Source organism: Leiobunum rupestre, chromosome 3 (genome assembly GCF_980474605.1).
Source record: "Leiobunum rupestre chromosome 3, qqLeiRupe1.1.hap1, whole genome shotgun sequence".
Lineage (NCBI taxonomy): Eukaryota > Metazoa > Arthropoda > Arachnida > Opiliones > Sclerosomatidae > Leiobunum > Leiobunum rupestre.
This window is the reverse complement of record NC_143386.1, coordinates 14,763,191-14,833,791: the sequence shown is the minus strand read 5'-3', so window position 1 is coordinate 14,833,791 and position 70,601 is coordinate 14,763,191. Positions and strand designations below refer to the sequence as shown.

Here is a 70,601-nt window from a genome sequence, read left to right as displayed (position 1 = left end):
TCGGCTGCTTATGTTGTCATTTTTTGTTTACGATATACATAAAAGACATCTTATGGTTTTACTATTATTAAATATAATTAGTTTAGATTAATTTTGTTACATGAGTGTACATGGTGGTTCAAAGTGTTGCGTTGAAGGTTGTAGAAGCTTTCCTTTTGGTAAACTTAAATCTTAATTTAAAATCACTTTCAAAGCAGACCTACATTGAAAGATGCATTAAGCCTTAACCGAAAAACATTTTTTAAGTTAGATTTGAATATATTCATACCTTTTTTTTCTAGTTGTAAAGTTCATCTTCAGGAACTACGTTTTTCTTATTCCAAAACCGTTTAAATCATTAAAACTTAATAATTAAATAAATTACAAATATAAAATAAATTAGTTTAAGATGTGGAACACTGAACCGCCGCTACTTGTAAAAGTGTACAAGTAGGATAATATAGGTTCTGCGCAGACTCCCGTAATAGCCAATCCGGTTCTCCTTTCCTACCCACAATTCCCTCGGAAGTTCGTTAAAAATATTTTAAATGATAAGCGGTTTTCTTTACGCGTCTATTGAGACACTCGTAAGAGGGGATCCTACTTGGCGAAGTTCGAAAGGGGGAACGCAAGAGGGGATCCTACGGGGCGAAGTTCGAAAGGGGGAACTGAATATTTAAATAGTGATTAAAATCAGCCAACTCCGCTTTAGGGTCATTGTTTTAGCATGTCTACGTGTTATTTATTCCCGAACAAGCAAGTGGCTATCCAGAATTCATTATGTCCCATTTTTTGGCAAAAATTAAGCAGAATTTACATAATTAGATAAAATAATAATAAGGCACCACCTTAGGCCCAAGTCATCTAGCGACTTTTAATACCTTTAAACAGGTGGCCGCGAGGGGTCGGACATTTACCAAAATCCCGTACACTTTGTCTAAAATAGCAAAATATTTTAACTCTCTCTAGGTGTGGCCGGGTACAATGCGTAGGAGGGGGGTAGCAAGCCCTTCATGCCACGTGAGCCAACAGCCTACACTTATTATTACCATTAACCTCAATAAGTTTTTAAGGAAAGGGGTAACCCCTTCAGCTACTAGCTTTAGAACCTCGAAATTCATTTTAACGCCTTGTCAAATCTAGGAAGGTGAAGACTACGCATCCTGGAATAGAAAATTGTATCCCCCCAATACGGGCTCCCCGATCCCTCTAAGGCCACTCGAACATTTGGACACACGATTTTTAGCGCCACCCCATGACAGCCAGAGCAATTTCATCTGCTAGTTGTTTTAACTTTGGAATTTTGAATTTCTCAGGCAGTAACGGATTTTTATAGTGGAAACCATTTCAAGTTTAAATAGTTTAAGTAGAATGCCTTTTTAAATAATGGTGAAATACTGCTGTTTTGATAATTGTCGTAGTGATTATAAGAATATAACTTTTTACCCAGTTCCTAAACCTGGTAGGAATAAGAATTATTTTCCGTTAAAAACAAATAAACATTCCCACGTGTTACAGACTCCCAGCCCGATTAAAAGAACCGAAGCAGAAATATTTTAAATTTAAGTCGACTATCATCCTAATAGGTCAAATCAAGAGTGTCTATTCCTCCGCTATATTTTCTGTGGCTCAGCTAAAGAATATAAAGCCCCAGGAACTTTTGCGCCTCTCATTTTTAAAGAGAGACCGGGTTGCGCTCTGATTTGCTTTGCCGGAAGTTTCTAGCTTGGCCAAAACACGCGGCCAATAATATCAATCCTTCCATTCCTGGGGCTTTATATTCTTTGGCTCAGCCATGTCGACGCGTGGATTCTTTCAATAAAAAGGAACGGGCTCTTTCTATATAAAAAACAATTTAAGAAAAAATGCATTCAGAGCCGCTCTAAAGAACAATTCGACGCGTTCATTTGCAGGCGTCAAACAACGCCACCCTGAGTCCGCGATGAGTTCACCAACCGCTTCTTCGTACGAGTTAAAAATTAGAGCTTGGAGGAGCAACCACGAAACGATGAGCCGATACAAATTCGTGTCCAACGGATTGTGCCGCAGTTTGGACCAGGACAATGCGAATCTTGTTGATACCAAGGTCAAGGAAGGATTGTACCAACCGATTTGTACGTCACCGAAACGGGACGACCTGCCTTTCGTAGGCGTCATGTCGTCCTTGAAGGACAACGCTTTCTTCGGAAGGAAATTGCCCACTGTTTTTGAAGGGAAAGTTCCCGATTCTATCGGAGAAAGGAAACGTGCTAGAAATGTTGGTAAGTATTTTTGGATTATATTTGATAGGGTCGATAGGTGCGGCACCCGCCACGGCACCGTACACCAGGGGTAGAGCTCGGCGAAACAGATAAATTAACCGCTAAAAAATTCGATTAACCATAAAAATTTCGATTATCTGTTTATTCGTGGATAATATTATACAGAATAAAAAGCAATTTAACATGTAAAAATAATAGATTTTTTCGCATAATTTGTGGATAAATGTGTGTTTTGGATAAAAGTAAATAAAGTGATTAATTCTTATCCAAACGCCGAGCTCTAACCAGGGGTTCCCAATTGGGTGGTCTTCACTTAATGCTTTTCTCGTCTTTCAAAATATAAGTGAAATCTTTATTAATAAATAACTAGTATGAACCGGGTGATCTAAACCTTAAATACCGACTTGATTTAAATCGTGATTTAAATCAAGTGATTTTTTAAAAAAATTCATTCCTTTCCATGTATTTTTGAAAATGTACGAAATTAGTTTCTCTAGAGATTTCAATTAAGATCAACTGCAATTATATTTTATTATTAATTAATAAGTCAAGAAAAACCGGTATAAAATCTTTAAAAATAAATTATATAAATTAAAATCATAAAAAATCCTATTTAAGTCAGAACAAAAATCGATTTTTTAAATAAACAAAATCAACAACCCCTGCATGCTTTAAAATATACTACAAACCTTTCAGAAAAAATAACTAGGATTTCGACCCTCAAATCTCGAAAAGGTACTAAGATATTTCATAAAAAATAACTACAACGGACAATTTGAAATTTAGGCACTCGCTGCGAGCCTGCCATAGACGTGTTGGGAAAGTAGCTGGCGCCAATTAGCCCTAGCTTCCGTTAAACCTGGTAGCAGAGCTTGCAATTCCTGGATCCACCATAGAAATGAGACGACGTACTCCTTTTCATATTTTTAGACCTCACAAACCATATTGTTGTCTTGTCTTCGGGCAGGAGAGGGGGAAATAAATTCGTCACCGGCATATGCTTCAATCGCGTCGGAGTGAGGTGGATTGCTAGCAACATCGTCATTCTACCAACGTATACACTCTTACCTTGCTTTTACGAGCGTATCCACCCCCCTTTACAATCTCCCATGTGGCGGCCACCACGGCCATACTACCTATGCCTCCACTACTGAAATTTATTTCTCCTAACGAGTCCCCTCCTAATGTAGTTAACCTATGGATTCCCCCACGAATATTCCACGTAAAAGAATCTCTAAATACATGCATTTGACAACAAATTTTCACCAATATTTTCCGAAAACCAGAAACTAAATTTGCTGCTATTTGATGTTTTTTAAAATATGGTTTTCTTCTTCAAGAACCTTTCATAACAGCATCTATTTTTTCCAAATGAAATTGTCGACAGAAAAGTCAGGGAAAATATCAGGCAGATTCCCATTATTTAGTAAAAATCAGGGAAATTTATGAGGGTTCAGAAAGTTTGCTATAAAGAGTACACATTTACATCAATAAATTATTCTTAATATTTCCCTTTATTACTTATGTATAATCAAGAATGTATTTATTTATACTCTGGGAGAATGGATATGTCGAGACTATCTACGGACAGGCTGAGGAGGGGGGGGGGAATAAAAAAGGAGGCGGTCTTATTTTTTGCGTAACTCGCGCCAGCTTTTTACGTCAATCGCGTCATGAAACGTTATTTTTAAGGAACCAATGAGTTTGCAGTATTATTTGAATTGTTTTAAGCGGAGGAGAATAGCGGGGGCCCCAACGGGTGGAATTGGAGAAACGCTAAAAATAATCTAAACATATTCATAAATAAATAAATACATTCTTGGTATAATAATAATAATATGGAACCAATTTCAAATGTCAACCCGAAATTGTTGACCCTTTACTTCTTCGTGAAAAGGCTGTACCGTATAATATTGTTTATAAATTTAATATTTTAATGATATCTACTCAGAGTGACGTCATGACTAAAAGGAAACTACTCCTTAGCGAGGTGTATGTCCCAAGTGACGAAGCCCGTTATAAAGTTGATGTATCGAAATAGGTGATAGTATGTGAAGATTGTCATATTTATGGAACTATGATGTAGTCTTATGGTGTCACCGGTTTTATGTGGTATATTATTCCTTAAGCAGAGTGTAATAAAAATATGTAAATATTATTCAACCCGAGATAAGACGAAATTGATTTGGCCTTAAACCTTTAATTTTTATTAAAAGGAAAGTTTTGCACGAGAAGAATAAAACGGGTTGTACTTATGATCAATGTTAAACCCATTCGGTTATACTTATCAACTTAACATTAAAAGTACTAAACAATGTTATTATTTTTTCATGGAAGTAAATTTTTTGCAGATGGTGAATCGAATCTGAAAAAACGCCAAATGGTTTCGATTGCACCTATATGTTCTGTAGTAGCCAGTATCGAGACCGAAGACGCTGGTTTGGCCAGTATCGAGACCGAAGACGCTGGTTTGGCCAGTATCGAGACCGAAGACGCTGGTTTGGCCAGTATCGAGACCGAAGACGCTGGTTTGGCCAGTATCGAGACCGAAGACGCTGGTTTGGCCAGTATCGAGACCGAAGACGCTGGTTTGGCCAGTATCGAGACCGAAGACGCTGGTTTGGCCAGTATCGAGACCGAAGACGCTGGTTTGGCCAGTATCGAGACCGAAGACGCTGGTTTGGCCAGTATCGAGACCGAAGACGCTGGTTTGGCCAGTATCGAGACCGAAGACGCTGGTTTGGCCAGTATCGAGACCGAAGACGCTGGTTTGGCCAGTATCGAGACCGAAGACGCTGGTTTAGCCAGTATCGAGACCGAAGACGCTGGTTTAGCCAGTATCGAGACCGAAGACGCTGGTTTAGCCAGTATCGAGACCGAAGACGCTGGTTTAGCCAGTATCGAGACCGAAGACGCTGGTTTAGCCAGTATCGAGACCGAAGACGCTGGTTTAGCCAGTATCGAGACCGAAGAAGCTGCTTTAACCAGTATCGAGACCGAAGAAGCTGCTTTAACCAGTATCGAGACCGAAGACGCTGCTTTAGCCAGTATCGAGACCGAAGACGCTGCTTTAGCCAGTATCGAGACCGAAGAAGCTGCTTTAGCCAGTATCGAGACCGAAGAAGCTGCTTTAGCCAGTATCGAGACCGAAGAAGCTGCTTTAGCCAGGATCGAGACCGAAGAAGCTGCTTTAGCCAGTATCGAGACCGAAGAAGCTGGTTTAGCCAGTATCGAGACCGAAGAAGCTGGTTTAGCCAGTATCGAGACCGAAGAAGCTGCTTTAGCCAGTATCGAGACCGAAGAAGCTGCTTTAGCCAGTATCGAGACCGAAGAAGCTGCTTTAGCCAGTATCGAGACCGAAGAAGCTGCTTTAGCCAGTATCGAGACCGAAGAAGCTGCTTTAGCCAGTATCGGGACCGAAGAAGCTGCTTTAGCCAGTATCGGGACCGAAGAAGCTGCTTTAGCCAGTATCGGGACCGAAGAAGCTGCTTTAGCCAGTATCGGGACCGAAGAAGCTGCTTTAGCCAGTATCGGGACCGAAGAAGCTGCTTTAGCCAGTATCGAGACCGAAGAAGCTACTATGGCAGGTACCGAGACCGAAGAAGCTGCTTTAACCAGTATCGAGACCGAAGAAGCTGCTTTAACCAGTATCGAGACCGAAGAAGCTGCTTTAACCAGTATCGAGACCGAAGAAGCTGCTTTAACCAGTATCGAGACCGAAGAAGCTGCTTTAACCAGTATCGAGACCGAAGAAGCTGCTTTAACCAGTATCGAGACCGAAGAAGCTGCTTTAACCAGTATCGAGACCGAAGAAGCTGCTTTAACCAGTATCGAGACCGAAGAAGCTGCTTTAACCAGTATCGAACTCAAAGAAGCTACTATTGCAGGTACCGCAACCGAAAAAGCGGCTATTGTACTTACTTTAACCTTAAAAGCAACAGCTGAAGGTAACGCAACCTACATAGCAGCCCTTGAAGGTACCGAAACCGTAAAAGCCTCTAAAACTACCGAAACAGGAATAGTTACCAGTGAAACCGTACATGCAACGTCTGAAATTTCTGACGTCCTAAAACCAATGTCGCCGCAGTCGAAAAATGTTCCTTTGAAATCCACATCTGGTTGCGTCAGCAGGAATAAAAATGAAGTCCAGGAAGATGATGAGGTCATTGTCGACGGTACTCCGGATATCGTTCTTGTAAAGATATGCAAAAAATGCAGTTCTTTGAAAAGCCCCCTTAAAACATCGCGACCTTCGAATAACGTCGAGAAATCGGACAGGAGTAATAAAAAGCAACGTAGAATTTCAACTCGAGCTCGACGTAGACGCAAATCGGTCCCTTCTAGGGTACCTTCAAATCCAACCAACCCTCAGGTCGTCACTTCACGTCAACCTCCGTTACTGCCTTTTCCACCGACCTGTAATACCGCTATTAATTTTAACGCGGGTAGCTATCAAGATAATGCATTTGGTACCATGAACCGTTGGCTCCAACAATCTCACTACCAACACAATTTTGGATGGCAAAGATCTCAGTTTGCAACCGTACCTTATCATCAGACTGGCAACCCATATTTTTACCAATCCGACAGTTATACACCCTATTGGCAGAAACTGCCTTACGACGAAAACTTCTGGACCAACTCGGGTGACAGGTACAAGAGACCGTGTTCGTGGTTATATCCAAATCACGAGCAATCGAGACACCACGCGACCATTCATAATTCCCAATATACGAGCTTCGCATTTAACGGCGATATCTGTAAGCCTAACGATAGATATTCAACTCGGGGCATAAAGAACAAAATAAATGCCAGGAAAAACATCTTAAACGGTCGCAAGAGACAAAGAGCGTCAAAAGGTCGAGTCGGCTGTACAGTGTCCAATACTGCCCACGCACTTGTGGTCAAAAAGGATCCAATTGCATTAACTCGGGAAGATAATCATATTCCTAATATAACGGTTCTCTCCAGCATCGTAACATCGAACTCCTGTAGTCCTGTCATTGGAGTTAAACAGTATAAAGATGCAGCTAGTGATGTTGAAACAAATTTTGTACCAAATCCGGACTTCCAAAGCCATTTGAACGAGAAGTCACACCCCCAAGACCAAAACGACATCACCACGTTAGATTCCAAAGTAAAGATCGAAATTAAACAAGAATTGGATAGATTTGGCGGGAAATCCGAGACTTCTGCGTTACCACTAATTGACAGTCCGAAGAATATCCGCAGGGAAGGTTCAGTCCGCATTTCAGGTAATGAACCCTACCAAGACTCCAGCGACAAGCCGGCAGCTACCTATGACAACTCAAGCGAGATGTTAAACAGATGTCTAACTGAGGGCAACCTTCGTCAAACAATGATGATCAAACAAGTACCTTTTTCATCCGCTCCGTTATGTAACTTCAAGATAAAAAGTGCGAATTCGAATCTACCTAATAGAATTAAGCGCAAAAAACTTCGACGAGAAGCGAAACAAGCGAGAAAGAAAAACGCTTTTATGTCCAAGGTTGATTCAAGGTCAAAAGCTTTAAATGTTGATATGGAAATTTCAAAGAATTGTACAGCATCTTCGTATCAATTTTCAAAATCGAACAGCGAGGAAACACTGTCATCGAAGAGATTTGAGATGGAACTTCAATCTCAACTTTATTCGACCCCAGATCCTTCATCTTGGAAGTCCAGTATCTTTGCTAATTCTAAATCAAATTCAGCTAACTTGGAAAACGTTTCTTCTGAGTTGTCTTTTCCCGCGAGAGAAGTGGAACCAGAACCTGATTTCTGGCGTAATGTGTATCAACCATCAGATTCATCAAGATCCATGGCCACCGCATCAGCAAGTTTTAATTCAACAACTTTGCTTGCAAATAAAACTAAATGGGGAGATGGTATTTTTATAAACCAACCATTCGAGGGAATCGAGGCAAAACGCTTTAAACAAGAGATAATCAACGATTGGAGTTACGCTGGCTCCGGGCCAGACACGTTCCCGATGGATAACCGAAGCGAGGCATCTTTCCCTTTCTCGGGTGCTTTAGTGGAATTGGGAGAATTGGGATTCGCTGAAAAATTCATCGAAAACTGTATCTATTCGCAAAGCTTCGAGAGTTTCCCAACAACTACTACTGCTGCAACAAACAACCTACGACATCTTCAAGGGGCGCGCAGAAAGGTTACGATGGTAACAAATGTAGGTCACGAGAAGCGAGGTGGCGCACGTAGAAAGCGCAAGAGAAAGAGCCATCACAAGTCAAACGGCGTCGTTGAACAAGATGATCCGAAAAGTGAGTCGATTCCAGGCAGTCCTAATAAATCTTATATTAAAAACCTGTCCTATATTACACTGTAAATCTGTGAAATGTCCTAAAGTCATATAATATTAATAACCTAATTAACGACCGAAAATTATCGCTTAAAATGAGTATGAACTTAAATATTTTTGTTGAATCAACGAATTTTACATGTTTGCCTCCAGGTTTAGCAGAAGCTAGCGGTGATTGGTGCTAAAGTTTAAGGGAATATAACCTGCGAAGCATTCTTTATGGAAGACCCCTTCAATTTTTCATTTTCCCTGTACAGTGGCTCCAAACATTTTTAAAGCCAAAGGCCAGAGTCACAAACGTTGGTGTTCCACACCAAATGCCTGAGGTTATATTCCCTCAGGAATCCATACCTCTACTTGGAATGATTATCCTGCCGTATCGCGTATGGTAAGATTACTCTGACGGCTAAGGCCCTGCCTACGTCAGCCACATCGAAACGAAAATCTGCCGCGATAAGCATTCCAAGTAGAGGTATGGATTCCTGAATATACTAGTAAAAATGTGTAGCCATAGAAAACCAGAATTTCTAGATTATTATTTAATAAATAATATTAGTTTTCATTGCAGATCAGTAACTTCTTTGGATTATACGAAATAGTGGAACTTCAGTGTTATTCATATCTTTAACATATTTTGAGTATTGTTTCCTTTGTTATTGTTTTGTACAATTTTTTGTAGCTTATGTAATTTAAATACTTCATGTTAATTTTGTACTTTCGGAAAGTAGTTTACGCCAATAGCACCCATTAAAGTTTACATTTTCTTCAAGCAACGGTTCAATTAACATTTTATACCGAGAACCGGTTAATGTTCACGTGGGTTTTTGTGTAACAAATATCTATTGGCGTTATTGTTGTTTCGTATTGCAAAAACCGGTATTATGATATTGTTTCGTATAGAAAATACCGGTTAGTGTTCTCATTTTGTTTCGTATAACAAATATCGGTTATTGTTATTATATGGTTTCTTATAGCAAATACCGGTTAATGTTTTCACCTTTGGTATAGCAAATATCGGTTTGCTTTCATGATTGTTTTGTGGTTATTTTTTGCATATATGGTCACCTCTCTGTACCCGATTGCTTTTGTTAAATATGTAAATGCTTCGTGTAAGTACTTTCTAATACTTAATAAAAATAATTTCATTAGAATAATATTTGGTTTTGTTCTTCCAACACATTCTAGGTAATTTGTTCTTCTATATCACCTTTGGTATAATGTGATCGAAATAATGTTGTTCCGCGGTTGTCTACTTTTTGATTAAGTTGATTTAGCTTAACCCATACGAAACATCTCCGGAAAATGAAATTACCGATTTCAGAAAAAACGAATGCTGCAGGCTACAAAGTTGTCGGCGAATTTGAATTTCATAGTTACAAATGTTATCGTAAATAACGCTTAACAATTCGAACGGATTGCTGCTATCTTTGGTAACAGGTGTTTTCTATTTGTTATCGTGTTGATGAGTCTTTAAAGGGAGTAAATCAACGAATTGTACATTTATGCCGCGATGAGAGTTGTTGATTAACTTTTAAGAGAGAAAAAACTGATCATCCTAGACACTTAATAGAAGATCATTTGGTTCAAGATGATTCTGATATTAGGTTCTCGTTAAAAATGATTAACTGCCTTGTTAAAAATGGTTCGAGTAGTAGAATTAGAAAGGCAAACCGAAAATTGTCATTTTATTCGATACCGAAGGTAATTCTAAAAGGGATCACCACAAAGACCTAATATGATAAACTATGTCAAATTTATTTTCGCAGATATTCCTGTCGTCATTGGCTATTTTATTTAAATAACCCGGGTTTAAAATCTAATCTGGGTTTTGTTTAGGGCCCATAACATTATTAATTTCAAAATTTGAAATTTGAAATCTAATTTTCGTACGTTTTGTCGCTTTGAGGAGATTACCAACAAAATGGCTGCCTATTTAGCAGCTACGCGCGAAATGGTTTGCATTTTTGACCACACTCCCAGTTTCCTTCCTAGTGGCGTAGCTAGCATGGGGTGTGTCAGAATTTATAACCCGGTGTACCTAGTAACAGAGACCATACCACCGGAGGCCTATCATCATAGTGCCCTACGCCAGCGTCCCTCTAGCCCGGACAGGTGACAAATCCAGCATGGGTAGCAGAACCCTACTACTGATGGTCTCACCTTTGACGCAAGCCACTCAACCCAGCAGAAGGTGCAGCAATGGGTGGACCAATCCCCACTTCGCACACAGCAGTGGGATTTAGAATGGATGCTATAGCAACTCCAGCCGACACCCTACCTATGAAGGTAAGGAGTCAAACCCTTTGGAGAGAGCTCCTAAAGGGGAACGACGAGCACACAGCAGCCCGCATAACCCGGCACAGCTGTCACCGGAGATCCCGGTGGGAGATGGGTCCGCCGTGCCCTCATACGGAGGCTCGCCGCCCCACAGCAGGCTACCCAATCCGCCGAGGCGACCAGTTTGCCTGGACCCTCTCCGTTAGCCTGAACCGAAGTTCAGTATCCAGCCCAAACCTGACCGAAGTCGGAGGTGGAGATAGGACCATTTGACCAGAGCTAACATCTCCCAGTGCGCCACCGCCCTTATGGGTTACAAGAGCCGGACCCCGACTCCCCGGTAAAGCCACCAGTTATTGCACACTCTAACCCATTTAGGGCCAGCTAGCATGGGGTGACACCCGGGGCTGATATCATGGTGTGCTACTTACTAGTTGGTGTAAGGTTTGATTTTTTAACGGTCGGGTGTCACCCCCAAATCATGCCCAAACGGGTGGTCCGCCCCCTAGCTACGCCTCTGTTCCTTCCCTTAGGTGCAAACCATTTATAAGTGGGGAAACATTCCTATTGTAATATGTGTAGACTTGACTGACTGAAAAAGGAAGTGAAATTAAATTTGAAATCAAATTAAAATTTGGAAAACCGTAAAAGATAAATGTTTGAACAAAGCAATTTAATCGAGTTGAGTTATTTTGCAGTAAAGTAGAGTACACAAATACAGTTAAAAATTTTCATTGATAATAACATCAAATGCATGACGCATTCATTTGAGATCGAGGTTCTGAATCAGAACTTGTATGAGGTGCAGTGGACTCTCTGGACTCTGGATTTTCTACAAGCTCTACAAACGTGTTGTGATTTTTTTGTATAAAATGGAATTGATGAATGTTGAATTTATAATACGCCATATTCGCCATTAATTATGAATATTTAGAGCCCCCACAATTCAATTAATTTTAGTAGTCAGAGCCTTTATTTTAGTAGTCAAATGCCGTGACTAGTGCTTTATATCCAATCCTGATCTCAATACCATGAAAAAAATTGAAGTGGAAAGAAAACCAAATTAATTTCCGCCTCCTGCTGTTTTTTCGGTTGAAATAGACCATGAAAACGAGGCTCAAATCGTAACTTCTATCAACTTGATCCACTATTGATTCTACTTTATACTCCCTTTAAAGTACGGTGTCGAAATACCTGTAATCAGAAATATTTTGCTTCTTTGTCAAACAAAATTCCGCGTTAATTAGATAACAGTTGAAATACTAAAGATAAGACTCGGTAGAAACAAATTTAGTCGAATTTTAACTGGTAGAGTATTTTCATCAAGATAGAACGTATAAACGATAGGACGTCAATTCAATTAAGGTAAATTATTTCACCAATATTTATGTTACCAAGAATGTAGTTGATTTCTTAGGGTTACGAGTAAACGGATTTCAGAATCGAACCCTTAGTACCATGATCGTCTAAAAATAGTCATTCCGCCAACAGTATTAAAAAAAAATTTAAAGGGGAACGGTCAAGCTTGAACCAGTTAGATAGCCCTAAAGCCTATTAAAAACTAAAATTTATGGCGAAAACCGCATCAAAAAATATTGAGTGGTTAATTTTTAATAACATAAAGAAATTTCGGGAAATCGAAAAGCGCGCGTCCGCCGCGACCCCTGGTGAGAAGTCGGTGAGACAGAAAAACAACGTAAAAGCGCGAGCTGCTGAAGACGCAAAAAATATGTTTTGCACGCGCGGCGCGTTCCAGTTATAAGCGACCTAAGCCTAAATTGCGCGTTTTTAAAAGTTAGGATAGTTCGCAAATCGCTCATACGGGGTTCGGGGCGCCGGCGGCAGCCCCTAAGATGGCGGCGAAAATTCAAACCCAAACACCTGGCGTTATTTTTCGTTTCAACTTTTTGGGCCAAAAGCTATTTTTTCAAGACAAAAAAAGGTACGTGTTAGTATATTGAACGTCTTGTTAATCTTTTGATACGTAAATAAGGCCATATTTGGAAAAGCTTGGCCGTTCCCCTTTAACAATTTTATTATCAAATCGAGTTTGGATCGAGGTTTAGATCTACCAAGGCACGAATATTGAAATGGTTTTAAAATGAAAGGGATATTATTAATTATAAATAAATACAGTGTCGATATTACGGAACTTAGATAACCTGAATAAAACAAGGATCTCCAAGATGGAGGTAAAAGGTCGGGGATTTTATTCAGTTAACCGAAGAATTTTGTGATATGTTAGATTAAAAAGTCAACACTATCCTCTAATGATTAATAATTAAGTATGATGGTAACTATTTTCCCGTCGCTGAGTTTTTAACGATAGTTTGTGTCGCCAAAGACCATACAAATTATTACGTTGCTAAAGACTGATAACTTACCGCGAGCTGTCGCTATACTTTGGAACCTATTTGAAGTATCAGCCAAAGCAAAAGTAAATAGGGGGAGAAAGTCTATCACTGCCTCCAGATTTTACCTTCCACCATGCTTGACACCCTTTTTAAAGAACTAGTGATCACGTGATATTTCTAACCAATAAGGATAGCACATAACGCGCATTTGTGGTATTCCGGTCCGCGCTCAAGATGAAAATTTTTAATTTTATTCCCTGGCAACCATGTCACCGCCTCGCGATTTCAAATAGTCTCTCTGTCAAATGCTGAAAACTATTTACTTCGATAACGGTTGATTTTAATTAATAATTACTATATCAATGGTAAAATAAACAAAAAAAGGTCGTAGCTATATCTATTATTTCAGTTAATCTTGCAAATTGTTAGGCCTTAACATCGTAGATATACCAATTAGTCCCGATCTCTACTCTTAGATGGCGCCCCGCTCTCAACGATTTAAGGGTACGTTCAGTAGAGCTCATCGCTGACAGCGATGAGTAAGCGCTGACACCAATTTTCTACTGTACGCTTTTTCACGTTTCCGGTGTTGACGTCACGATGCTTATCGATAACTCATCGAAGTCATCGGCTCGAAGAGTCGGTTTTTTAGTCATCGTGACGTCAAAGTTTGGTCAAACGCGTTGGTTTAATGGAAAATGGCGGATCAATTAATGCAAATTGCACTCCAGGATTCTCACGAAACGTTCTATTTAATTGCTGTCAGACCTGCTGATCACGCTAGAATTGTTAGAGGTATGTTATTGTTTGTAATTTTATTGATACTAGTTTTCCTACAGAATTTGTATGAATGTATTCTTTTGTGAAATGTTAAGCCTTGGCATTTTACCGTGTGGTGCAAGGTGCATATCTGCATCAGAGCCTTTTAAAACGCTGCTTCAATTAGTAATATCTATTGAGACATTTTGTATAACATTTATTTCAGACAAAACCTTTGCTAATTTTTGTTTGAAGCAAGCTAAATTAATTGGTGTAAAACCTCAAAGATTACCACCAAAACAAAAAAGTTCAACAAATGAAAAAAACGTATTGAATCAACCACAATCAACCGGCATACAGAAACAAAATGTGGAAAACCAATAAATGTTAAGAAAAGTCCAAAAGATGATGGTTTTGGTTTTATCAGTCAAGAGCAAGAGAGTGATGAAATGAACACACCTACAGAAAACGATGAATTAAATGGTAAACTATTTAGTTTACTCCCAAAATCCTAATATCTTTACAATCAATGTTTTGTATCCATAGGTTCTTCTAGTAGATGGGATACAAAATCAACACTGTTATTGATAAGTTTGTATTCCAATCATAAGGATGAAATAGACAATGCCAGAAAGAAAAAAAATATCTGGAGGAAAATAGGCGAGCAAATGAAGGAGAAAGGATATAATTGGACTGCTGATGACTGCGATATTAAATTTAGGAACCTTAAAGGAACGTAAGTTGTTTATGGAATTTTATTTTCAAATAAGATGGTTGTAATAAATATATTTTAATTTTTGTTACAGCTACAGGAAAGTGAAAGACAAATCCAACAAAAGTGGCCAAGGCAAACAAACTTGGCCTTTTTATGATGAAATGGATGATATATTTAGCACTGACCATGCAATAGCACCTGTAAATTTATTAAACTCAATAGGTGAATCACCTACTGGTAATTAATGAGTTAGAATGTTTGTTTATAATTTTTAAGGTAATTATCACTCTTATTTTATTTAGCATCAACTAGTGGTAACGTGTCAAGATGTAGCTCCCCGGTCCAAAATAAATACTCTACATCTTCGCAACATTCCTCATCGCGTTCCCTACACTCCTCATCGCGTTCCCTACACTCCTCATCGCGTTCCCTACACTCCTCATCGCCTTCGCTACACTCCTCATCGCCTTCGCTACACTCCTCATCACCTTCGCTACACTCCTCATCGCCTTCGCTACACTCCTCATCGCCTTCGCTACACTCCTCCTCGCCTTCGCTACACTCCTCATCGCCTTCGCTACATTAGCATAATTTATAATGAGATGAGCATTTTGACGATACCACATTTCGGTTTGATCTTCAAAAAATAGGGGTAGGACGAGAAGAAGATCGGCATCCGTTATCCTGGACGGACGCCGCTTGATATTATTTTATTGTTGAATCGGATTGGTGGAACCTTTATGGCTCGTTGATTGCCTAGTGCTAGAGGCACTGCCAGTTGTGACTGAGGGAATGATAGGTTCGTTGGTGGCCAGTAGGGAATCTGACCCCCTATTGCTGTTGTGGGTTTGTAATATACTGGTACGGTGGGGGTGGATATACGAGTTGTGAAAAGCTTACATTTGACATATTAGCGGGATTTACCATGTGGCTGTGTGGGCAAACATTTGTTGGATGGATCGGAAAGTAGATTGAGTTCTGGTGGAGATGCATTTGGGACAAAATCTTTGCGTTTGGATCGACTAAGGTTGGTAGCCCCTGGGGCTGCTTGGTCTCACTCGACTGATAGGGGGGTGAAATACATTATTCGGAACTAAGACTGGTGGTTGCGAACCTGTCGAGTGAAACACGCTAATATTTGTTAGCCTTTGCTGTCCTTATCTAATGTTTATCTTGATTAAGTACTCAGTACAATCAAATGAATCAGGTAAGAATATCCTTCTGTGTTAGTCATTCCGAATTTCATTACGACATTTTGACAATTATTTGAAAATAAAAAAAGATCCCCAAGTGCTATTAATAGTAACATTCTAGTGTTAACCACTGATAATTGTCATACAACTTATCTGCTCTCAGTTTCACTCAATTAATGATCAGCGTGTACTAGCAATTTATAGATTTAGCCTAGATTATTGCTTTCAAAAATTGGCATTTAAAACTCCAACGTTGTCTAAAGGTCGTAGGTTCGATTCCTGCCCGAGGTGATATGATTTTTCTCAACCACTCTGGTATGGCACCACACGCCGAGGTATTCCTTGTTTAAATGAAACTTCTTATTACAAAATTCCAGCGTAATAACCAAAAGTAAATTATCATTGTTAAAACACAGATGTTTAGGTTTATGTTGATTTTGTTAAATGCCTATAGGTTTCTAACGCATTTTTATAGATTTTTCGCTTACTCTTCGTGTTATGTTGTTTAGCCATTTTGCATTAAAACATCTTGGTGTTTAGGGAATCAACGGCAAAAGAAGCCGTTTACATTTATAACGCGTTAAATTGCAATTCAAATGTTTAAAAGCTAAACTTTTTTCTGTGTAGTATCGGTCCTCCACCCATAAAATGGCTAGGTTTATATCTCAAACAATGTTTAATCATAGTACTACACACCCTCATACTATAAAAAATGGAGAATTATAATTTATTTGTTTCTTTCGGTGTTATCAGCATATTTAGAAAAGTCCCCGTAGATGTAGCTATATTTGTGTTATTAAACTTAATATTAATCGGATGGAGCTGCAAGATATCATCAACTTTCTCGGAATTTGATTTATCAATCCATTCTTTGAAATAAGTAGAAAAATTTAGCTTGGCATTTTCTCCTTATAACTCGTAAACTAAACAATATATTAAAAAATATTTGATTATTTGCGCCTAAAAACGTCTATGTTCACCTTAAGCATAATTAAATACAGAAAGAATCCCAAGAACACTAAAGATAAACCTAAGTGAAACTGTAATGTAGAAAACCTTTCCTGAACCTCACCTGGATCAAAAATAGCAGTAACCAAAATAAACCAAATGCATATTGAGTATCTCCCCTAGTGACACTGTTATTAGAATTGCGCCCTCCTTTAGATTGTTTACAAGTCACCCTTTGTAATGTTACGTTAATAAACAGTATTTAAACCGACGTTTAATAATTATTATTACGCCCGCATAGTAACATTTCATGGTGGCAGAAGTCTCCAGAGTTTATTGGTACTTGGTTGTATTAGAGCGTTTCGATTAGTCACTGTCCATATCGAAGATTGAACATTAGGATATCAAGCAAGCGACAAAGGTCATTTCTTCTTCAATCAGTGACAAGCTGCAAACCGCGATGGAGCCCAACACATTGTACCAGGTATCAACGCCTGATCCTTACAAATTCGGTAACCCATCGTATTGCAGAACGAGATGGGGGCTGAGACGTCCAGGAGTTTTTCTTCTTCAGACATGGTTGAGAAGCTGCAGACCAAATCCCGGGTAGGTGGACAACAGCATAGACAGAAACGTCACGGATCAAGAAGGTCAAACGGTGAAGGTAAGAGTTTTCTTTAACTTTGAACTATCTATCAAAACTGGACTGGCAGACGAGAACTTGACGGGTCTGGGTTCCATTTCCGGATCATCAGCGTTGGAAGACTGCTCGCCCTGGCTGGACTCACCATCATAATAACCATCGACGAATTCAGATAAACGCTTTCCCTGATTAATTATGTCGTCTGACGTTGAAGGTTACGTTTCTATACTATAACGCTCTGGATTAAACCAGACATTTCTAGTCCGCAGGACATCATTGACATTTGCAACGTAGATTCTATAACCATCTGCATCGCTTTCGTATTCAACGAGAAATATCTTATAAGCCTTCTTTGTCAGCTTTCTTTTTTACGCTTTTGGAAGATGCGTGAATCATTCTGTTCCAAAACCACAGAGATGCTTCAATGACAGGTTTGGCTTTCAGATCCACAGTTCATACGGGCTCTTCCCAGGAATTTGTGTTGGTGCTGAGCGATTCATAATATAGGTCGTCATCCTTAAGGCTTCAGCCCAGAGCTTCGTTGGAAGTCCAGGCTTAGAATGTAACATAGGGCCCTTAGTTGAAGAATCATGTCTAAGTGTTTTGAAAGTATCATAAATATAAGAAGTTCTTCTAAATCAATATATCATTTTATATCTTAGGTCCAGCTTTACAATGTGATGATAAGCGGAAAACGTTAAGTTAATTATTCATGGGGATAGACAACAGGTTTAATTAATTGCAAAGCACATAATTGTCTCACCGAAAAGCCCTTTCTCAATATTGTGGGTCAATTAGAGAAAAAGCAATGGCCCGATGACCTTAACCGGTCGGATCTCACCAAAGGGGGACTGAACGACAGGAAGCAACGCTTGGAATCTTGGGGACTTTTGGGGTTTTGGTGCAGTAACTTTGTACAAAAATTCCACTCTCTTCTTATTTAAAATTATAGTCTAGATTTCCTGGATTATAAAGTGTGTATAAATGAAGGGAACTTATTTACGTCTCATCTCTGTTGACCGAGAAGAGTAAATACAAAGAATGTAAAACTATTTGTATATGAAATATTGGTTTTTGACGGTATCCCTCGATTACTACACAACTCGTAGGACAAATTCTTCTAAGAGCACCTGAAATACGCACACTAAATGTTTACACCTACCACGGTTAACTGTTTTTTTTTCGGCTTAGTAATTTTTCGGCTTTAACCTAGGATTTCGCATCTTAAGTTTTTTTTTAATTTGTTTGAGTAACAAATAATATTCAAGTCGTGTCGTTTTTACACACAATCCTAAGGATTTGTCTGTATTAGTCTCACGTACACTGACGCCGATGCCATCGTGTCGCGCATATCTCTTCAATGGTTAGGGCTAGAAGAGTCAATGATATCTCGTTCGAGTGTACATATCTCGCCATTGATAGCTTTTCATTAATTTTCGAAATCGAAGCCCAAAAAGTTGGGCATTTGCCCAAGTTACCGTTTTCGGTAGTTTAGCTTTGTGTGGTTGATATTTTGTTAAAAATAAAGTCCGGTAACGTTAAAAAATATTATTTGATAGGTTAGGATTCAGCGGAACTATCCCTTCGGTTATATCAGAAAATATTTATGTTAAGTAAGGTTTTCGGGGTTATTTAAGTGACCCCTATGTTCGTGGTTTTATATTACCGCCTGAAAGTCGACATAACGTTCCTTAATTTAAGTCAGATTTTCATGAAAGTTATATTTTTGAATTTCTGTGTCTTCCATATAACCTAGAATTACAATGACGTAATTACGCTGCTTATTTTTAATTCTAAGTCATGTTTTTTGGACAGCGTATACGTACCCCCCTCAACTTCCAACATAGGAAATACGCGTGGTTATAGAGACTATAGGCGAATTAATCTCTGGTATTTTCCAAGGCCGTTCTATTATGACCCAAAGTAACAAATAAGTGTGGCACTTATCGAAGTAATACGTGATGCTTACAACGTATGACCTGAAGTAAAAATAAGTGTGACAGACGCAAAAATAAGAGTGCCACTGATTGAAGGAATCTTCGATACTTTCAAAGTATGACTAAAAGTAACAAATAAGTGTAAATACAATTATATGTGGCCTTGATACCGGCGTTGCAGGTTGCTGTGAATAGCTCAAACAAAATTAACACATTAGAAAGACTGTGTATTATGACCGTCGTACGTCTTGTTAAAATAAAAATTGAAGCTCCAATAAATTAGTTTTTACCCATGTAACTTCATTCTTCATTTTCAATTTTAGAGTAATTCGTATCAGAGAATCTCGGTTTTGGGACCAACCAGAGGAAGAGTCGATCTTTAACTTTGCAGATCAAAAAGATGAACACAAGCTGAAAAGCGATAGTAACATTGGATTTTGGGATTAATTAACATTATTTTACTACATTATCGTGAACTTCGTTATTTCTATGTGTCGTAGGTTATGAACGGTTCAAAAATTTAAAAAAAGGAAATAATTTCTAAGATTCGAGGAAAGATCTCGATTAAGGGTCTCAATCATTGGGACCATTTTCTACCAAATATTTGACTGAACCCTAACGCTAACTACTTTTCATTATTTCGCTTTCATGCGCTATTTATGTTTACATGTATTTTAATTAAAACGAACACTCTGATCTGCCGTGTGAAAAAGTAATTAACTAAATAATGAAGCTTAAATCAGGTTAAACTAGACAAGTGAGTGTTTATATTATTAATTTTTTCCCAATTCTTATTTCTATCCATAGATTAGAGCAGATTCGAATTTAAACAGAACGAGCGATCTTTGTTATATGGCTATCTCGACCCTGAAAATGATGATTTCAAATTTCGCCATGGTGATCTCGAACTTCAAAGTGATAATCTAGAAGTAAATAAAATTTTTATAATAAATATCTTCTACATATAATTAAAAGCCAAAAAAATATTTTGTTTGGAATATTTTATGACCTACATGGAAAACCCTTTATTTACCAATATTTTTTGTTCCCTTCTAGGATCAACCTTTGCCCTATAATTATTAAAACCAATTATAATTTACTCAAGATCGCCAATTAGACCTACATTTATATTTTGTTTACTTTTGCCTTCACTGAAAAAACTTTAAAATTAATGAAGTTTTTTATTGTTCACACTTAAAATTGCAACGAAATCAAATTTAATTATTTAAGTAAACTTATGATTAATTGGTGTTTGATTTAAGGAAAGTTGCTTTCTGTTATCAGTCAAACGTGATCATTCGAATACGAAGAACTTCTGGCCATAAATCTTAAAAACTGTAAATGAACCAATAACTTCCGGAATAAGAAGTGGACGAACGAGAAAGTATTTCTAGTAAGATATTAGCGTCCAGCTTTCCAATAATTGGAATTTTCTAAGAATAGCAGTTAACATGGTAACACCACTCTTCAGGGCAAAGGTTGATCCTAGAAGGGAACAAAAAATATTGGTAAATAAAGGGTTTTCCATGTAGGTCATAAAATATTCCAAACAAAATATTTTTTTGGCTTTTAAAATGAAAATTAGCCAGGTTGAACCAACGCTAGAAAATGAGTAGAGCGATTTTGTAGAAATGTAGATTGGGCCTATTAGATAATGCTTAATAAAAAATATTTTAGCAATAGAAAAAATAACAGCATAAAATTATAGAATGCAATTATGTAAACAATTATAATTTAGGTTTTGCCTTCTTCAAGCCTCAAAAAGAATTCAACTCGGAGTACGGGTTATGATAAAATAACGGTTATGATTTTTTTAAGAAGGAATTAAAAAATTAAAATACAGTTTACCACCAGAGTTGTGTAAAGCGGAGGAATAAGGAAGCTAAAATCACTGGTGTGGCCAAAAAAAGGTACACAATTATGCACATTAAGTGCAGCGTTCTTCGACTCGGAAATTTTAGCAGAAGAACCAACGATTACAAACCTTCCCCAAGGCTCAGAATCGTTCCTATGCGGAACGGTTTGTCCCTCAAATAACTAGTCGTACTAGCAGATCCAAGTGCAAGACTTTTCGCAACTTAACTTTTGATTTAAAATGTAACGCCACTATTAACTACAAAAATACCTCTACTTGGAATGCCTATCCTGCCGTGTCGCGTGTGGTAAGATCACTCTGACGGCTTTAGCCGCACCTACGAGAGAAAGATCCCCTTCGCGCACGCTCCCCTCTCACGTTGTTCTTTGTTAAGTTAACAAAGTGACGTCAAAAAACCGTCAGCCACATCGAGACGAAAATCTTCCACGATAAGCATTCCTAATATAAAACTTTCAACGGGTATTCCTAGTAGAGGTATGGATCCTGTGTAGAATAATATTGGAATTTCATGATATATTAGTTTTGCTTTTAGATGGTGTTTAATCTTTTGTATCATGACTAAGATTGGTATCACCAAGATGTCAGTTTCCTTTAACCATTGTGATACCGGGATGATTTGGTTTTAGGGGATAAGAGGCAGGTGCTTGCTCTTCAAGCATAAGGGAAATGGGGAGCAACACCTAAAAATATCCCAAATAGACGTACGTATAAATAAATTCATTTTTGGTATCATCTTGCCAAAGCCTATGTTTTTTTATGATCCCCTGAAAATATAATCCGCCTACCCTAAGAGATAGCTAGGGATCGTATACGATGCCTTCACTCTTGCCGGGAGAAAAGGGTGAAAGAGTGCACGGGCGTAATCTTTTTCTTTATATGTACCACAATGTATACTTGCTAGAGGCTGAGAACACTTTTATGCGGGTTTATCAATATTACATTTATAAATTAAGTCAGTTCACGAAAACGTGTAAGGAGAACTAGCACTTCCGATTCAACAGGATGAATCACTGCAATCTTATCAAAACGGGTGTAGTTTGCTTCTGAGATGGAAGAGTATCTTGAAGGGGAAAATATCCCGATCATCTATTGATATCCAACGACTGCTAGTAGAACTAGTATGATTTTAAAGCGTTAGTTATTGTATGCAGGTTAAACACAATGCGACATCTTTAGGGTTTTCACGTTTTAATATATCATATGCAAAATAATTATTGGTTTTCTATAATTTCTTATATATAGTTTAGGGTAGAAAATTGCACAGTGATATTTTCTCCGTCGTAAAACCAATTCCACATAACACGTTAATGCGACAACTTTGGTAAAAGTTCCATTTTAAAAAAAGTATCGCCATTTTTAATTTAGTTTTCAATCAAGTTTTTTTATTAGTCATGCATGTGCTTTTGGACAAATCTTTGTTGAAGTGTTTATGTAAAAAAGTTCAGTTGCAGGTGCAAATTTCATCCCTTCTCTTAAAGTTTTTCACCAGTTCCCTCAATCTGTCCATCATTGTCCATCGCAAAATAGTAATTGTAAGTAATTATTTTGAGAAATACCTCATATGTGTCTACATGTAGTCAGAATTTATAGCCCGGTGTACCGTTAACAAAAAACCACACCACCAGAGGCCTATCATCAGAATGCCCTACGCCAGTGTCCACAAGCCCGGACAGGTGACAAAACCAGCATGGGTAGCAGAACCCTACTACTGATGGTCGCACCCACGACGCAAGCCGCTCAACCCAGCAGAAGGTGCAACAATGCAACGACCAGCCCACCACTTCGCACACAGCAGTGGGATAAAAAATGGATGCTCTAGCAACTCCGGCCGACACCCCACCGAGAAAGGCAGGGAGCCAAGCCCTTTGGAGAGAGCTCCTAAAGGGGAACGGCGGGCACACAGCAGCCCGCATAACCCGGCACAGCTGGCACCGGAGATCCCGGTGTGATCCAAAAGGCCGGGATATGGGTCCGCCTTGCCCTCATACGGAGGCCCGCAGCCCCACAGCAGGCAACCCAATCCGCCGAGGCGGCCAGTTTGCCCGGCCCCTCTCCATTAGCCTGGGCCTAAGCCCAGTATCCAGCCCACACCTGACCGAAGTCGGAGGTTGGAGATAGGACCCTTTGGACGGAGCTAACATCTCCCAGTGCGCCACCGCGCTTATGGGTTACATATGTGTCTACAACCAGCCAGCAGGCTACTGCTAGACTCCTTAAGAAGTTTAAATCAGATTTAATTATTTACCAATGACTGCCAAACCTTTTTCATTAAAACTTTAAATTACCAAATCTTATTCATTCTGTTAAAGTTCGATTTCAAAGATTCGTATAATTTAATAATATACTTATAAAGTACCATTACCTTAATATAAATTCATCTATTTAAGAAAAACGTAATGCTTCTAAAGAGCTCTCATAAAATAGGGTTGAGTTATTGAACTGATAATATAATTTTGGTTAAAGAGATAACAGAAGTGATGCAAAATCCAAACGAGATGGTTTAAATCCGAAACTTATCAAAATTCATTATTGGCCGGCGAGCAGAAGGTGGTTTCTTGTCGCGTATATTCTTTTTACCCTAAATCGTTTTATTCGCCTTTTCCGGGGACGACAATTTATCCTTCCTATAAACTATTTGCTTGTTCCGGAGTATAAGAGCTACTCTTTTCACCCCTTCAGAAAATGAGGTGTAAAGTAGTTATTCGGATTTTGTCATCAGAAAGTCAGAATTATAATAACCGATCCACCTTTGTTAGCAACATTTAAAAAGACTTGATTTAATTTAATTTTATTTTATTAATACTTAATCCATAAAGGCAGGAGCTTCCTTAAGCAAATTCTAATAAAAAATAAACCGTCGAAACTAAAAAATCCACATTTTAGATAAACGAGGGGTGGTTTATGAATTAAGCTTTAATTGTGGCCAAAAATATGTGGGAATTAAACCACGACATTGATTGGGAAAATCCTAAAATCTTCGATAACGAAAAAAATTGGTATCGTCGAAAATTTCTCGAAAATAAGAATTCCTTCGCATAGCTAATCTTAACTTAGAACAAGGTTGTGAAGAAGCGTCGTCATGGGGCGTTATAAGGGACAAACATTTAAACCAAAAATTATATTGAGTCTATGTAACTTCTACATAATTTTTGTCTGTTTTGTGTCACCTTAAAAAAATTAACATAAAATTAAACAAAAAAATTAAAATGTAGAAAAAGTTATATGAGGTTGTACATGCGCAGTCAAGTCAATATTTATTTTAGTTGGCCTATTGATTAGTTATTAGGTTTCATCTGACGAAGGTCTTCGTGGCCGAAAGCTTGTCCAATGTTAGGTTCCTTTACTACAAAGCAATAACTTTTGCTTCTTTTTAATACATTTCTTTAGCCTCTTAATTTGAATATTGAATCGTTATTTATTAATCATGGACACGAGTATTTCTGCTTTTAAATACAAAATATAATCTTAATTTAATCCAAGAATCGAAAGGCTTGCGAAATTACAGATACGGTTAAATAATTCCTCCGTTTGCCATCATACATGTTTTTACGCGATAGATAATATTTTGGAATGTACGCTGGATCATGTCCGGAGTGACCAATTGCAAAGCATTGATGATACGCTGACGAAATTCTTACAGGCTCGTAACAGGCGTTTCATAGACATAATCTTTTATCAAAATCCACAAGAAGAAGTCAATCGGTGTAAGGTCAGATGACCTTGGTGCCCATTTAGCCCAGGACAGATACGGTTTGACCCGGAACATTTTCCCATAAAGATGAAAATTGGTTCGTAGGTAGTTTTGACCCCAAAAAAATTACTAAAAGTCCCCACCTCTAGAGCGTGAGCTTCCGACGCTATCTTGGAAAATGGCCGCCAAGAACGCCTGACGTCATAAATTTAATGAAAGTGTCCAAAAATGTTAATTGTACATTGTACAATTAGGGCTTTCTGAATAGTATTGTAATTTTGTTTTGGTGTACAACCGTTATTTTGGCCGTCATCTTGGAAAATGGCAGCCAAGAAGGTTTTCCACGTAACTTTCCACTATATGTTTCAATATCATTGAAAAATAGTATATAGTTTATTTGCGGCTGTGTGAACATAATTACGAAATCTTATGGATCTGCGACCGTTATTTCGTCCACCATCTTGGAAAATGGTGGACTGCAATGCCGAATTTTACCTTCAAAATTATATAATATAGTCAAATGGTTTTCAAATTTGGTATATTTTTTGTTTATGACGCTGAGAACACTATTACAAAATCTTAAAGGTATCTGACGGTTACTTCGTTCGCCATCTTGGAAAATGGCCGTCTGGAAAATATTCAACTTGTTGATAGCGATCTTATAACTATTTCGAATCACTTTAGGGTTAGATTCTTACATTTAAAATCTGGAAAATGAAAACCAATGATACACATATAACACATTTATTTGTAGAAAACATTTTATTGGGAAATTCCCAAAACTGTTTAATTAACTATATAATAAGCACATGATTTTTTCTTTGGTTCGTAGGCGCCATTTGGTGAGGTATCGTTTTTCATCATTTTGGATTCGAACTGTCGATAGGCTTTCCTTTATCTCTACAGGCCGCGTGTTTTCATTTAATAGAGAACGGTCTATATCCCCGGGTCCTAGCAGTAAAGGGCCCACGAGGTACTGATTGGGGACCCTAGCTCAAGGAGGGGGAGAAAGTCAACAAAATTTTGAAAACGTTAGTGGAGCCCGGGGTCTAAAACATTTGTTATTATTTGGGATTAGGACGGTACGAGCTTCAGTAACTGATAAATATTTAATTAAGTATTTTAAGAATATTTAAATAGTTTTGGGCATTTCCTAATTAAATGTGTTATATAATTTATATAGACATATACATTTGTATCACCGGTTTTCATTTTCCATATTTTAAAAGTTAAGAATCTAATCCTAAAGGGATTCGAAATAGTTGTAAAAATTATATCAACAAGGTGACGGCCATTTTCCAAGATGGAGGACGAAGTAACCGTCAGATAGCTTTACGATTTTGTAATAGTGTTCTCAGCCTTATAAACAAAAAATATACTAAATTTGAAAACAATCAGACAATATCATACAATTTTGAAGGCCAAATTCGGCATTGCAGTCCGCCATTTTCCAAGATGGTGGACGAAATAACGGTCGCAGAGCCATAAGATTTCGTAATTGTGTTCACACAGCCGCAAAGAAACTATATACCAATTTTCAATCATATTGAAACATATAGTGGAATGTTACGTGGAAAACCGTTTTGGCTGCCATTTTCCAAGATGGCGGCAACAATAACGGTTGTACACAAAAAAAAATTAAAATACTATTCAGAAAGCCCTAAATGTACAATGTACCAATTTTTAACATTTTTGGACACTTTCATTAAATTTATGACGTCAGGCGTTCTAGGCGGCCATTTTCTAAGATGGCGTCGGAAGCTCACGCTCTAGAGGTGGGGACTTTTAGTATATTTCTTTTGGGGAATGTTCCGGGTAACATTTTTGGTTGCCATGGCAAAACGGTTGCCTATGGAGACATTTCCCCTTAGGGGGTGTTTCAAGTTACATGACGGTCTACCAAATCCCCGAGTTTGAACCAAATCGGTGCGTTACAACTCGGATCGTCTCCTTGTAAGTTTTGTAAAATAACCCTTAGAACTGCTATGGCGAACTTGTTTTTTGCTGACCTTAGTATATAAGTGTGTATTGTCCGTATGTGATCAAAAAATTGTTATTTGTATGTATTCTCTATAACTTTCTCGTTTAAAATTTTCCCAAGCACATATCCGTCATTTAATAAAAAAATATGAAACCATACTCGAGTTTTCGACAATTTTGTTCAAAGCGTTCGCAACCAAATAAGCATATCCTGATAGTTTCAATTTTATATTTCAAATAGGTTTTGAGAAAAAAAGCCTGGCCAGAGCAAATCAAGCCACCCTGTATCAAGAATGTATTTATTTATATTTAGGAAGAATAATTATGTTGCGACAATCGCCGGGCACGTTGAACGCCTTTCCCCCGTCTCGCGCCGGGGGGGGGGACAAAACGTCACTGGCGTTTGATTACCATCGCGTTAGGTGACGTAAATTTTAAGCAGCCAATGAAATACCGGGACTATTCATACTAGGGGGAACAACGGGTGGATTGAGAGAAAGGCTAAAAACCGTCTCGACATACACATTATCCCTAGGTATAAATAAATACATTCTTTCCTGTATTTAAAAATTTTTGACTTATAAGAAATACAAAACTGTTTTATTATTAAAGGGGAATTGTCACCACCCTAAAATTGGTTATAAACCATTTAAATGGACAGAGGACGTCCGAAAATAGTCATATAATAACTTTCATGTTAATATTTCCAGTATTAGGTTTATTATTATCAAATTATTATTACCCCCCGTACTCTAGAATCGCTTTGATGAACCGACCTGCAGCGCCATTTCGTAAACGAAATATTATTTTCCCCGGTTTTATCGTTTTTCGGTCAGAACTGTGGTGTCCCATGAAGCACGAAGTAGTCGGCCCGACTGCTACGAATTTCGTCGGGAAGACTGTGTCGGATGTGCTGTCTATTCAGTGGCAACTGAAGAGTCGGGATGTCCTACCCAGCCTACTATTGGCTTACTGATTTTAGATATACTGTCGGCCTTTACCTACTCAGATTTGTTAGGTTAGCCAGCAGTCGGCATTAAACTATATTTTAAACGAATTGAAAAAGCCCTCAATACGACTGCAGAGCCGACTTCAAAAATGCGAGTCGGAAAAGGGTCGTTTTGCTGTCGGGTCGACTGTATAAGTAAAATCAGTCGGCCAACAGTAGGCTGGGTAGGACATCCCGACTCTTCAGTTACCATTAAATGGACTGCACAACCGACGCCGTTTTACCTTACAAATTAGTGTAAAATATGCCTTATAGTTGGTTGACCTTGTAAAGTTTCCCTTTCACAACTAGCGATTTCTACGTCGGCCTACTGCAGTTTTATTACCAGGTTTTCAGTCGTCGGCCTACACTACTAACGCAAGTCTTATGGTCTTTGGCCCTATATGGATATTTTGAACCGTCGAATTTATATAATCAGTTAACCCTTATTTGTCTTGGAGATTGTAAGGTCAACAATTATCTATATAGCTACAAGGTATTGCCAAAACTGTATATATACATTCCAAACTTACAAAAATAAGATTTATAATACAAAATATTTTTTTTTTAAATGTTTAAAAAGTAAATATGGTAAATTAAAAATTTGAGATCTTTTGATAAAGGATAACAATCTTTGTCCTATATGGCTTGCACGTGAATTTTTTTACAGAGTACTACTTCCTATTGATTTTAACGGTAATAGTTAGTATAGGGAGCTGTTGGCTGGAACGTGTGGCATGCAGGGCCTGCCACCACCCTCCTTCGCATTGTAACCCGGCCACCCGAATTAAAGGCTTTAAAAGTTGTTCGATGACTTAGGCCTAAGGTGGTTCCTTAGGTATTAGCCTAGCTGATTATTATTATTATTATTATTATTATTATTAAATTTAACGTTTAATTATCTAAATTATTTAAAATCATTTTCTTAAGACTTTAAAGAACAAAATAGTTAAAATAACATGGATTATGGAAATTTGGCAAATCCATGTACATATAACTAAGATTTAAATAAAAATCCACTATTGCATTCTTTGAGACTTATAAATCGCTTAGGTTGTGATTGCCACTGTCGAATTTTATATTCGAAAACAAATGATAATTTCAGCAAATTTTAAGTTACTTTCTATTAAAGGATTATAAATATTATTTTGGATATGTATCACAGGTGTTACTTTCACCATCAAATTAAAAAATAAGAACTTAAGAACTACAAGAAATGAATAAATAGTTCCGGTGAGTTCGGAGTCTTAAAATAATACTCATTGAATATATCATGGGGAGAGAGAAGGATCACCCCCTGGAGGACGAGATTATCAGTCTGATATCTTATCTCGTCCTCCAGAAGCCAATACCTAGAATCTCTCTCTGCTTTCCCTCCCGTTCTCCAGAATTAGTTTTAATCGCGCAGATTTCTGGAGAATGGACTTTACCCCTCCGCTTTCTCCCGTTCTCCAGAATTAGTTTTAATCGCGCAGATTTCTGGAGGACGGATTTTACCCCTCCGCTTTCCCTCGTTCTCCAGAATTTGTTTTCTTAGCGCAGATTTCTGGAGGATGGACTTTAACCCTCCGCTTTCTCCCGTTCTCCAGAATTAGTTTTAATCGCGCAGATTTCTGGAGAATGGACTTTACCCCTCCGCTTGCTCCCGTTCTCCAGAATTAGTTTTAATCGCGCAGAATTCTGGAGGACGGATTTTACCCCTCCGCTTTCCCTCGTTCTCCAGAATTTGTTTTCTTATCGCAGATTTCTGGAGGATGGACTTTAACCCTCCGCTTTCTCCCGTTCTCCAGAATTAGTTTTAATCGCGCAGATTTCTAGAGGATGGACTTTACCCCTGCCCTCTCCCCCGATCTCCAGAATTTGTTTTCCTCGCGCAGATTTCTGGAGGACGGATTTTACCCCTCCGCTTTCCCTCGTTCTCCAGAATTTGTTTTAATCGCGCAGATTTCTGGAGGATGGACTTTAACCCTCCGCTTTCTCCCGTTCTCCAGAATTTGTTTTCCTCACGCAGATTTCTAGAGGATGGACTTTACCCCTCCCCTCTCCCCCGTTCTCCAGAATTTGTTTTCCTCGCGCAGATGTCTGGAGGACGGATTTTACCCCTCCGCTTTCCCTCGTTCTCCAGAATTTGTTTTCTTGGCGCAGATTTCTGGAGGATGGACTTTAACCCTCCACTTTCTCCCGTTCTCCAGAATTAGTTTAAATAGCGCAGATTTCTAGAGGATGGACTTTACCCCTCCCCTCTCCCCCGTTCTCCAGAATTTGTTTTCCTCGCGCAGATTTCTGGAGGACGTATTTTACCCCTCCACTTTCCCTCGTTCTCCAGAATTTGTTTTCTTAGCGCAGATTTCTGGAGGATGGACTTTAACCCTCCGCTTTCTCCCGTTCTCCAGAATTAGTTTTAATCGAGCAGATTTCTGGAGAATGGACTTTACCCCTCCGCTTTCTCCCGTTCTCCAGAATTAGTTTTAATCGCGCAGATTTCTGGAGGACGGATTTTACCCCTCAACTTTCCCTCGTTCTCCAGAATTTGTTTTCTTAGCGCAATTTCTGGAGGATGGACTTTAACCCTCCGCTTTCTCCCGTTCTCCAGAATTAGTTTTAATCGCGCAGATTTCTGGAGAATGGACTTTACCCCTCCGCTTTCTCCCGTTCTCCAGAATTAGTTTTAATCGCGCAGATTTCTGGAGAATGGACTTTACCCCTCCGCTTTCTCCCGTTCTCCAGAATTAGTTTTAATCGCGCAGATTTCTGGAGGACGGATTTTACCCCTCCGCTTTCCCCCGTTCTCCAGAATTTGTTTTCTTAGCGCAGATTTCTGGAGGATGGACTTTAACCCTCCGCTTTCTCCCGTTCTCCAGAATTAGTTTTAATCGCGCAGATTTCTAGAGAATGGACTTTACCCCTCCGCTTCTCCCGTTCTCCAGAATTAGTTTTAATCGCGCAGATTTCTGGAGAATGGACTTTACCCCTCCGCTTTCTCCCGTTCTCCAGAATTAGATTTAATCGCGCAGATTTCTGGAGAATGGACTTTACCCCTCCGCTTTCTCCCGTTCTCCAGAATTAGTTTTAATCGCGCAGATTTCTGGAGGACGGATTTTACCCCTCCGCTTTCCCTCGTTCTCCAGAATTTGTTTTCTTAGCGCAGATTTCTGGAGGATGGACTTTAACGCTCCGCTTTCTCCCGTTCTCCAGAATTAGTTTTAATCGCGCAGATTTCTGGAGAATGGACTTTACCCCTCCGCTTTCTCCCGTTCTCCAGAATTTGTTTTCCTCGCGCAGATTTCTAGAGGATGGACTTTACCCCTCCCCTCTCCCCCGTTCTCCAGAATTTGTTTTCCTCGCGCAGATTTCTGGAGGACGGATTTTACCCCTCCGCTTTCCCTCGTTCTCCAGAATTTGTTTTCTTGGCGCAGATTACTGGAGGATGGACTTTAACCCTCCGCTTTCTCCCGTTCTCCAGAATTAGTTTAAATCGCGCAGATTTCTAGAGGATGGACTTTACCCCTCCCCTCTCCCCCGTTCTCCAGAATTTGTTTTCCTCGCGCAGATTTCTTTAGTACTTATTAAAAGTACTAAACAATGTTATTATTTTTTCATGGAAGTAAATTTTTTGCAGATGGTGAATCGAATCTGAAAAAACGCCAAATGGTTTCGATTGCACCTATATGTTCTGTAGTAGCCAGTATCGAGACCGAAGACGCTGGTTTGGCCAGTATCGAGACCGAAGACGCTGGTTTGGCCAGTATCGAGACCGAAGACGCTGGTTTGGCCAGTATCGAGACCGAAGACGCTGGTTTGGCCAGTATCGAGACCGAAGACGCTGGTTTGGCCAGTATCGAGACCGAAGACGCTGGTTTGGCCAGTATCGAGACCGAAGACGCTGGTTTGGCCAGTATCGAGACCGAAGACGCTGGTTTGGCCAGTATCGAGACCGAAGACGCTGGTTTGGCCAGTATCGAGACCGAAGACGCTGGTTTGGCCAGTATCGAGACCGAAGACGCTGGTTTGGCCAGTATCGAGACCGAAGACGCTGGTTTGGCCAGTATCGAGACCGAAGACGCTGGTTTAGCCAGTATCGAGACCGAAGACGCTGGTTTAGCCAGTATCGAGACCGAAGACGCTGGTTTAGCCAGTATCGAGACCGAAGACGCTGGTTTAGCCAGTATCGAGACCGAAGACGCTGGTTTAGCCAGTATCGAGACCGAAGACGCTGGTTTAGCCAGTATCGAGACCGAAGAAGCTGCTTTAACCAGTATCGAGACCGAAGAAGCTGCTTTAACCAGTATCGAGACCGAAGACGCTGCTTTAGCCAGTATCGAGACCGAAGACGCTGCTTTAGCCAGTATCGAGACCGAAGAAGCTGCTTTAGCCAGTATCGAGACCGAAGAAGCTGCTTTAGCCAGTATCGAGACCGAAGAAGCTGCTTTAGCCAGGATCGAGACCGAAGAAGCTGCTTTAGCCAGTATCGAGACCGAAGAAGCTGGTTTAGCCAGTATCGAGACCGAAGAAGCTGGTTTAGCCAGTATCGAGACCGAAGAAGCTGCTTTAGCCAGTATCGAGACCGAAGAAGCTGCTTTAGCCAGTATCGAGACCGAAGAAGCTGCTTTAGCCAGTATCGAGACCGAAGAAGCTGCTTTAGCCAGTATCGAGACCGAAGAAGCTGCTTTAGCCAGTATCGGGACCGAAGAAGCTGCTTTAGCCAGTATCGGGACCGAAGAAGCTGCTTTAGCCAGTATCGGGACCGAAGAAGCTGCTTTAGCCAGTATCGGGACCGAAGAAGCTGCTTTAGCCAGTATCGGGACCGAAGAAGCTGCTTTAGCCAGTATCGAGACCGAAGAAGCTACTATGGCAGGTACCGAGACCGAAGAAGCTGCTTTAACCAGTATCGAGACCGAAGAAGCTGCTTTAACCAGTATCGAGACCGAAGAAGCTGCTTTAACCAGTATCGAGACCGAAGAAGCTGCTTTAACCAGTATCGAGACCGAAGAAGCTGCTTTAACCAGTATCGAGACCGAAGAAGCTGCTTTAACCAGTATCGAGACCGAAGAAGCTGCTTTAACCAGTATCGAGACCGAAGAAGCTGCTTTAACCAGTATCGAGACCGAAGAAGCTGCTTTAACCAGTATCGAACTCAAAGAAGCTACTATTGCAGGTACCGCAACCGAAAAAGCGGCTATTGTACTTACTTTAACCTTAAAAGCAACAGCTGAAGGTAACGCAACCTACATAGCAGCCCTTGAAGGTACCGAAACCGTAAAAGCCTCTAAAACTACCGAAACAGGAATAGTTACCAGTGAAACCGTACATGCAACGTCTGAAATTTCTGACGTCCTAAAACCAATGTCGCCGCAGTCGAAAAATGTTCCTTTGAAATCCACATCTGGTTGCGTCAGCAGGAATAAAAATGAAGTCCAGGAAGATGATGAGGTCATTGTCGACGGTACTCCGGATATCGTTCTTGTAAAGATATGCAAAAAATGCAGTTCTTTGAAAAGCCCCCTTAAAACATCGCGACCTTCGAATAACGTCGAGAAATCGGACAGGAGTAATAAAAAGCAACGTAGAATTTCAACTCGAGCTCGACGTAGACGCAAATCGGTCCCTTCTAGGGTACCTTCAAATCCAACCAACCCTCAGGTCGTCACTTCACGTCAACCTCCGTTACTGCCTTTTCCACCGACCTGTAATACCGCTATTAATTTTAACGCGGGTAGCTATCAAGATAATGCATTTGGTACCATGAACCGTTGGCTCCAACAATCTCACTACCAACACAATTTTGGATGGCAAAGATCTCAGTTTGCAACCGTACCTTATCATCAGACTGGCAACCCATATTTTTACCAATCCGACAGTTATACACCCTATTGGCAGAAACTGCCTTACGACGAAAACTTCTGGACCAACTCGGGTGACAGGTACAAGAGACCGTGTTCGTGGTTATATCCAAATCACGAGCAATCGAGACACCACGCGACCATTCATAATTCCCAATATACGAGCTTCGCATTTAACGGCGATATCTGTAAGCCTAACGATAGATATTCAACTCGGGGCATAAAGAACAAAATAAATGCCAGGAAAAACATCTTAAACGGTCGCAAGAGACAAAGAGCGTCAAAAGGTCGAGTCGGCTGTACAGTGTCCAATACTGCCCACGCACTTGTGGTCAAAAAGGATCCAATTGCATTAACTCGGGAAGATAATCATATTCCTAATATAACGGTTCTCTCCAGCATCGTAACATCGAACTCCTGTAGTCCTGTCATTGGAGTTAAACAGTATAAAGATGCAGCTAGTGATGTTGAAACAAATTTTGTACCAAATCCGGACTTCCAAAGCCATTTGAACGAGAAGTCACACCCCCAAGACCAAAACGACATCACCACGTTAGATTCCAAAGTAAAGATCGAAATTAAACAAGAATTGGATAGATTTGGCGGGAAATCCGAGACTTCTGCGTTACCACTAATTGACAGTCCGAAGAATATCCGCAGGGAAGGTTCAGTCCGCATTTCAGGTAATGAACCCTACCAAGACTCCAGCGACAAGCCGGCAGCTACCTATGACAACTCAAGCGAGATGTTAAACAGATGTCTAACTGAGGGCAACCTTCGTCAAACAATGATGATCAAACAAGTACCTTTTTCATCCGCTCCGTTATGTAACTTCAAGATAAAAAGTGCGAATTCGAATCTACCTAATAGAATTAAGCGCAAAAAACTTCGACGAGAAGCGAAACAAGCGAGAAAGAAAAACGCTTTTATGTCCAAGGTTGATTCAAGGTCAAAAGCTTTAAATGTTGATATGGAAATTTCAAAGAATTGTACAGCATCTTCGTATCAATTTTCAAAATCGAACAGCGAGGAAACACTGTCATCGAAGAGATTTGAGATGGAACTTCAATCTCAACTTTATTCGACCCCAGATCCTTCATCTTGGAAGTCCAGTATCTTTGCTAATTCTAAATCAAATTCAGCTAACTTGGAAAACGTTTCTTCTGAGTTGTCTTTTCCCGCGAGAGAAGTGGAACCAGAACCTGATTTCTGGCGTAATGTGTATCAACCATCAGATTCATCAAGATCCATGGCCACCGCATCAGCAAGTTTTAATTCAACAACTTTGCTTGCAAATAAAACTAAATGGGGAGATGGTATTTTTATAAACCAACCATTCGAGGGAATCGAGGCAAAACGCTTTAAACAAGAGATAATCAACGATTGGAGTTACGCTGGCTCCGGGCCAGACACGTTCCCGATGGATAACCGAAGCGAGGCATCTTTCCCTTTCTCGGGTGCTTTAGTGGAATTGGGAGAATTGGGATTCGCTGAAAAATTCATCGAAAACTGTATCTATTCGCAAAGCTTCGAGAGTTTCCCAACAACTACTACTGCTGCAACAAACAACCTACGACATCTTCAAGGGGCGCGCAGAAAGGTTACGATGGTAACAAATGTAGGTCACGAGAAGCGAGGTGGCGCACGTAGAAAGCGCAAGAGAAAGAGCCATCACAAGTCAAACGGCGTCGTTGAACAAGATGATCCGAAAAGTGAGTCGATTCCAGGCAGTCCTAATAAATCTTATATTAAAAACCTGTCCTATATTACACTGTAAATCTGTGAAATGTCCTAAAGTCATATAATATTAATAACCTAATTAACGACCGAAAATTATCGCTTAAAATGAGTATGAACTTAAATATTTTTGTTGAATCAACGAATTTTACATGTTTGCCTCCAGGTTTAGCAGAAGCTAGCGGTGATTGGTGCTAAAGTTTAAGGGAATATAACCTGCGAAGCATTCTTTATGGAAGACCCCTTCAATTTTTCATTTTCCCTGTACAGTGGCTCCAAACATTTTTAAAGCCAAAGGCCAGAGTCACAAACGTTGGTGTTCCACACCAAATGCCTGAGGTTATATTCCCTCAGGAATCCATACCTCTACTTGGAATGATTATCCTGCCGTATCGCGTATGGTAAGATTACTCTGACGGCTAAGGCCCTGCCTACGTCAGCCACATCGAAACGAAAATCTGCCGCGATAAGCATTCCAAGTAGAGGTATGGATTCCTGAATATACTAGTAAAAATGTGTAGCCATAGAAAACCAGAATTTCTAGATTATTATTTAATAAATAATATTAGTTTTCATTGCAGATCAGTAACTTCTTTGGATTATACGAAATAGTGGAACTTCAGTGTTATTCATATCTTTAACATATTTTGAGTATTGTTTCCTTTGTTATTGTTTTGTACAATTTTTTGTAGCTTATGTAATTTAAATACTTCATGTTAATTTTGTACTTTCGGAAAGTAGTTTACGCCAATAGCACCCATTAAAGTTTACATTTTCTTCAAGCAACGGTTCAATTAACATTTTATACCGAGAACCGGTTAATGTTCACGTGGGTTTTTGTGTAACAAATATCTATTGGCGTTATTGTTGTTTCGTATTGCAAAAACCGGTATTATGATATTGTTTCGTATAGAAAATACCGGTTAGTGTTCTCATTTTGTTTCGTATAACAAATATCGGTTATTGTTATTATATGGTTTCTTATAGCAAATACCGGTTAATGTTTTCACCTTTGGTATAGCAAATATCGGTTTGCTTTCATGATTGTTTTGTGGTTATTTTTTGCATATATGGTCACCTCTCTGTACCCGATTGCTTTTGTTAAATATGTAAATGCTTCGTGTAAGTACTTTCTAATACTTAATAAAAATAATTTCATTAGAATAATATTTGGTTTTGTTCTTCCAACACATTCTAGGTAATTTGTTCTTCTATATCACCTTTGGTATAATGTGATCGAAATAATGTTGTTCCGCGGTTGTCTACTTTTTGATTAAGTTGATTTAGCTTAACCCATACGAAACATCTCCGGAAAATGAAATTACCGATTTCAGAAAAAACGAATGCTGCAGGCTACAAAGTTGTCGGCGAATTTGAATTTCATAGTTACAAATGTTATCGTAAATAACGCTTAACAATTCGAACGGATTGCTGCTATCTTTGGTAACAGGTGTTTTCTATTTGTTATCGTGTTGATGAGTCTTTAAAGGGAGTAAATCAACGAATTGTACATTTATGCCGCGATGAGAGTTGTTGATTAACTTTTAAGAGAGAAAAAACTGATCATCCTAGACACTTAATAGAAGATCATTTGGTTCAAGATGATTCTGATATTAGGTTCTCGTTAAAAATGATTAACTGCCTTGTTAAAAATGGTTCGAGTAGTAGAATTAGAAAGGCAAACCGAAAATTGTCATTTTATTCGATACCGAAGGTAATTCTAAAAGGGATCACCACAAAGACCTAATATGATAAACTATGTCAAATTTATTTTCGCAGATATTCCTGTCGTCATTGGCTATTTTATTTAAATAACCCGGGTTTAAAATCTAATCTGGGTTTTGTTTAGGGCCCATAACATTATTAATTTCAAAATTTGAAATTTGAAATCTAATTTTCGTACGTTTTGTCGCTTTGAGGAGATTACCAACAAAATGGCTGCCTATTTAGCAGCTACGCGCGAAATGGTTTGCATTTTTGACCACACTCCCAGTTTCCTTCCTAGTGGCGTAGCTAGCATGGGGTGTGTCAGAATTTATAACCCGGTGTACCTAGTAACAGAGACCATACCACCGGAGGCCTATCATCATAGTGCCCTACGCCAGCGTCCCTCTAGCCCGGACAGGTGACAAATCCAGCATGGGTAGCAGAACCCTACTACTGATGGTCTCACCTTTGACGCAAGCCACTCAACCCAGCAGAAGGTGCAGCAATGGGTGGACCAATCCCCACTTCGCACACAGCAGTGGGATTTAGAATGGATGCTATAGCAACTCCAGCCGACACCCTACCTATGAAGGTAAGGAGTCAAACCCTTTGGAGAGAGCTCCTAAAGGGGAACGACGAGCACACAGCAGCCCGCATAACCCGGCACAGCTGTCACCGGAGATCCCGGTGGGAGATGGGTCCGCCGTGCCCTCATACGGAGGCTCGCCGCCCCACAGCAGGCTACCCAATCCGCCGAGGCGACCAGTTTGCCTGGACCCTCTCCGTTAGCCTGAACCGAAGTTCAGTATCCAGCCCAAACCTGACCGAAGTCGGAGGTGGAGATAGGACCATTTGACCAGAGCTAACATCTCCCAGTGCGCCACCGCCCTTATGGGTTACAAGAGCCGGACCCCGACTCCCCGGTAAAGCCACCAGTTATTGCACACTCTAACCCATTTAGGGCCAGCTAGCATGGGGTGACACCCGGGGCTGATATCATGGTGTGCTACTTACTAGTTGGTGTAAGGTTTGATTTTTTAACGGTCGGGTGTCACCCCCAAATCATGCCCAAACGGGTGGTCCGCCCCCTAGCTACGCCTCTGTTCCTTCCCTTAGGTGCAAACCATTTATAAGTGGGGAAACATTCCTATTGTAATATGTGTAGACTTGACTGACTGAAAAAGGAAGTGAAATTAAATTTGAAATCAAATTAAAATTTGGAAAACCGTAAAAGATAAATGTTTGAACAAAGCAATTTAATCGAGTTGAGTTATTTTGCAGTAAAGTAGAGTACACAAATACAGTTAAAAATTTTCATTGATAATAACATCAAATGCATGACGCATTCATTTGAGATCGAGGTTCTGAATCAGAACTTGTATGAGGTGCAGTGGACTCTCTGGACTCTGGATTTTCTACAAGCTCTACAAACGTGTTGTGATTTTTTTGTATAAAATGGAATTGATGAATGTTGAATTTATAATACGCCATATTCGCCATTAATTATGAATATTTAGAGCCCCCACAATTCAATTAATTTTAGTAGTCAGAGCCTTTATTTTAGTAGTCAAATGCCGTGACTAGTGCTTTATATCCAATCCTGATCTCAATACCATGAAAAAAATTGAAGTGGAAAGAAAACCAAATTAATTTCCGCCTCCTGCTGTTTTTTCGGTTGAAATAGACCATGAAAACGAGGCTCAAATCGTAACTTCTATCAACTTGATCCACTATTGATTCTACTTTATACTCCCTTTAAAGTACGGTGTCGAAATACCTGTAATCAGAAATATTTTGCTTCTTTGTCAAACAAAATTCCGCGTTAATTAGATAACAGTTGAAATACTAAAGATAAGACTCGGTAGAAACAAATTTAGTCGAATTTTAACTGGTAGAGTATTTTCATCAAGATAGAACGTATAAACGATAGGACGTCAATTCAATTAAGGTAAATTATTTCACCAATATTTATGTTACCAAGAATGTAGTTGATTTCTTAGGGTTACGAGTAAACGGATTTCAGAATCGAACCCTTAGTACCATGATCGTCTAAAAATAGTCATTCCGCCAACAGTATTAAAAAAAAATTTAAAGGGGAACGGTCAAGCTTGAACCAGTTAGATAGCCCTAAAGCCTATTAAAAACTAAAATTTATGGCGAAAACCGCATCAAAAAATATTGAGTGGTTAATTTTTAATAACATAAAGAAATTTCGGGAAATCGAAAAGCGCGCGTCCGCCGCGACCCCTGGTGAGAAGTCGGTGAGACAGAAAAACAACGTAAAAGCGCGAGCTGCTGAAGACGCAAAAAATATGTTTTGCACGCGCGGCGCGTTCCAGTTATAAGCGACCTAAGCCTAAATTGCGCGTTTTTAAAAGTTAGGATAGTTCGCAAATCGCTCATACGGGGTTCGGGGCGCCGGCGGCAGCCCCTAAGATGGCGGCGAAAATTCAAACCCAAACACCTGGCGTTATTTTTCGTTTCAACTTTTTGGGCCAAAAGCTATTTTTTCAAGACAAAAAAAGGTACGTGTTAGTATATTGAACGTCTTGTTAATCTTTTGATACGTAAATAAGGCCATATTTGGAAAAGCTTGGCCGTTCCCCTTTAACAATTTTATTATCAAATCGAGTTTGGATCGAGGTTTAGATCTACCAAGGCACGAATATTGAAATGGTTTTAAAATGAAAGGGATATTATTAATTATAAATAAATACAGTGTCGATATTACGGAACTTAGATAACCTGAATAAAACAAGGATCTCCAAGATGGAGGTAAAAGGTCGGGGATTTTATTCAGTTAACCGAAGAATTTTGTGATATGTTAGATTAAAAAGTCAACACTATCCTCTAATGATTAATAATTAAGTATGATGGTAACTATTTTCCCGTCGCTGAGTTTTTAACGATAGTTTGTGTCGCCAAAGACCATACAAATTATTACGTTGCTAAAGACTGATAACTTACCGCGAGCTGTCGCTATACTTTGGAACCTATTTGAAGTATCAGCCAAAGCAAAAGTAAATAGGGGGAGAAAGTCTATCACTGCCTCCAGATTTTACCTTCCACCATGCTTGACACCCTTTTTAAAGAACTAGTGATCACGTGATATTTCTAACCAATAAGGATAGCACATAACGCGCATTTGTGGTATTCCGGTCCGCGCTCAAGATGAAAATTTTTAATTTTATTCCCTGGCAACCATGTCACCGCCTCGCGATTTCAAATAGTCTCTCTGTCAAATGCTGAAAACTATTTACTTCGATAACGGTTGATTTTAATTAATAATTACTATATCAATGGTAAAATAAACAAAAAAAGGTCGTAGCTATATCTATTATTTCAGTTAATCTTGCAAATTGTTAGGCCTTAACATCGTAGATATACCAATTAGTCCCGATCTCTACTCTTAGATGGCGCCCCGCTCTCAACGATTTAAGGGTACGTTCAGTAGAGCTCATCGCTGACAGCGATGAGTAAGCGCTGACACCAATTTTCTACTGTACGCTTTTTCACGTTTCCGGTGTTGACGTCACGATGCTTATCGATAACTCATCGAAGTCATCGGCTCGAAGAGTCGGTTTTTTAGTCATCGTGACGTCAAAGTTTGGTCAAACGCGTTGGTTTAATGGAAAATGGCGGATCAATTAATGCAAATTGCACTCCAGGATTCTCACGAAACGTTCTATTTAATTGCTGTCAGACCTGCTGATCACGCTAGAATTGTTAGAGGTATGTTATTGTTTGTAATTTTATTGATACTAGTTTTCCTACAGAATTTGTATGAATGTATTCTTTTGTGAAATGTTAAGCCTTGGCATTTTACCGTGTGGTGCAAGGTGCATATCTGCATCAGAGCCTTTTAAAACGCTGCTTCAATTAGTAATATCTATTGAGACATTTTGTATAACATTTATTTCAGACAAAACCTTTGCTAATTTTTGTTTGAAGCAAGCTAAATTAATTGGTGTAAAACCTCAAAGATTACCACCAAAACAAAAAAGTTCAACAAATGAAAAAAACGTATTGAATCAACCACAATCAACCGGCATACAGAAACAAAATGTGGAAAACCAATAAATGTTAAGAAAAGTCCAAAAGATGATGGTTTTGGTTTTATCAGTCAAGAGCAAGAGAGTGATGAAATGAACACACCTACAGAAAACGATGAATTAAATGGTAAACTATTTAGTTTACTCCCAAAATCCTAATATCTTTACAATCAATGTTTTGTATCCATAGGTTCTTCTAGTAGATGGGATACAAAATCAACACTGTTATTGATAAGTTTGTATTCCAATCATAAGGATGAAATAGACAATGCCAGAAAGAAAAAAAATATCTGGAGGAAAATAGGCGAGCAAATGAAGGAGAAAGGATATAATTGGACTGCTGATGACTGCGATATTAAATTTAGGAACCTTAAAGGAACGTAAGTTGTTTATGGAATTTTATTTTCAAATAAGATGGTTGTAATAAATATATTTTAATTTTTGTTACAGCTACAGGAAAGTGAAAGACAAATCCAACAAAAGTGGCCAAGGCAAACAAACTTGGCCTTTTTATGATGAAATGGATGATATATTTAGCACTGACCATGCAATAGCACCTGTAAATTTATTAAACTCAATAGGTGAATCACCTACTGGTAATTAATGAGTTAGAATGTTTGTTTATAATTTTTAAGGTAATTATCACTCTTATTTTATTTAGCATCAACTAGTGGTAACGTGTCAAGATGTAGCTCCCCGGTCCAAAATAAATACTCTACATCTTCGCAACATTCCTCATCGCGTTCCCTACACTCCTCATCGCGTTCCCTACACTCCTCATCGCGTTCCCTACACTCCTCATCGCCTTCGCTACACTCCTCATCGCCTTCGCTACACTCCTCATCACCTTCGCTACACTCCTCATCGCCTTCGCTACACTCCTCATCGCCTTCGCTACACTCCTCCTCGCCTTCGCTACACTCCTCATCGCCTTCGCTACATTCTTCATCATCCACATTAAAAACCATGGATACAACCATTGTTGTACAAGAAATAAAGAAGAGAAAAGTCAAACCCTCCCAAGAACCTCCAGAGTGGTTCTTAGAGTGGTCCAAGAGAAATGAGGAAATAGAGAAACTTGCTATTCAGAAAACCGAAACTTTTCAAACCGAACTGTTAAAAAGGCTTGATACAAAAATGAAACTTTAACAAAAATGGTGGACTCACTAATAAATATGTGATTTAAATAAATGATCAAATTTGTAAATTATGACGAGTTGAAAAATAAAATAAAAAAATTTTAAGTGCACAAAAAGTTTATTTAAAATTTAAAATGTTCAACCCGACTAGTTTTGGTCACGTTATTGTGCCATTTTCAGGGGTATGAGGTAGTTTTAATGAACAAATTATTAATTTGAGATATACATCGATTTTAATTAAATGATTTTAAATGCAGCTAAATTTTGACTTCATATTTAATGGTTATAGACTAATATTGGTTTAAAGTCAGTACCAGTGATACTACCTTCCAATGTGACATGAAATGTCATGTAAGCAGTTCTCTTAGGGGCGTTATATTTACAGTAATTTCATTACGTTTTGCTTTTGCAGCATCTGCATTAGCATTGTCAGCTTCTTGCACAATTTCTGCTGTCACGTTGTCAAAATTTTCATCTATGTAGTCACCCACATCGTCATCTCCATCAAGTCTCAAAATGAAGTTATGTAATATGCAGGCAGTCATTATGACTTCCGAGATTTCAGCTAATAAGGACATGTCCAGATATTTCAACCTTCGGAAACGACCCTTTAACAATGCGAATGCACGTTCGATCATTTGCCTGGCTGAGCTATGGCGGGTATTGTACGCAATTTGTTGATTTGTTCTATGACCATTTTCTTTAAAAGGAGTCATAAGGAACAAATCAAGGGGATATGCACTATCACCCAACACATGCCCATTAGACACATTCCTTGAGCCATTTCTGAGACATTCGTAGATGGTACTAGAACGCCACATTCTAGCATCGTGGACAGAGCCAGGCCATCCAGCACAACAATCAATAAAAAGAAGAGTTTCATTACAAATTCCTGTAATTTTACAGAAAAATTAGTAAGATTCAAAAACTAAAAGCGTAAATTTATTTACCTTGTAATAAAACTGAAGTTCTCTTCTTACGATTGTAATAGGAGTTTTTATCTACAGTAGGCTCCTTAATGTCAATGTGGCAGCCATCAACCGCTCCAATAGTTCCAGGGAAATCATATTTTGTCTCGCAAACTGTCATTGTAGTATTCATTGTTACCTCTGTAGGCCACGTAATGTATTGTTGTCTTAATCTTGACACAATTCTAACAAATTCAATGAAAACAAAGTGTGCATTTCCCTTGGAAAGATCAAAACGATCCCCAATGCTTCTAAATGACTCCGGAGTTGCCAGCAGCCATAATGAAACTAATATCCTTTTTTGGATAGATATAGTGATGTACAGTTTTTCAGAAGCTACCGCAGTTCCATAAATGTTGATTAATTCCTAATGAAAACAAGTTATTAAATGAAGGCAAAGAGTTATGTTGAACGAAAGAGTCGAGATAAATATCTAACTTACTTCAACAGCGGTCCTGCTCATTCGAAAATGAGATTTAAAATCTTTTTCTGTATAATATGGTACTACACTTTCCACATAGTCTGTTATTCTTACAGGTCTAGACCGAGGCTTAGAATTAGTGAATGTTGTTGCAATTAATGCGGCGCAATTTTTAGTTTTTTTTAGAATAGTTAGGAGTGTAACAAATATTAACACCACCATTTTCAATTATTTCATCGGTAACAAGTTCATTTACGATCAAATACAGAAGTTTTCGTTTTTTTCGATTTTCTTGCCCGGAAAAATTATTTGCCGCCATTTTAAAAAGAATCGATTACTAAACAATACCCGTTCAACAAATTTCTACGTCATTAAGACGACAGAGCTCAGCGGTTACAGTTTTAAAGAAACAGCGCTTTTTACTCGATGAGCTCTACTGAACGTACCCTAAGTGAGCGTTTTTCTAGTTACGGTTTATTTCTTTTCAAAAGTCGTGTTATTATTTTTAAAATGTCGCATTTTAGTTTCTATCATATATCTACTTTATTTAGGAACTAAATTAACCAAATTATCGAAAGCAAAAGTTTAATATCACGTATTTTATAGAGAACTATTTTTCATCGTGGTGGAGTACAACCGATACATTTGTGTCCCTGTAAAGAGGCGAGGGGGAAGTCATTACCGAAGTCCAAAAATTTTACCCCTCAAATAAGACGTCGTGCGGTTGGACCCAAGTGCCAGACTTTCTCCCCTATTTACTTTTGGCCAAAGTTTATTGAAAATTGAAACGCTTTCAACAGTATAAATGGGGTTTACTTTGGCCAAATTGATTATTGAATCGATACAGAAAATTGACTATTATAAACATCCCACTTCATTTCTGAAAATTCTGAAGGTAGTTATTGTAGACTTTTGGTCCTATAATGCGTTTTAGCTCTAATTTGGCTTATTTTTTTATTATTTGTTTTATTTCTTATGCTAGAACAAATAATTTAATTTGCAATATTTAATAGATCAATCCTGAACCACAGTAAACCACTTCTCCTACGTCATAACGTTGTCTTCGAGAATGGAATAGCAAACTAATAGTAGCAAAACAATAGGCTTTTCCTTAAAATAAGCTACGCAAGCTGAACTTGTTTCTATGTAGTTCATTCGTCACGAAATACGTAGAAGTTCCGTTCAGTTTATACTTAAAAACAGCTTGGTGCCTCGTACAATTTACCCCTATGTCCAGGGCTTTTCGTAGTAAAACGTCATCGATACGTCACCCGTGACGCAGCAGAAACATCAAAACAAGATGGTCAATGTTACTTTATAGAAAGGCCTATTGTGATAAATCACCTATCAGATGCAATTTGAAATCAGATTGCTGGGTGGAGGGGATATAGATGATAAACCTGATCTGACTAACTGAATATCTTCAGATATTTGTAAAATACGACCTGAACAACCTGAGAAATCAGGAAATTAAAGATAAGAAAATTCTTATGAACCATCTTAATAGACTATACTATAAAATATTACATATGTGCTTATTTACTTTTGTGTATAGAGAGGCCCATAGAAATCTCATAGGTAACTAGAATGCTGCCGCCTACGGCCGAGCTTGACGCCAGTTCGCCTTGAACCTTCAGCCAATGAGAGGCCGTAGAGTGGTTCCGCCAAGGAGGATAATAATCCTCCTTGGTTCCGTTACTATATCGGGAGATAGGTGACGTCATTCTCTCCGGTGACATTAAATTCTTGGCAGAACCGCTCTTTGAGCTCTGATTGGCTGAGATCTGGCGTCGTCTGCCACGGCGTTTGGGCCATTTGCCAGTTACACGGCAGCATTCTAGTTACCTATGAGATTTCTATGGAGAGGCCGAAGGTTTGGCCAATTTTTCATGAACCAGGTAGGCTCATAAAAGGATTATCTGGCAAACCTGCCAACCTAGTTGTCAGGATAAATAGTGGTTTTTTGATCAAAATCCTACTCATTTAACGGTTAAAGTTTTATACAAACTATTATAAATAGTTAATGAACTATATCTAAGTTGTCTTTGTGAACGTGTTTGGCCTGTTTAGCTAGGAATTCAAAGGAAGGTCTATTAACAATTCTTTCATTTAATTTCTTTACAGCTCAAATGACTACCGATCGCACCAAAGCCTTTATTGCGGTAAATTTCACGTGTAGAAGTGTAATTCTATAATATTTTTCATAAACATGGCACCATTTGGTTGGGCGTCCTTTCACGTAGCCTCGCCAGAGGACCATTTTCTTTCTCTGATGACGTCACTTCGCGACTAACTCTCATATATTTTCTTAAAAGCTCTACTTATGGAATAATATTAAGGACTTACGGTTAAAATTATGTGTTTAGTCTAATTTAGAAATTAGATCTTTGTAACCAAGGAGTGTGGGGTGCTGTGTTTGTTGCTCCTAGTTGTAACTAACTTATAAGCCAGCTTTCCATAACTTATAAGATAGAAATGTTTGAACGGGAAATTATATACTTGGAATGTTTAAGGTTCAATAGATGGTAAAATAAATGGGGTGGAATATTTAACCGTCGTAGCTCCTTCAAAACTGGGCGCAGAGACCGGTTTTTGCTTGTTGCAGATAAATAATTATCGGCGGAAGACCAAGGCTTAATTTCGAATCGGCATCGAGCTCAGCTTACCATGGCGCTGTAAACCCGTGATAATTTATATGAGAATCATCACAGCCCTACCGCAGTATTTAGGGCTGTGTGAGTAGTAGTTTCAGGCAATCGAGTCGGATATCGAGTATTCGAGTCTAGTAATCGAGTACTTGATTAAGGGGAAATTTTCTCTTATTCGAGTTAAGTAATTCAGAAAAAATATCGAATAATACTTTTAACGAGTCGTGTTATCGAGTACTTGCGGGCTTTATTCAAGTTATTAGGAAATTAAATTTAAAATGAGTTTTTAACTAACTTTCAAATTTCAATGCTGAAAAATAGTCATATAATTTAAAGGAACCACAATTTCCACAACTTCAGTAACCTTATAGTGATTAGTGGGATATAAAAGACTAGTATACTAGGCTACTAGCCTAATAATAGTTATTAATAGTAAAATAACAATACAATATACATTTTTTTTAATTATTAATGCACCGTCTGTCCGTATATTGCTAACGCCGGCTGACAACCGAACTCGTGAAGAGACATCAAAGTGAAACTCCAAACCAAAACTTAATCATATTGTTTAAAGAAAACCTGCGCAGGCGCACGACGTATTAATAACCGTGATCCATCCCCAAGGTCATTCAAAGCATTTGTTGTTTGTACGTCTTGTTGGTACCGTTTATTATTTCCAGCCCAAAAAGTTGTAAAAATCCCTTTTTGAACTAGAGCAGCGTATTCGAGTAAACAGGTACCCGACTACGCAGTTTTTTGGTACTCGATAATCGACGAGTATTTTCTAATTACTTATTCGAGGTCGAATTCAAGTACTCGACCTCAAAAAACCCCGAGTAACTTATGATGTTCAAGTTTTCGCACAGCCCTAGGTGGGGTGGCGGAGTGGTTAGCACTTTCGCCTCGCAGCAAGAGGAGCAGGGTTCTATCCCGGCTTGTGACACTAGGTGGAAACTCGAATCTACTCCAAGTTCTTTCCCCACTGTTATAAGGGGTTTTCCCTTCTATAAAAACTTGTGGAGGTTAACGGTTATAGTTAGTGTATGGAGCTGTTGGCTCGCGTGGCATGCAGGGCTTGCCTCCACCCTCCTACGCATTGTAACCCGGCCACACCTAAATTAATGGCTTTAAAAGTCGCTTGATGACTTAGGCCTAGCTGATTATTATTATTAATTTTTATTCCTTTGACATTCTAAGTGTATACTTTCATATAATTGCCTAAATTACTTTTAATATTAATTTAGGCCGCGAAACAATATCAAACACTAGACGAAGTAGAAAAATGTGATGGAGATTTCGAACAACTAGACAAAGGTTTCATGGATGCTTTAGTCAAAGAAGTTGAAGACCTCAGGTCAAAAATGGACAGCATCAACCGGAAAGTGAACTTCATGAATAAGAAACTGAGGGATCATTTGCAAGATCGGCTTTCTTCTTTATTTATGAGTAGATCACGTGAGTAGTGACCGTGAAACATTTTTGGGTTCGTGAGAAGGTCGCCACTCGAAAAATCGTTGTCTTTTTAACAGCCTAAATCGACTCAGTTATATATTTTTTACTTTTTCCATAATTTTATTCATCAAAAACAGGGCCGGCGTTAGTGGGGGTAAGCGGGGCAAAAGTACCCCGGGCCCGGGCCTCCGAAAGGGGAAGCCGGAACGGGTGCCTAACTAAAACTATGTGACTATTTAAAAAAAAAACACACACAAATTTTGGAGTAAAAATTACATGCGGTCCGAAAATCCTAGCGCCAGCCCTGATCAAAAAGGAAGAACTTCGAAACGGCTCAATTGCCATTTTCATGTAGTGCTACCAATTTGTTATTCTTTTTTATAAGTCTCATGTACCGGCATCTGTTGACCGAAATCGAAAGAATAATGGCAACATTCACAAATAAGCATTTTTCTAATTTATATCTACTTCTAAATATGTTTTTGGAAATTTCATTAACGAGAATGTTAAATCTAAAATGTGTACCTTTTCATACTATTGATTATTAATTATTAAACTGACATAAGAGCATGTGTAAAAAATTACTTAGATGAATTAAATAAAATTAATAAGGTATATATTAATATTTATAAAATTTATAAAATATATTAATTGTTATAATAATAGTTGTGAATACTGTTTAATATATCGTTCAAAAGATGGTGCTCTAAACCTAAAATCAAGATGGTATAATAGCATAATACCGGACCTATAAACCGTAGTCCCAAGTTCTTCCTAGGGTAAATTCGTTCTTAGTGGCATAGACAATTGGTTTCCATGTCTAACTCCCTTGGTGCGTAGGTTTTCCTGTTCTAATTTCCAACCCCTACTCGCCCCCTTCTGAAATTTCACATAGATTGACCCCATTACCAATTTCTTTCTACGCCACTGTTTTTGTATAGTATTAACGAAAGTAGAGTGGATTTGGCCAAAAAATAACTGTTATAAAAAATATCTAAATTTTCCAATTTTCTGTGCAGAGAACATGGAAAACCTCAAAAGTAAATCTTTGCAAGATAAAAGTTAGTAACCATTTATAATATCTTTAAAATATCGGTAGAAGCATAAGTAACGTAATATTTCCGTATGAAACTTCTTATTGTCCTATCATTAAAATGACAGTCGGTTTCGCAAATAACCATATAAATCATAACGTGGCTAAGTATTTTCATCTATCCACTAGTCTTTGATAGAGCCAGACTATCATTAGCCGAAATCGTTCTGCGTCATACTTAAGCTATTATGCTACATATCGTGTAAGACAATGTAATTTATGTCTTTCCAGAAAACGAAAAGGAAATTGAGAATTGTAATAATGACATTCAGGTTCTCATTGAAGAAATTCGAACAAAACTAAAAGGTGCGTTAATTGAAGAGTCTACCGGGCACAATTTCCAAAGCATGTGTTGCTAACACTCCTATCACCTTGCTATTCCGATTTACTTGCATGAATAAATGTAAAACATATAGCACTTCGAGCATCCTCAGTGTCTTGACATATGCTGAATGTGTCACTTCAAGCACTACTGCCTAAAATTTATATTGAAACTGCTAGTGTTACGCCTAGAATTATATATTAATTGTGTCACTTCAAGTACTACTGCTTAAAATTATTATTAAATTTGCTAGTAATATGAATAGAATTATAATAATAAGTACTACTGCCTAAAATCAAAAGTGACATAATTACCAAAAGTGTGTCAATCGGACCTATTTATTAATGAATGTTACGAGCGAAATACAAGTTGGGAGGGGAAAAGATAAAGTTTTCCTTAGGGAGGGAAGGAAGTTAAAACCAACAAATAACGCCTCGTAGTGAGGAACGGAGGAACTAATTAGCACTGGTCAAAGTTAGTGTATTTTTTGATTTTTCGTCGTTCTGTGGAGATGCTATCGCCATCTACCTACCATATAATACCATAGACTAAAAAAAGATCCAGAAAGGCAAAAATAAATAGTCTTTTATGTGGTTGATCTCGAGTCGAGCATTCATTAAACCTTTAGCATACGAAAGTACAGGGACTGTCACACTTTTGGTAATTATGTCACTTTTGCTAAAATTAATATTCAAACTGCTTTTTTTCCCAAATCTGCAAATATGTCTAGAATTATTTTAGCGCTGCATAATTCGGTGATATATCGGCTATTCCGAATAGTTATAATAGTTATAGAAAAATTACACGTAACATTAATAACGATAAATGTTTATGCTCTGGTATAATGGTCTAGTCCCCACCCCGTCCCCGACACGAGAAAAGGAATGAAAAACGTCACCAAGTTCGCTTCAATCGCCTCGGAAGTTGTATGCTTTAGCGAACCACCTATGAGATACCGCCCCGATTTCATATCATTTTCATCATAACGCTGAAAATCGTTTAATCATAGTCATTCTCAATAATAATTCGCGGTCGACCGAAACTAATCTCGGTGCCGCGGCAGTGCCACTCTTTTTCCAAGGTAGTGCCTATGATCTAGCGTCCGCTATTGTCAAATTAGATTAAAATGCCTTATCCGAGCTACGTAATTGCTCGGTATTACCATGATGAGAACACAAAACAGTATAAAATTTAATGAAGTCCAAAAAGTACCCTTTTGTACCTTCAATTTCATCCATCATAACCCTATAATTATGCGTAATTGCAATTGGTGTAGTCCAAAAAAACCGAGGCGCTACTTTGGTACGGCCAACTTCGATTTCGCGCGTAATCGAAGTTGGCTGTACCAGCCACTATAAATGTACGTCCAACTTCGAGTTTTAGCGTGATCAAAGCTGGCCGTACCTAGGTAACTATTTGAAATTGTTATGGTATTTTCCTGCGGGCAAAATTTATAATAAATTCACACACCCTTTATTCGAGAAAAATTATTTACGAAATAGAAGCAAGGCGCGCCCTGGCAAGTTGAAAAAAAGAGGCAGGGCACGCCCTGGCAAAATGGAAATAAAAGGCGGGGCGACGCCCTGGCCCAACTACACCCCTGAATTGCATACCATAAAAAATCCTTACGCTATTGGCGGTCAACGCAAATAGCGTCTGCTAATACGCTATCTATATTGTTTTCGACGGCAACCAAAAGAGGGCATTGCGTTAGTTTTCACGAAACAACAAAACATTTAGTAGGAATCACAGTTACTTATTTGACATTGTGCTTTTCCTTAGAAATAAAGGAACGAAATGTTTCGAAAGACGCCCAGACGGCAGAAACGAGAATGCTCACATTTCAGGTTAGGTTGAGCCAGAAGTATATATTTCTCTCTTTTTTCCCGCCAAACCGCGATTGTGTACTCCTCATCACGGCTGAAAATATTCCCCGATTATTATTCCACCTAAAGCTCTAAAACGAACTATATATTTAATTATGTATACCAAGGGCGTATTTAAGAGGGGGTTTGGGGGTTTAACCCCCCCCCTCCGAAATGCTGATGACTGAGGGGGGGTGCCTGATAAAAATTCAGTGAAACTTCCGTCAGCACCCCCCCCCCTTGAAATTTTCCCTCAAAACCCCCCCTGAAATAAAATCCTGGATACGCCCTTGATGTATACACTTGGAATTAGAGGCGGCGCCGGGAATTTTGAAGATAGGCGCACAGTTCGCAGGAGCTTATTTAAAAAATGACGAAATGCGTGCTTAGACAATAGGCTCGTCTGTGTTATAGTAAAAGGAATCGTAATCCTAAAACAGAGTCTATAGTTTCCCTTCTGTCCAAATAGTGCATTGCGTCGTCGGGTACTCAGTTTTACCAAGGATCCTATATGTTAGAAGGATAGGTAGCCCTCCGGCCAGCCCGTGTTTTCAAAACGCCGGCAGCGCCGTCGATATTAAGAGAGCCTCTAAACGTGGGACGTCTTGTTTCTATTCCCTCAAGGACAAATTTTGGCGGATCCTTGGTTTTACCCAACTATAGAATACTTTTATCTAAACCAGTTGTTGAAACCGAAATCTTTGCTCATTGGACCTTAATTTTGGATTTTGGAGGCCCTTTATTAGAACTTTTGGGGCCCCTTACTTAATTTTTGTGTAGGCCCTTTCTGTAACTCAAACAAGCAGAAGCCTAGTAAGTGGAGACCCAACCACCCTCCTACGCAAATTAACCCGGCCAACTGATTTAAAGGAATTATAAGTCGCTTGGTGACTTGAGACTAGGGTGGTGCCTTAGGTATTTGCCTAGCTGATTATTATTATAAGACGTCATGCTTTTTTACCAATTAATTTGTTGGCTGCTGTAGCTAAGAAGCTGCGCCGCTGGGAGGAAAGGACATTCACTACGAAATTAGACTTACTAAAAATTAAATTAAGAAACCTCTATTAGTACTCACAATGAAGATCTTGGGAAGTTTTCCCTGGTCTAGTTCCACCTAAAATCGCGTATTAATATGCTTCAAAAAGAGAAAAGGGGGTAAATGGAATTCTATTCGAGACAAGGCTTAATTAATGTCGACTAGGAGCCGAATCTAGCTTAGCTCGTACTGAGTAAAATCTCCGCTGAAAACTAGGCCCGTTTCTACACGAACCCTCAAGGCCACCATAGTCTTCCAAGCTATTCTAAGTGTATGCTGCTGCATATTTAGTTTTTTGTTTCTTAGTTAAAAACTAGCTACTTGAGCAAAAATGATTGCTGCAATTTGACGTAACATGTCATAGTTTTATACTGGAAGCTAAATTATTAATTATTTCCCAAGTAGTGTTGTTCATATTTATAATAGTATTATTGGTTTTCTTGAGGTAAAACTATAAATAATAGACCTTAATTTAATAATTAAAGCTTTACGGTGCTATTGTAATTGTCACGTAATTTAGGGGTGGAGAGTTTTCCCAATAGTAACTCATCGTTACGAAGGTACCAGTTTCAAGCTAATAACACAAACAGTATATTAACTGCTCTACCTTTCTAAGAGATATATTTTATACATCTGGCTGGACACTAGGAAAATATGAATTCGGTGCTAAATATATTATTCGTTATCAACAGAGAAATGTTCTGACGCGTACTTTTACTGATGCTCTGGTGAATTACAACAGTATTCAAGTGGAGCACATTGAACGCTGGAATCAAGTGATTAAGATGCAAAATCAGATAAGTATGTTTCAAGAATGTGTTTATTTCTGCCATTAATTTATTGATATACAGCCATGAATGTAGAACGTACTTAGATCGCCTTATTTCGAAGTTCGAGGTGGCTGTCGTAGAGGCAGGAATAAGTTTACCGATTTTTTATGACGCTCTAAATGCCGCCCTTCAATTGGCCCGAGAATAACCAATGAGGAACCGGTCTAGCCACAGCTATACCAAGTTGACATTGGCTAATTGATTATTTAAAATGACTGAAAAATCGCGACAAGTGCCACCTGCAATAAAAACATCAAATATAGAAGGAATCGTCTGCATGATGACGTTCGCTTTAGTTACAATTCGGAACACGCGACGGCACTGGTCTAACGAAATGAATTAATCAATGTTTTATTTTATTTCCCAAAATGGGCCCCTTTTAATTAGGGAGGAGCTATGCTCACAGGATAGTACAATTTTGTTTCACATTTCGAAAATTAAAAATATATATACACAAATTTAGAAAACACAAAAGCGGAAATTAAGAATTGTTGTCAACACAACATTTAAAAAGAAAAGTTAAAATTAAAATTATTATTCCTATTAGTATTACTATAATTTTTTAAACTTTGCAGGCGGTAAATTTGATGTGGTGCCATTCGTTCAGGTAGATAGAGGGCAGTGTGGTCCTCGTCCAGCGCTAAGCGTTCGGCATGGGCTACGGGGTCTGGTATGTCTTCGCGGATGGTTTTAAATCATCAGGGCAGAGCGGGCATGCGGGATCGTCCCCAAACACCTCCGAAAGTCGCTTCGCTGTCTGTTGCAATCCAGTCTGCTCTCGAAATAGTAGTTGGCTACTTAGACCATTCGAATATATCTGTTCAAAAGGGGTCGTTCTTTGCTTCTATTAGGCGTCAGAGTGATACCACACGGCTTCCGCCTCCCATTTCCGTTGGGCTACCCCCAAAACTCCTTTCTCAGTTAACTATGGAGCGCAATTCCTGTTCCGACTTAGCGGACGACCGATGAGTGTTTTCCCATAGTAACCATCGAGGAATAAAAGCTGTTTATACTACCGATAATTTAATTAAACCAGTCAAGCGGACGTAATCAAATACCCACTTGGCCTTCCGGTCGGGGTCCATGTATATCAACCTACCCAGGTTGTTTAGCTTACTTTTGGCTCATTGAAGAAAGACCAAGCCAATTCCCCTTTTATGGCCGTTTTTTCTGTAAGGAAGTTTCCCCCGACAGCCGCCTTTCCAACCACACGCCGCGTCTGTTCCAATTTTCGTATAATAGGCTTCTTGAAACTCAGGACGTCATTGCCATAAGTTAAAGTGGCCACTGCTTTTCCCTCCCACAGTGTACGGGTAGTAGAGGCGACATTGTACGAATGATAGCCCTCATGTCCTGCTTCTTCAACAGCGACTGCTCGTGCGACGCTAAATAGTCGTCAGATACGCCGATTTTCACACCCCGGTAGACCGCTTCTTCTGTATAGCCCATCGGTCTTGGGGGAAAGCTTCACCTTATTTTACATAGGGCAAATTGATTAAAGCTGGCAAACCATTCAATTCTATAAACCCTGTTTATACTTAGGGACAAGGACCATTATCTTGAGACGTTACGTGGTCAGCAGTGGCGTAGGAAATTGGAAAGGGGCGCCAAAGTGGTATGAAAAGGGCGCCAAATTGTTTTAGAAGGGGCGTAAAAAGGATGCTGATGAGGGGGCGCCAAATTTAGCACCCAAGCTGTACCCCCTTAATCCAAAACGGTCCTACGCGCCTGGTGGTCAGCATGGTTTAGTTTCCACCTTGTCACGAGTGGGGGCAAAGTAAAACGTCACCGGTGTGGCCTTCAATCGCGTCGGAACCAATAATACATTGAGCGCATTATTGTATTTGTATTGTAATAGTCCGAAAGCCCACGTCCCATTCGTAACAGCCTCATGGATGTTAGCAGCAATGGCTTTGAGATATTTGCCTATGTTACGATTTTGATAGTCCAATACGGCAATTCTTAATTGCTCTCCCGATTTCGTAGTGCGTTTTCTTTTCATGTCTGATAAATTTTTTCTCCCTTCTTGGTTTTTTGGGTATTTCCAAATCACACGGTCAGTAGCACTTATCGTTATAATTCCGGTCTTTGAAGTACGTGCAGCCAGAAAAAAAATAGTCAATCTTCCACTTTTTTTGATTTAGAGAAAGACGCATCTATTAGCAAAAGAAAACTGTGAGATTATCCTTATTCGGTTTTTACGAGGTTATTTTTAAGATGTTTTATTAATACTGGGTTGATGATTTTACTAGGTTATTTCTTATGAGTTTTTAAATTTTACGAGGTTATTTTTACGATGTTTTATCAATACGTTGTTTTATTTTCGAGATTTTGTCCGGCAACGCGTGATCTGTGACATTAAAACTTGAAATAAAGGCATAGCAAAGTTTTAAAATCTTTCTACTCAAGGAGTGTTTTAGTTAGTCCGACACAGAAATAGTAGGGGCTTCGTTCTTATGACGTTGGTCGCGCCAAAACTCTTCAATTTTTATTGCCAAGACTTACCTCAAATTTGCAATTCGTGAAGATTTAGAAGAATAGAATACTGTCCACCCCTATTAATGATTATCAACTGACTTTGTACCACACAATTATTTTTAAGCAATTGCAAATAATTTTCTTCGCCAGTTCCAAAGAGATATCCCAGAAACCTTTCTCTCTTTTGATTGGATTAAATGTTTTCGTAAAGTACAAGAAAGACAACATGCTCTTAGACACAGTCACACAGATGGTTTTAATTTGTGTTCGTGGTAGAATCTGTAGAAATTAATTTATTCATCCAGAGTTGCCCATTTTATTTGGCGAAGTTCATTGTAATTCTTAGGAAAATGCCTGTACTACTACAAAAATAGTTAAATAATATTATTAATATTTTTAACAATTTTCGTTCAGTTGAAAAAATACGTATTAAAAATTTACGAAATACAATTCGCGCTAAGCCTTGGCAATAAAAATAGCCAAGTTTCCAAAAATATATGAGCAGATTCATTAAAACCAGTAGTCCCCCTCTCTAGGTATATCGTAGTTTGCTAGTGGATGTGGCTTGTGTCCGTTGCCGTGGTAACACGTATAGGTCAGCTATGACATTATGACGCCCATGGCTGTCACGTGATTATTTCGTAAGATCATGTGGCGTTTTGCCTCGTGATCTATGACGTTATAATAATATCATGGCGGCCGTTTCAAGGCGGGGCTTTGTTATGACGTATGCCTACGACGCTACGAGTAAGCAACCAATATTAAAAGGTGGGTAAAATGCTGACCCACCCAGCAAAATTTTAATTTATATCAAAGACCGATAAGAAACTGCTATTTCGTGACACGTCGTCTGAAACGCAGATGGTTTTAAACCGAAAACACGAAACTACGCAAGACAGGAAATTAGTCTCCATATAAATTAAAATTTCGCAGGGTGGGTGGACATTTTTACCCACCTTTTAATATAGGCGTATCGAGGCGTATACACAAATAATTTAAATATACTTAATTCTGCCTTCATTGGTTTTTCGAAACCCGTTTGTTTAACTTATTTGTCCTCAGGTGGCAAGAGCTTCACCGACAAACAGCTGGAAGAACTTTTCGAGAATGAAATTCTTTCAATATTTATCGAGGTGAGTTATATTAAAAATGTATTTATGTTTGAGGCGATTTTTAGCCGTGCTCCGAATCCCCCTCTTTACTCCATAACAAAAAAAATAAAATCAGACTTAGGAAATATAGCGCCATTTGCCTTAATATCAGTGAACTAATTATGTGAAGAAATAGCAGACGACTTTTGACTGGTTTTTCGGTTGAACTTTCAGGTGTTGTGCAGAGATAATTTTGAACGAGCAGACAGCTTTCATATATTCAATTTAAAACTCGGTCGGTAGGCGGCGATACTTATGACAAAAATTTAAACTATGCACGAAGCCTATAATGCATTTTACTGCTTATAAAGGCAATGATAAAAAATTGATTTTTAGCCCTTCTCAGAACTGAGACATGTCATTGTAAAACGAATTATAAAATTAAAGTGATTAAAATCGCTAACAAGATATACGACTGGAAAATAACCTTGGAAGAATAACGCTGACAACTGGAGTAGCGGATGACCAAAATTTAAACTACGCACGAAGAATATAACCAATTGACATAGAAGAAAAAGACTGCCACGAGAGCCCTCCCCAAGCTTCTACCATAGCCTTAGGCTTCCTGAAAACTTCGAACTTAGCCAACCTCCCTCGTACCCCCTATACCAGCGAGCCAATCTTTTTGTTCAAATTCAAATCGTTTTTTTTAATAGTACCCGCGAGACTAGCGACCCTAGTAGGAATTCGGGCAAACTCACGAATAACGCATTTTTAAAGTGCTACGCCCGTCAAATGCCATCAAGCGCAAGGGAGAAAGAACATGACGCAGAAGTTTGAAATTTTCATGGCACACGGACGCAGCGTCGAGACAAAGATAATATATACGCTTCGCAAAATAGCTCAACTTGCATACGATAGCAGACGCTGGTAAAAATTTTCCCCGCGCTTCTACATTGCCACTAGTGGCGCCTCTAACGGCTGGTCAAAGGCTTCTCGTGTGTTTCGAAAGTGTTAAGCTTGTTTTCCACTGGCGCGCGCAACGACGCGTTTCTCAGCTTTGAAACGTTCAAACGTTTTTACGCGCGTAAAGAAAATAACATTATGACGCGCGCTAGTGGAAAACAAGCTTTAACCGTTTTTGTATGGAGACACCTGTCTTGTAAGCGAAGCATATAGTCTTTGGTCGAGACAGACTCTTTTTCTTCGACACAATTCCAGCGAACGCTGGTGATAGGTTTCCTTCCTCTCCACTCTTGCCGTGGGCAAATTCGAAAATGATGCGGATCGTCTCAACATATAGTCATCCTCTCTAAGCTAGAGTAAAAATTGTCTGCTAACACGTACTACGACTTTTTTCAGTCATCCCTAATATGTTGTGATGGGCAACCTTTTAAAACTTGTCTAGTTTCTATAAGATAATTTTTTTCTAGGAACCTTGGTCTAGTTTCATTGCTTAGCGGCTGTTGGCCCAAAGGTTTACGTAAAATGCAGAAAGGCACCGCCCATCTAGGCACAGATGTTAAAGGGCAACGCAAGTGAGCTGGCATTTGTGTGATATGTATGCAAAGTGCGAAATTTACGGTAAACTCTGCGTGGTCTCGTTAGTACCGAGTGGGGGTGTAGGGGGTTAAAAAGCACGGTGCTTTTTCTATTTTTTTTGCCACAGAGCTTGCGTTGCCCTTTAAAAAGGGTAATTAAATAATTTGATATTTATATTTGGAATGAATACATGCATACTATTATTAATCACACACTAATTATATAACCAAGAATTTATTTTACTGCGATAGGCTCTAGGAGTGCAGAGTTTCTGAGTTTCTTGTACGTCGAGGAACTGTCATCGTTTAAATACCTATACTTCTATTATATGGTTACTTATTTTATTACTGAAAAGTGTTCATTATTTTTCTAGGTAGATACAAATGAAGCACGCAAAATGTGTGACGATATGTCTGTGATTCTCAAGGAACAAGTAATAGACAATTATTTGTATTTTTATTCTCAGCACTCGCTCTTAACACTCTCGCTTTGCAGCAAGCGGAGTCGGGTTCGATCCCAGATTCCCAGCTTGTGGCACTGGGTGAAAACTCGGAACCACTCCTGAATTGATTTTCTAAGTTATCTCCCCGCTGTTTAGAGGGGTTTTTTCCCGAGCTCTTCGGTTTTCCCTTACCATAAAAACTTGCCGAGGTTAACGGTAATAGTAAGTGTAGAGAGCTGTTGGCTCGCGTGGCATGAAGGGCTTGCCACCACCCTCTTACGCATTGTAATCCGGCCACCAGTTTAAGCAAAAGTAAATATTGAAATAAAGTCTACTAGTGCTTTCCACCATGCTTGACTTCCTTTTTAAAGAGCTATCGATCACGTGGTTTTTTTTCACCAATAGAAAAGCACTTTATTCGACATATTTTCCCGCGAAACGTAGTGGTGCATTCCGGGGAATTATGGGACACATTGTTTCGGTCCTCGCTTTCGACGTCTCGAATCGTCCGCTTCTGTTTCAGAAACGCTTGCTTAGACCTCGTTTAAAGATTTAAATTAAGTGATTAGTTTAATACAGTGAATAAAAATGCCACGTAAGCAACCAAAAATCATCTTCATAATTCTTCAACAATGCTTCAATACTTAACCCTTGGCTAGTCATTTTTTTATGAAACGAATAATATGTTCCTTTTCTGGCTATAGATTTAAATGTCAACTAATTAAAAACCACTAACAACTAATTTTATGTCATTTAAAATTCTTACCTTTTTAAGTTTTAAATCCGTTTAAATATTCGTTTTCTAGTAGACTAGTAATATACTCCACATGACGTAAATTTGTGGCTAGTGCGATATCACGTCATATAAGGCTTACTAAAAGCACTGATTTAAGTTATGTGTATCTATTTTAAAAAGTCGTATTATTGTTTTTAAAATAATAAAATGTCGTATTTTAAGTTCAATCATATATCAAGAATGTATTTATTTATACTCAGGGAGAATGAATATGTCGAGATTATTTTTAGCGTTTCTCCAATTGTACCGGTTGGGGCCCCCGGTATGCTCCTCCGCTTTAATAAAATCAAGTAATACTGCAATCTCATTGGTTCTTAAAAATTACGTTTTTCGACGCGATTAGCGCTGCTGCGAGAACGAAAAAATTTAGACCCCCTCCTTTTTCCCTCTCCCCCCCCCCTTAACGTGACGGGGTTAGGGCCTCAACGTGTCCGTCGATAGTCTCGACATTTTAATTCTCCTTGAGTATAAATAAATACATTCTTGCATATATCTACTTTATATACTTTATTTTGGAAAATAAATTATCAAATTATCGCAAGCGAAAGTTTAATATCCGCGTATTTTAAAGCGAACTATTTTTACCGCGGCGGAGTACATCCTGAAAAGTGGCGAGGGGGAAGGCATCACCAAAGCCAAAAAAAATTTACCCCTCAAATAAGATGTCGCAGGTCGAGACCGTCGAGGCGATAGTATTAGACTTTATCTCAATATTTACTTTTGGTTTAAGGCCTTGGTATTAGCCTAGCGAATTATTATTATTAGATGTTTATATAAAACCAAGAATGTATTTATTTATACTCAGGGAGAATGAATATGTCGAGACTATCGACGGACACGTTGAGGCCCTAAACCCGTCACGCTAAGGAGGGGAGGGAAAAAGGAGGCGGTCTTATTTTTTGCGTCCTCGCAGCAGCGTTCATCGCGTCGAAAAACGTAATTTTTAAGAACCAATGAGATTGCAGTATTATTTGATTTTATTAAAGCGGAGGAGCATACCGGGGGGCCCAACGGGTGGAATTGGAGAAACGCCAAAAATAATCTCGACATATTCATTCTCCCTGAGTATAAATAAATACATTCTTGATAAAACGCAATGCAAAAATTAACAAAAACCAAGAAATAAAAGATGTTGCTGTTATGTCGTAAAAGATAGCTTTATTAGTACAATCTTAGCACGCGCGCTAGAAAATCCGAGATTGATCGCGCGACTCTCCCACGCGCTCCTAGCCTTGTAAACCTACAAGACACTGACGTAAAAGACACATTTAAACAAGAAGGCCAAATTAATTTATAGAAATAACTGCTGGTTTCACGAGCCGCTAGTTGCCTTAGGCCTGTGTGGTTCTTTGAGTATTTGCTTAACTGATTGTTACTATTATTATACTAGTATTTATTCATAAACATTTTCGGTTGCCATGGCAAATCGAATGGGTAGTACAACGTCTCCTTTTGGGAAATTTCATCTCTCATATAGGTCTACATCACGCCCGACTGTGAACAAAATCGGCGCTAAATACCTTGGGTACTCTCCTTGTGAACCACATAGCGGCTAACGTAAGAAGCTCGTAAAGTCGTAAACTGCAGGAATTCCGTCGCTTAAGCAGGCGATTTGCTATTATCAGGGTTGTAGAGAGATGGTTCGATCACTTAGCAATTCTAACATTGGAGATTTTGCCTAAAGAAAGCCCCTTCAGATACTTATGGGCGTTCCCCCAATGCATAGAAGTACTGAGGTGCAGCCTAATTTATAGGAGACAGCGGGAAATTGAAATTTGACAAGCTAACTGGGATCGCTTAAATTTCTGTTTCGTTTTTACACGCGTGAATTTTAAGCAAATTTATGTTTTAAATATTTATAATTAGCGAACATTAAATTTCAGTTTCTCAGATATTTATTTGAACTGAAATACAAATTTTGTACGAGAATTAATAAAGGAACAACACTGACCGTAGTTTTGCCTTTTGGTTTTTAAGTAGCTTAGCTTTGCTTAGATTGATCGCAATTTTCAAAAATTAAATTGTTAATGAATTTATAACAAAGCGACAATTAACTAATTTAGAGATCATAAAGAACCGAGATCGATCGACACGAAAGCTTGGTAGTGTTCCCTTTCCGTAGGTACTCCAGTGGAATGAGGTAAAGCCATGGATGAAAGAGAAGGATAGCCGACTCCCCCGTTTTGTTGTAAGGTAGCCGGCAGCACTGCGAACATTAGTTATCCGCAAGTTATCCAGATGGCACTATTTTTATTTTAGTCTGCTTTTAAAAAATTGGCGGTAAATTTGAAAACTTATATATTTAGATTTGAATGAAACAATCGAGATTAGATAGAAATAAATTTATTTAGCTTTATATAAGAGTTAGTTTATTATACATAGATCTGAATGCAACAAGCGAGATTAGATAGAAATAAATTGTTTTAGCTTTATATATGAGTTAGTTTAGAAAGTTTGCGGAAATGAGAGTCTCTTTTAGACCTTGGTGGTGTTTCATTTTTCATCTTCTCTTTTTCTCTTTTTTTCTTTTCATTTTCTTTCCTTTTCTTCTCTTTCTCTTCAAATAACCACCTGTTTTTTAGGCGAATATAATGGTGAATTCGCAAATGGATGTAGAGTTTGATGAGTTTTACTTTGGTGTCTAAACACATTTCGGGGAAGCTAATTTTATTTTGAGCATCAAAAATGTTTTTAGCTAGTCCTTCTTCCCACATAAATTGGCCGTAACTTTTCATATAACAACTTTCCATTTTTTCCACAGTGTTATAGAAGTCTTCGGTCACTAGAGTTAATTTTCCAACATCACTACCTTCTTCCGCACGATGTGCTTTTAGCACCGTAAGAGTTTCACGAGTTGATGTAATTGTTTTTGTTGGTTTAATAATAGCACTTTTGCAAATGTTGCAATTATGCAATGGAACAATTTTTTGGCCATATAGCCAGAGATGTAAGTTACTACGTTAGCATACTTTCCCTCTTCAGACTGCGGAATTTTAATATCAGAAATGGAAATTTCTTCTGGTCCGAAAAAAGGTACTTTCTCTACCGAAAATGAAGTTGGCTGATTTTTTGATTTGGTACTTAACAAGTCAACCAAAAAATCATTAACCAAATCCGAAGAACCACTGCAGTTTGCTGAAGAGGGGACTTGAAACAGTGAAGACGCCATAACTTTCCTAAGATGGAGACGAAACAATTGCGGAGTTGGGTTATCAGCGCAGCCACCCAGTCTTCTAATTTTGCCAAATGTGTTCTCCAAGACGTCTTGACTAATTCTTGATGTCAAAACAAATTCAAGTCCTTCTTCTATAAGGTTTTCAGATAGTTGAATTGTGTAAGAGAGGGTGGTTTTCCAACCCTGAAGCACAGGTGGCTGCCTATCACAGTCAAATTTTAAATTGTCAAACCAATTTAATTTTTCTTTAAGGTAGTTAAGATGTTTGGAGTTTTTCGTTATGGCTGACCTAAATTCTTTCACATCATATTTTCTGCTTGAATTGAGACAGTCAAACAATTTATCTAACTCTGCTATTAGGTTTGATGTATTTTGGGCTTGAATTGGTAGTTTTTTGTTAATCACAAAAAACATTAGGCCCATTGCAACTGAGTGACTAAACAATTGCGTAGCCAATTTAACTTTCATTTTTGTAAAAGCTGTTACATTTAAATGTTTAAGTGTGAGTTTTGGAGCTATTCTTAGCGGTTCACGTGAATCAAGGTAAAAAAATCTCTCCACATCTGTCCAAGATGCTCTGAAATTGTTAAATATGACATCTTATTTCTTAAAATTGTTCCTAAATCCTTTTATGAGATGCGATGGATCATGCATACAATAAACCTTGCAATTATCTACATATATAAAAGGCGTTTTCTCATTTACATTCAGTCGTTGATACACGCTACGGTTGTTGGACCCTTGATCGCAAACTACCACCTTTATTATTTTTATATTTTTCAGCCATGTCTTCAACGAAGATTGGGTAGGCAACAAAAAAATCTTTCTTAACAGAACGTAGGCCTTTGGCCCATGATAATGCAATGTTAGTTAAAAGTTTTTTTTCTTTGGGTGTCCAACGTCGGCCCTTGGGTTTTTTGGAAGCGGCTCTTAATTGCATTTCGAAGAAGTCGGCTCCTGGTTTGGGAAGAATTTTCCTGATATCAGATATTAATTGTGTTTTGGGAACTTTGCGAGTAGAAATTTTTTTAAGAAGCCTCCAATTTCTATGATACTGCTTCTGTAATAAAAATTTTAACTTCTTTTTTCGTGGCGTGTCTATGTTCGAGTTTGTTGCTTTCTTAATAATACTAGTTGTTGGGGTTGAGAATAATTTCCTACGTGGTTTTTTGATACATCGATTTTCAAGTTTTGAAGCATTTTTTCTCTTGTTTCCACTTAGTGAGTCTCCCTCTCTAATTTGATCACTAGTTTGTTTCAGAACTGGCGTTGAAATAACAACTGAACCTAGCATTAAAAATTTATCGAACAATTAGGCTTAGCATTTTCGTAGTCTACATGGCGTTTACCACTGGTTGTTAGTCTCTTTTCATCTATTATAAATTGAGCACCAATAGATAAATCACTAGTCATCACTGGGGTTAAACAACGCATGGGAGTTAGGCTCTGTATTGGGGTTGAACTTTGCAAAAGAGTTGGTTTTTGACTTGGCGCAAGTGTTTTTCGTAATGAGATGAGTCCTCTTTGTTCAGTGTCTACCGGAGTTATACTTTTTGCTAGCATTAGGTTTGGTGCAGGTTGAGCTAAAGAGAGTTTTCATTATAAAACCTTTCTACTTTTACTTTTCAACAAGAAAGTAACTTCACCTCTTTTCAATATAAGACCAACATGGTCTTCACTAATCACCACTGGGGTTAAACTTTTCACTGGCGTGGCACTGGCACTTTTCACTAGCGTGACACTGGCACTTTTCACTGGCGTAACACTGGCACTTTTCACTGGCGTGGCACTGGCACTTTTCACTAGCGTGACACTGGTACTTTTCACTGGCGTGACACTGGCACTTTTCACTGGCGTGGCACTGGCACTTTTCACTGGCGTGGCACTGGCACTTTTCACTGGCGTGGCACTCTCACTTTTCACTAGCGTGACACTGGCACTTTTCACTGGCGTGACACTGGCACTTTTCACTGGCGTGACACTGGCACTTTTCACTGGCGTGGCACTGGCACTTTTCACTGGCGTGGCACTCCCACTTTTCACTAGCGTGACACTGGCACTTTTCACTGGCGTGACACTGGCACTTTTCACTGGCGTGGCACTGGCACTTTTCACTGGCGTGGCACTCTCACTTTTCACTAGCGTGACACTCTCACTTTTCACTAGCGTGACACTCTCACTTTTCACTAGCGTGACACTGGCACTTTTCACTGGCGTGACACTGGCACTTTTCACTGGCGTGGCACTGGCACTTTTCACTAGCGTGACACTGGCACTTTTCACTGGCGTGACACTGGCACTTTTCACTGGCGTGGCACTTTTCACTAGAGTGGCACTTTTCACTAGAGTGGCACTTTTCACTAGAGTGGCACTTTCCAATGGTGTTGCACTTACACTGTGTACGGGAGTTACACTATGCACAGAGCTGACATTTTGCAATGGGGTAACCCTAAGCTCTGATCCAGCAAAAAAAAGGTGTCAATTATACCACTTACATACTTATAATAGGAATGTGAAATTCTAATTCTCATTTTGAATAACCCTTTACGTCCTCTGGTACAGCGTTCCAAAGTAATCTCTTTGCAGAAAGAAACTGACACGGTTTAAAATGTTCACTACAGATTTTCCACTGTTTATTATAGGCATATTCCTCTTGTCCCAATAGTTCTTCTCTTCCTGCATTTTTCAACCACTACTCACTTCTATCAAATTATGTAAACAAAATAATGACAGACCAAGGCTAAGCTAAAATAACAATTTAATTAATAATATTACCTTTTAGTATCATTTGGGAAATTAAAACAAGTTGGCAAGCCAAAATATACCTCTCCTCGGAAGAATTGTCCCTAGTGGTATTAATTTATCGAGATAACCCTTAAAGATATATCTCCGCAATTTAGAGTTATTTGTTAAAAATATTAACCCATTTCTATGCCGCCCGGTATAAAATTTTAATTATAATTAAAATAATTGAGACGAAACGACCAATTTTAATTTATTCAGAATATCATAAGTTAAGTAGTTACAACAGTAAGTTAGACGTATTATAACAATGCACAATTGAATTAAACCCTTTTACAGAACAAGTTTATCAGTTAAATATAATACGAAGCAAATTTTAATGAAAGAAATATCTACAGAGGCTTTTTGGAATTACTCTCTTACGAAATACTTGCCGCATCTTTAACGCTCATTTTATTTCAACACTCGCCCTTGATGAAGATACCGTAGATATCTGGTAGTGGACGACTCGTTCACTTCCTGTTGACGTTGTGACGCATACCACATGAAAAAGACCAATGCCGTCCAATTTCCAATATCATATAATGACTCGCACACCCAAGAAATCATTGACTGCGTTAGAAATCGTAGATATCCAAATATCCACACCAAATGTATTTACAAGAAGCAAAAACCTTACCATCAACAAAGCACAGAGAGCCACTTGACGAACCGCCAGCTCTTAAAGCAATTAACGTTAAATTATCTCCTTTGAATTAACAGAACTATATATAGGTCGTTAAAAAAGTGGACCACCCACAGGGTCTACCCTTTAACCCTCTAATCTCGGCTGACTGCGCTAAAACAAGATTTAACCTTTAAAAAATACCAGATTAGGCCTTCATAAATTCATTAATAAAAAAAGACTTTACTACCTATTATGCTTACGATGCCTGTCTTAATTTCAGTGAATCTAAGGAGCTATCGGTGGTTCTGTGGTAGAGCGCTCGACTGCCAAGCCGAATGGTCTGGGTTCGAAACCTGGGTGGCGCATTTATTTTTAATCAATAGAGAAACGCTAAAGTAGAATTTCTTCGATGCAATAATTTCAATTTCAATTCTATTTCAATTAAACCAAAATTTCGTACTCTATTAAATACGCTTCCGATAAAGCTGAAGGTCTAATTTTCAATAAGGCGTAACAAGTGTCGGTGGTTCTGTGGTAGAACGTCCGCCTGTCAATCAGGAGGTCTCGGGTTCAAATCCCGCCCGATGCGATCGCAAATTGATACTAAGACGAATACCGTGTACAACTGGTGGAAACCCTGCCATTGAACGTTGAGAGGTAGCATTACACTCAGCACTCGGTCCGTCCCAAAGTCATTAAGAAGAAGTTGGAGAGAAAACGCCCATATAAACACAACAGACTCAACATGCACATCCATCAGAACACAAACACAACAAATTCAACACTCACAACCTACGCATAAACATTACAAAAACGTAATACACCAAACCGTCACGACGGTGAGCGAAAAAACACCATCCAAACCAAACCGCAAATGCATCCGTTAACGCTCACCGTCGCACGGTGGTTTTGCCAACCCTTTGAGAAACTGCGTACGCAGTGATTACACTTTGCACCGAAAATGCGAACGCGTTCGCAGTCCTGACAGACAGACACACCCACAGACCCACCCACAGACCCACCCACAGACCCACCCACAGACAGACACGGTCGTTGTATAACCCCTCCTAGGGGACTTTGTCCCCTCGGAGAGGTAAAAAGACGCTCCAGGCTTCTTTCTAGCTTGAGCATTGTTACAATTTGCATAACAACATACTTTACCGCTATAATATTTTAAATTTTCCCATTTCTCAACTAATTCTCTATTACTATCCGCCATTACGAAAATTTCAAAAAATTGAGCACGTGATGAGAGTTTATCCGCAAGTTCAACAGGGGGCGATCGCATCGCCTTCCAAAAAAAAACTTTAACGGCTCAAAGGTGGAGTCGGCTATCCTTCCCTTTCATCCATGGTAAAGCCCACTAAATATCTGTAGAGGCTATTAAGCGTCACTAGCGCCAGCCGTGGTAGAAACATATTTAACCCTGCTATTATTATATACAAAGCGTCTGCTAACAGACGAAGATCCAGCATTTTATATACTTATCACTTTGACCGCTACGTTCCTCTATGTATTTATAGGGAATTTATTGGGAATTCATAAATATATTAAGGAAAACAAACATTTAAAGCGAAACCCATAGAAGTTCGAATTTAATGCTTTCATTTACACTAGAGGTCAATAGTGGCTTAAATAAAAAATCTACGAGGAAATCACCAAGAAGTAATTTATCCGAAAGACAAGACCCGCAAATTACTGTTTATATAGTACTTGTTGAAATAATGGAAACTTTTCACCTGTAAACCTAGGAGCAACAAACAGCACCCCACACGAGGATAACGCAGCCCGTCAAAAGTCGTGCATTTTCTTGTGTACAGTTTTCATTGGTTAGACGGCTTAGCGCCTGCTGCCGTCGAAAGGGGAAAATTCCGAAATTATCTTCCCCCTTTCCGTAAAACGTTCAGCGTAAAGGCTCGTCCAATGAAATTTGTACACAACACTGCGTTAGCGTGTTTAAATCCTAGCTGCGTTCTCTTTGTGTTTGTTTCTTAATGTTCTTCACATGCAAAAGTTTTACTGAGAGCTATTCACAAGACAGACGGCATTACTGGCTTCGTCGCCGTTTTGCTCCCGCTTGCTAACGCGTCACAAGTAGCCTTTGACAGCGCCTCGCTAGCGGGAGATTTTTTTCTTGTGATTACGTCATTCCGTTACTAGCTCTCAGTAAAATTTTCCCCAAAGTGATAAACTTATGGACCAATATTATAGACTTATGGTAAAAACTATCAACAAAAGATCAACCCAGGCAAAATTTGGCTTAAAAATTAATTTAAAATTTATACGTTTCGGGTATTTAAATATCGACCTCTAAAGGATCTTCTCTTTAGTGTATCGTACTTATAAACATTTTTAAAAATATTTCATTTAAAGGACCAGTTGACCGACGACGTGGACAGCGTCCAATTGAATAAAGCCGAATTGCCTGATGAAAATAGCGACAAAAAATGACTTTCACAACACTACGCTAATAAAAGCATTTCTGGTGTATATCTCCTTTATTTTACCGGAAGTCGTCTTTACTCTGCAAATTTGGGGGGGGGGGATGCTAAGTTGAAACTATATTGATTGGTGGTAGTTTTGGAATTTTAGCAGACCAATAAAGTTTTGGTTAAAATAAATAACGTTTCTAAATGTTTCGATTGGCAAAAAAAAAGTATTTCTTGTTACAGGAGGGCTTCCCCAATTGAAGGTAAGTAGTAATGGTGTTGGCCTTTATTTCCGAAATATAAAGCTCAGTGTACCAGGGTTTATAAACACCGAGGGGCAGGTCACTTCCTTGATTAACGACGCACCCCTCAAAAGATTAAATCCGATTTAATCGTGATTATTTTGATTGAATTCAATTTAATCACGATTAAGTGGATTAAATCACGTTTAATCATGATTAGAATGTTTAAATCTGATTTAATCATGATTAAATGAGTAAATCCTGATTAAAAAAAATATATCGTGATTAGTATGATTAAATCGTACTTTAGTATTGATTTTAATGATAAATTATCGATTTGACCGATTATATTGATTAAATCGTGATTAAAATGATTAAATCTAATTAAAATGATTAAATCAAATTAAAATGATTAAATATAATTAACATGATTAAATCTAATTAAAATGATTAAATCTAATTAAAATGATAACATCTAATTAAAAATATTAGATCATGATTAGAATAATTAAATCTCGTTTAAATGATTAAATCCTGATTAAAAAGATTAGATCATGATTAGAATGATTAAATCTCGTTTAAATCATGATTAGATTTTTTAATCTTGATTACCTTGATTTAATCACGATTACCCTGATATAATCATTTTACTATGATTAAGACGCACCCAAAATGGAAGTGACCTGCCCCTCGATAAACACTGACGAGGAGTGTACCCGAGGTGTAAATCACCGATTTTGATGAAACTCGGGGGGTATGTAGACCTTGGGGTAACATGAATTTTCACCAAGGGAAAAGTTACGCTGGACTTCCGTTTTGCTATGGCAACCGAAAATGTTTTTGACAACATAAAATGAAAAAATCTACATTTAAAAAAGCATGGGATTTTCTAGGTGTGAAAATTTTGGAAAACCAAAAATAAAAATAAAATTTAAATTTCAACTAAAATGCTAAATTTCAACAATTTTTGGTGAAATTCATCAAGTAGCCCCCTTGTGAAACCGAGAAAATCCCATGCTTTTTTAAATGTAGATTTTTTCATTTTATGTTGTCAAAAACATTTTCGGTTGCCATAGCAAAACGGAAGCCCAGCGTAACTTTTCCCTTGGTGAAAATTCATGTTACCCCAAGGTCTACATACCCCCCGAGTTTCATCAAAATCGGTGATTTACACCTCGGGGACACTCGTGAGTGTTCTTACAAGGAGACGACCCGAGGTGATTTTCACCGATTCTGTTTAAATTCGAGAGATAAGTAGACCTTTATGTAACTTGAAATCTTTCAAAAGGAAACGTTTCGACGGGCTTTAGTTTTGCCATGGCAACCAAAAATATTTTTGATTATTTAAAAGTTACTTTTCCCTATCGAAATTAACATGTCAAAATATTAAAAAATAAAATATTTTTACAAAAATGTACATTGGGTAAATTCAGGTTAATTTGTGATTTTTTTAAATATTACTTGCATTTACCGTAGGCTGATAAAAATATTATCCTACTAGGGGACTTCCCATCAGCACTTCCCCCGCGTAAACCTGCGAAAAAGAGGATTTCTCTGATTGGTCGGAATTTACGGCCAACTTCGACGATTTTTTTTGCAGTCTAACGAATTCGCAATTTGCGAATCGGCAAGTTTGAAGCGATGGATTCTCCAAAGAAAAGGTTTGTTAATGTTTTTGATAAATGTAAATTGTAAATTAAATAACATTTAAATAAAATTTTAATTTAATGTTTTTAAATAAAGGCATTATAGAATAGACTGATGCAAAAAGTGTTTTTAATCGTTAGTATTTTTCAGGGACGCTCTTAAGCCAAGGCCTAACAATAGCTGACTAAGCTTAGCTTAGTCAAAGCTTGGATTAATAATAAAAGCTAACGCTTACTGGATATTTCACACCAGCGTGGGAAATAAGGCGGTGGCAGTGGGCAAATGACCAGATTAAAAATTGCCCGGACCAGTTTATT

General features: G+C 38.6%; 6 protein-coding genes across 9 annotated transcripts; 5 read left to right on the top strand and 1 right to left on the bottom strand.

Annotated features, from left to right (window-relative positions):
- Window positions 1–8,221: 8,221 nt before the first annotated feature.
- On the top strand, window positions 8,222–9,511 carry LOC149949556 (uncharacterized). 2 transcript variants are annotated; one of them, XM_090167860.1, is made up of 2 exons: window positions 8,222–8,524; window positions 9,131–9,511. In XM_090167860.1, the coding sequence occupies exons 1-2, from the start codon at window positions 8,233–8,235 to the stop codon at window positions 9,136–9,138; spliced, it is 300 nt and encodes a 99-aa protein (XP_090023986.1). In that variant the 5' UTR covers window positions 8,222–8,232; the 3' UTR covers window positions 9,139–9,511. The 2 variants fall into 2 exon arrangements, with proteins under 2 accessions (XP_090023986.1, XP_090023985.1); XM_090167859.1 differs by lacking the exon at window positions 9,131–9,511 and adding an exon at window positions 8,716–8,846.
- A 4,380-nt stretch (window positions 9,512–13,891) lies between these two features.
- On the top strand, window positions 13,892–15,253 carry LOC149949555 (uncharacterized). Its single transcript, XM_090169444.1, has 6 exons — window positions 13,892–13,988; window positions 14,179–14,259; window positions 14,313–14,435; window positions 14,499–14,688; window positions 14,759–14,904; window positions 14,970–15,253. The coding sequence occupies exons 1-6, from the start codon at window positions 13,892–13,894 to the stop codon at window positions 15,251–15,253; spliced, it is 921 nt and encodes a 306-aa protein (XP_090025570.1).
- Window positions 15,254–35,172: 19,919 nt separating this feature from the next.
- On the top strand, window positions 35,173–36,462 carry LOC149949554 (uncharacterized). Of its 2 annotated transcripts, none has more exons than XM_090167858.1 (2): window positions 35,173–35,475; window positions 36,082–36,462. In XM_090167858.1, exons 1-2 carry the CDS (start codon window positions 35,184–35,186, stop codon window positions 36,087–36,089), a joined length of 300 nt encoding a protein of 99 aa, XP_090023984.1. In that variant the 5' UTR covers window positions 35,173–35,183; the 3' UTR covers window positions 36,090–36,462. The 2 variants fall into 2 exon arrangements, with proteins under 2 accessions (XP_090023984.1, XP_090023983.1); XM_090167857.1 differs by lacking the exon at window positions 36,082–36,462 and adding an exon at window positions 35,667–35,797.
- Window positions 36,463–39,089: 2,627 nt separating this feature from the next.
- LOC149949551 (syntaxin-like) lies at window positions 39,090–68,505 on the top strand. Of its 2 annotated transcripts, XM_090169261.1 has the most exons (10): window positions 39,090–39,155; window positions 45,912–45,949; window positions 47,680–47,890; window positions 48,907–48,948; window positions 49,212–49,286; window positions 51,085–51,149; window positions 52,896–53,004; window positions 56,574–56,644; window positions 58,518–58,577; window positions 68,340–68,505. In XM_090169261.1, the coding sequence occupies exons 2-10, from the start codon at window positions 45,917–45,919 to the stop codon at window positions 68,415–68,417; spliced, it is 744 nt and encodes a 247-aa protein (XP_090025387.1). In that variant the 5' UTR covers window positions 39,090–39,155; window positions 45,912–45,916; the 3' UTR covers window positions 68,418–68,505. The 2 variants fall into 2 exon arrangements, with proteins under 2 accessions (XP_090025387.1, XP_090025388.1); XM_090169262.1 differs by lacking the exon at window positions 49,212–49,286.
- Window positions 40,843–42,409, top strand: LOC149949553 (uncharacterized). The gene is made up of 6 exons (XM_090169442.1): window positions 40,843–40,939; window positions 41,130–41,210; window positions 41,264–41,386; window positions 41,450–41,639; window positions 41,710–41,855; window positions 41,921–42,409. The coding sequence occupies exons 1-6, from the start codon at window positions 40,843–40,845 to the stop codon at window positions 42,406–42,408; spliced, it is 1,125 nt and encodes a 374-aa protein (XP_090025568.1). The 3' UTR covers window position 42,409.
- LOC149949552 (uncharacterized) lies at window positions 42,746–43,829 on the bottom strand. Its single transcript, XM_090169441.1, has 3 exons — window positions 43,809–43,829; window positions 43,349–43,733; window positions 42,746–43,290 (listed from the first exon to the last, which is right to left on the bottom strand). Exons 1-3 carry the CDS (start codon window positions 43,827–43,829, stop codon window positions 42,746–42,748), a joined length of 951 nt encoding a protein of 316 aa, XP_090025567.1.
- Window positions 68,506–70,601: the final 2,096 nt, after the last annotated feature.

What these genes read in the sequence shown, in the direction of transcription:
- LOC149949556 (XM_090167859.1), top strand. Translation starts at nt 8,233, where the DNA reads ATGGATAACCGAAGCGAGGCATCTTTCCCTTTCTCGGGTGCTTTAGTG. An exon ending in TGAACAAGATGATCCGAAAA is followed by an intron (nt 8,525 to 8,715) that starts GTGAGTCGATTC and finishes GTTTGCCTCCAG; the next exon opens with GTTTAGCAGAAGCTAGCGGT.
- LOC149949555 (XM_090169444.1), top strand. Translation starts at nt 13,892, where the DNA reads ATGGCGGATCAATTAATGCAAATTGCACTCCAGGATTCTCACGAAACG. An exon ending in TCACGCTAGAATTGTTAGAG is followed by an intron (nt 13,989 to 14,178) that starts GTATGTTATTGT and finishes CATTTATTTCAG; the next exon opens with ACAAAACCTTTGCTAATTTT. An exon ending in ATTACCACCAAAACAAAAAA is followed by an intron (nt 14,260 to 14,312) that starts GTTCAACAAATG and finishes ACCGGCATACAG; the next exon opens with AAACAAAATGTGGAAAACCA.
- LOC149949554 (XM_090167857.1), top strand. Translation starts at nt 35,184, where the DNA reads ATGGATAACCGAAGCGAGGCATCTTTCCCTTTCTCGGGTGCTTTAGTG. An exon ending in TGAACAAGATGATCCGAAAA is followed by an intron (nt 35,476 to 35,666) that starts GTGAGTCGATTC and finishes GTTTGCCTCCAG; the next exon opens with GTTTAGCAGAAGCTAGCGGT.
- LOC149949553 (XM_090169442.1), top strand. Translation starts at nt 40,843, where the DNA reads ATGGCGGATCAATTAATGCAAATTGCACTCCAGGATTCTCACGAAACG. An exon ending in AGAAAACGATGAATTAAATG is followed by an intron (nt 41,387 to 41,449) that starts GTAAACTATTTA and finishes TTGTATCCATAG; the next exon opens with GTTCTTCTAGTAGATGGGAT. An exon ending in AATAGGTGAATCACCTACTG is followed by an intron (nt 41,856 to 41,920) that starts GTAATTAATGAG and finishes TATTTTATTTAG; the next exon opens with CATCAACTAGTGGTAACGTG.
- LOC149949552 (XM_090169441.1), bottom strand. Translation starts at nt 43,829, where the DNA reads ATGAGCAGGACCGCTGTTGAA. An exon ending in TGAGCAGGACCGCTGTTGAA is followed by an intron (nt 43,734 to 43,808) that starts GTAAGTTAGATA and finishes TGTTTTCATTAG; the next exon opens with GAATTAATCAACATTTATGG. An exon ending in AACTTCAGTTTTATTACAAG is followed by an intron (nt 43,291 to 43,348) that starts GTAAATAAATTT and finishes GTAAAATTACAG; the next exon opens with GAATTTGTAATGAAACTCTT.
- LOC149949551 (XM_090169261.1), top strand. Translation starts at nt 45,917, where the DNA reads ATGACTACCGATCGCACCAAAGCCTTTATTGCG. An exon ending in TAAATCTTTGCAAGATAAAA is followed by an intron (nt 48,949 to 49,211) that starts GTTAGTAACCAT and finishes ATGTCTTTCCAG; the next exon opens with AAAACGAAAAGGAAATTGAG. An exon ending in TTCTTTCAATATTTATCGAG is followed by an intron (nt 56,645 to 58,517) that starts GTGAGTTATATT and finishes TTATTTTTCTAG; the next exon opens with GTAGATACAAATGAAGCACG.